The following is a 72,089-nucleotide window of genomic DNA, read 5'->3' as shown; positions in this document are numbered from 1 at the left end:
GCAGAGGCAGGCGGATCTCTGTGAGTTCGAGACCAGCCTGGTCTACAGAGCTAGTTCCAGGACAGGCTCCAAAGCCACAGAGAAACCCTGTCTCAAAAAACCAAAAAAAAAAAAAAAAAAAAAAGAACAAGGGAAGGTACCTTACTGGGAGCAAGAGATGCCCAACAGGCTTAGCAGGTTCAACAACAGGGGCAAAGTCAAACATACAACTTTACGAGTATGTTCCCAAAAGGGCTCCTATAAGCTCCCTCTTCATCACGAAAACTAGGTACATGAAAGGGGAGGTCATGCTCAGAGGGGTAAGGTTATACCTAGAGGGGGATATTCAAAGGGTCATGTCGTGACATCCTAATTCAGGCAATCACACTTAATAACAGGCACCCCACCTACAACTGATGTTGCCTCATTCTTCCCCTACAAAAGCAAACGGGACGCAATGAAGTCAGGAGTCGGGGTTTGAACCAAGGCCCAAGATGGTGAGCTGCCTCTGCTCTCCAGCTATGAACCTCCTTGTCCGAATTCCAGGATTCTTGCTCAGCCATCCAAGTTTCCAGAACCACAATCAGTTTTGAGTGTCAGTGTCCAGACCCATAATGGTTTAATCTGCCCAGTGGCCTGTTGCTATGGCAATTCTGCAAGAGATTTATTCAGTAGACGAAATGAAAGGCAGCAGGAAACTTGGGCGGGGGCTTAGGCACATAGGAAAGGGGGTCCAATTATAATTTGAATGTCTTAATTGCACTAATTGGTACATGTGGGATTAAAAACGCACAGACACAGACCAGAACAACAGGGGACATGTTTGGGACCAGCAAGTTGCAAAAGGTCCTTTCATTGGCGAAAATGTCACAAAGTAACGGGGAAGGTGAGGGAGGGGCCAAGAAATTAGGACTCAGGGTGAATTGTGTGACTGCCCTGTCTGTCCCGCTGAATGGCCTTTAGCACTGCAGATTCCAGTTGCTGCTTGGGGCCGGTTGAGAGGGACTCATTCAGAATGCTTGCCCTGAGAAGGGAAGAGGTGACCTTTCCTGGCTTGGAGGCCTAGGACACAGGGCACGGAGATGACACACAGGCCCACAGCTTGGAGCCCAGGTTGCGAGGGTTTTCAGCATTCACTGGCCGTGCCCCTCACATCGCTGCAGCCAGGACCTGCCTTGTTTGTCTCCTTTCCGCCAATATTTTGGACTCTTTAATCAGCTTAAGTGTCTAATGGCTCAGTCATGGCTTAATTGGCCCTCAACTCTGGTTGCTATGGTGATGCAGACAGGAGCTCTTCTCACTAAGTTAAAATAGGAGAGAACCAAGGTGGAGGGAGACAGAAAACGACACAGGCCAAGACTGAAGATGAGAACACGTTAATTACACTAACTAACATTCTTCGGTGATTAAAAGCCCATAAGCACAGTCCACAGGGCCAGGACGAGGGGACCTGGAGGCTTACCTGGGCACAAAAGCATCCAGCACAGAGGAAACCGATCCATACATAAGACACGGCCAAGAAGAAATCCAGAGAATGACAGAGAGTCTCTATCTCTGGTGGGGATTTCTGGTGAGCGGTTCAGAAAGACACGGGCATAGGGGTTGGGTCAAGACCCTCACCTGAGGACTCCATGACTCCTCAATTATCAGCCATGCTGTCACCCGGGGAAACTGAGGCTCAGGAGTGAAGAGACTGGAATTCAATGCATGCTGCAAAAGCAGAACTGCATGGACTCCTGGGTTCCGGACCACCCAGAACTCTGGCTCCCATCAAGCCTCCAGTTGAGACCAGCATGGTCCTGCCCCTCATTTCACAGAGTCCTGAAGCCCTGAGGGGGAGTGGCCTGTTCATAGCCACAGAGTCCAACATGGCAGGACACAGCTGTCCTTGCACTTAATGCAGACTCAGACAATGGCACATGGCCAAGGGTGACCATGGGAGCACGGAAGGATCGCTGGGTTTTATAGACAGTCTGCGTGACTTGAAAGGCAGGATGAGAATTCTCCCAGGGACTCTGAGTTCTGGAAGCAGATAATGCTCCTTCAGAGGGAGGTGAGAAGCCAAGGAAAGGGAGGAAGGACCTCCTTCCTGCCCACTCCTGGGATTTCCCTGTTGACTAGCTCCTTCCTGAGCAGTGTCTGGAAATGATTTCCAGAGACTTTTCCCTGGGACATCTTGCCTGGGGACACCTGGTGTTAATTTGAAGGGTTCTGATAGCCTTTCTGCAATAGGGTACAGGGCAAAGGCATATTCCACTGTGAGGGGATCACATCCCAAACACTGACCTCTAGGCTGCAGGCAAAGCTGGAAGTGGATCCCGGGTGTCAAGATGAGGAGATGTGGGCCGTGTGAATGGGGTGCACAGCTGCAGTTAGAGCACCTTCCACATGCCCACCCTTCTCAAGCAATGATCCCTGGAACATGCACTCACCTAGGTGTGAGCGGACATGGTGGGAGCAAGGCAATCTGTGCGCTTTCCTAAGGACTGAGGACCCTGCTCCTGACCAGAGACAAAGGTTGTGTGCCTCTAACCAGGATGCTTTTCTTCTCTTCTTTCCCTCTGGGGGTGTTTTATTCAATTAGCTAACAAAGCACAGGTTTCCTTCCAGCATTCCCATACATGCTTTGCTTTGGTTGACTCTCGTCTGGCCTTGCACACTCAGAACACTCGTAGCCCTGACTCTCATTTCCACAGCTGTGCCCTTTTGCCCCCAATCTGCCTGCATTTCACTTCAACATCTCATGTTCTCCCCACCCCTCAATCAAACCCTATTTTAATTTTGAGACAGGGACTCATGTTGTCCAAGATGACCCTTAATTCACTGTGTAGCCAGGGATGACTTTGAAGTCCTGATCCTCCATTGTCCACTTCTCAAGTTCTGGGATTACTGGTATTAGGCATCACATCCTAATCTTGGAGGCTCTGAAAGGACACCTGGAGAGAATGGTGGCTGTGCTCAAAGGCAGCACAGAATGACTTAAAACCAATAGTGAAGAATTAGGGGGAATCTGTAACTCACCAGCTGGTAGAAGGGGCAGGGAAGTTTGCAGGATTACTTTAACACTGATCTTTGAATTTTTGGAGTTGCTGGACTCTTGGCAGTTGGGTCAGAGTGAGACTTTCTGAGTGGACCAAGAAAATGTTTTAGCAAAGAGCAGACATGACTCAGGAAGCCTCCACCGTGCCAGGCCAAGCAGAGGTATCAGGAGCACTGAGGTGGTTGGTAGAGTGGAATCCTAAGTAGACAGCTGGAGGAGGTTTGGCCTGGAGAGTGGATGAAAGTGAAGATAAAGGAGACAGGGAAGAGGAAAGGAGGAGAGGGCAGACGGACCAGAGAGGAAAGACAAAAAGATGAAGAAGCAGTTGAGAAGAAGCAGAAAGAGTCGAAGGGAGACAGAGAACTGACAGGAAGATGAACCTTTTCCACCACTGCGTGTTGGTCTAATAAATGTCAGACAGGCTCTTGAGACATGGCTCCATTGGTAAAGTGCTTACTGCACAAGGTTGAGGACTTGAATTCAGTCTCCAGCACCCAAAGAAGAGCTGGACCTGCTGAAGGCATCTCTGACTCTGCACTGGGGAAGCAGGGTCAAGAGGATCCGCGGGGCTATTCAGTGAGAGACCCAGTCTCGAACAATATGGAGAACGTGACTGTGGAAGACACCAGATCTCTCTCTCTCTCTCTCTCTCTCTCTCTCTCTCTCTCTCTCTCTCTCTCTCTCTCTCACACACACACACACACACTCTACACATGCACAAACAGAAAGAGAGAGGATATAGTGGGGACTTACAGTACTGCTTTCCCTGTGAGAAGCTATAGCTGATGGACATCACACCCATGTGGTCACACACATCCACAGTGGTACTCTCAGGGGAGTACCAAAGGTATCAGTTGAGAGAGGATGACACCCCACCTGTGTGTGTGCTTGCCCAATAGTTGCCTAGACCGGTGACTCGAGCTGACCTCCTCTTGTCCCCTTGTGCACAGCTGTGTAGCCTTGATCCTCACCACCTACAAGAAGCACAGCTGCATCCTGACCCATAGGAGGAACTTCCATGCCCAGTGACAGCACGTACTCTTCCCTTCTAATCTGCACAGGGGAAGACATTGACAGCTTCAGTGCTGGCTCCTTCGCACATGTATTTTCATGTGGGCTTGGGGGGGGGGGTGGCCCACTAGTCCTTTAAGATCCAAATTCACATTCTCAACCAAGCCTCGTGTTCCAGCAGGAGGTCTGTGGCAGCCTGCCCTTTTCCCGAGTGCCTTCAGCTGTCTGTCACACAGGGCTTGGGGACATTGCCTCCTCCTGGGACCCTCAGTGTGATCTGGTGCGCTATATGCCTCTAGGAAGGACAGTTTCTGACACAGGTTTTATTTTGTCACCTGACTGGTCCCTGGGGATTGATTCATGGAGGAACCTGTCCCAGAGATGCACAGGTGTGTGCTCAGTCAGCTCCCAGAACGAGACTCATGGAAGGTCCTCTGTTCTGCAGGGTACCCAACAGCTTGCTAGCAGACAAGGGGAGAACTTGGTGGAAGAACACAAGCCCCTCCTCTGTCACCTAGAGGAACTGCAATTCCATTTTAGAGCTGCACATCCACCAGGAAACTGCAAATGAAAGCAGCATCTGCTGTGGGGTCACAGGGTGTGTGCGCACATCATTACTGAGAGGCTGAGTGTGGGAGTCGGGCTCGTGACCCAGGCCTGTCTCTGTAGAAAGCAGGTATCTGTTTTTTCTGGAAAACTCTTGCTGCATCCTGCAGCAGTGGCCAGTGATAGTGCACAATGGAGAAAGCCAGGAAAAGCAATTTTACGAGGTTCACAGACACAGCTAAAAAAGATTGCTGCTGGAGAGGCATCTGCACACACACAGAGACAATGGACAATGTGTCCCTGGGGGCCAACAAAACTTTATCAGCAATCTTAAGAACAAGCTTTTGGTGTATGAGGGTGAACTAGCACTCATCTGGCCAAGAAGGTCTTCCCAGTCCCACTGTCTGATCTCCAAAGCAGTTTTCCTCCTGGAACAGTTTCTACTCTGCAGCAGAAACCATGTTCTTTGTGTTTATTGGTTGTTTGGTTTGATCATTCTTTTTGTTTTTGTTTTGACACAGAGTCCTTAATTGAACAGGATGACCTCAAACATCTTATCTTCCTTCCTCCACTTCCCAGTTGTTAGTATAACTGGCATATGCTGGCACACCCAGCTAGAAATATTGTTCTTTCCAAATGTCCTATTGTCTTTTATATTTTCTTTTATTTGCATGTATTGATTATACACAGTGATGGTTTGATACTGTCGTTTTAATTTAAATATATTGTAGTTTGGCCATATTTTTCCCTACACCCTCTTCTTACTTTTTGCCAATCCTATTCCATCCCTCAGTTTTACTTCAGCTTTCATGTCACATGATATGGTATATGGTGTATAAAATCTAGGATGTCTGTTTTAGTTAGGGTTTTTATTGCAGTGATAAGACACTGTGACATAAAGTAACTTGGGGAGAAAAGGGTTGATTTCACCTTCCAACTTCTACGTCAATCACTGAGGGAAGTCAAGGCAGGAACTTAGAGTAGGAACCTGTGTGCAGACATTGATACAGAGGCCATGGAGGAGTACAGATTGTGGGCATGCTCCTCCTGTCTTGCCCAGACTGCTTTCTTATAGAACCCAGGACCATCAGACCATGAGTGATAGTAACCACAATAGGCTGGGCCTATCAATCACTAATTAAGAAAATGCCCTACAGGTCTTCCTACAGACGATTATTATAATTACATTTTCTCAGTGGAGACCCCCTTCTCTCAGATGACTCTAGGCTGTGTCAATTTGACATAAAAAGTAGCCAGAACAATGGTCAAATGAGAGGAACCATGCAGTATAAAAATGTGCAAATGTGCCCTTTTAAGTTTGGCCTATGATATTTAAATATCATGATGTGCAGTTAAATTCATTTTCTACAAATGCCATAATTTGATTGTTTATAGCTGAAAACTCCATTCTCTCTCTCTCTCTCTCTCTCACTCTCTCTCTCTCTCTCTCTCTCTGTCTCTCTCTCTCTCTCTCTCTCTCTCCTTTCTCCATATTATATATGTTTATGATCTATCCCTACTCAAGAGCTGAGCTAAAAGGTGATGGATAATCTCCTCATCAAGAGCTGGACTTGGAGTTCAGGGTTCAGGTTCCTGACAATCATATCAGTGCATTACCTTGTATGGCTGATGGGCATGACTGAGCATGCCTATTTTGTGTCTGTAAGTAAATTCTTTAGACAGTGAAAAAGAGTTTGAGGATATATACCTTAGTGATAGTATGATTGTGTGTGTGTGTGTGTGTGTGTGTGTGTGTGTGTGTGTGTGTGTGTGTAGACACTGAAGGCCCAGAGGACCAAGGTGCAAAGTCTATGTTCTTTATCCATTACTCTGTGGTTAAAGGTATAATCTTTGTTCCCAAAGCCAAACCATTAATACCTATGAAACAAGAAGAGAAAAAAAGAGCAATGTTTAGTTTATGAGTTTTCTCCTGTCTTAAGTTTAAAGTTGATGAAGCTGAATCCAAAAGACTATGGTAGATGATTGAGGTACACACTTACCTTCCTCTAAAAGATAATTATTTTTCTTTCCACAAGCTCCATGTTTTACCTGAATGATACAGAGCTGGAAATCAGTTTCAGTAAATAACTAACATTCCTAATTAGTATGGTGCTTATTGCTATAGTACTTTGTATAGGTGTTACACTCTCTCAGTAAAAACAAGGAAGGATCCTGGGAGGGTTTGAGAGTGAAACAAATATTCCAAGATAAAGTTATAGGAGTGCCATCAAGGGCCAGTGACTAGGGACCTAAAGTAGGAAAGAAAAAGACTTTTGAACAGAAGTATTATGCCTCAAACAGGAAGGAAAGAATTTTTATTAGAGAATTTTTTTATGAGAAAAAAGTCAGAGGATAAAGTTTTGGTGCGGGAGAATTGTCTGTATTCTGTCAATCATGTTTTAAATAAACTCTGATTGGCCAGGCAAGAAATATAGGCAGGAAAACCAGACAGGAAGTAGAAATGACGCAATTAGAACAGGAGAATTCCGGGAAGGAGGAAGTTGATTTCTCCCAGTCCTGCGCAGACCACCGAGGAAGCAGGATGTGATCTGCCAGCTGAAAAAGGTACCAAGCCATATGCCAAAAATAGATCAGAATAATGGGTTAATATAAGCTACAAGAGTTAATAAGTACCCTGAACTAGTGGGCCAATCAGCTTTATAACTTAATAGAGATCTCTGTGTGATTTTCTTTTGGGCTAAACAGCTGCGGGGAACTGGGCAGGACAGAAACCCCAACAAGCCAGCCCCATTCATTGTTACAAGTTTTCACATGTTCAGGACTCAGAGGCTATCCGGTCATTGAATTAAAAGGATCTGATAATGGAATTCTTGAATGCCAGGTAGGGTAGGAGGATACTTTGTTCCTGTTTTTTATATGAAAATTTGGATAGAAGTTATAAAAATAGAATAAGATGAAAGACAGAAGAGCAGAGTGGAGATGAGGAGAATGGAAATAGAAAGGAACGATAATCTTTGTTAACTCCTTCCAATAATAAAAATTTATATTTATATTCAGTATTAATACCAATATATAAGCTTTGTGAGGGAACTACTTTGTGTGACATATTATGCTACTCATTTTCATATATCTTCACTGGTAACTATTAATCCCAAAATGAAGTTGGTCTCCTTACTATATTTTATGTACAAGAAAGATGAATAATACTTAGAAAGGCTAAGAAATTTGATTTAAACCATGGCAATGTGCTCTGGGGCCAGAACTCCTAATCACATTATAGTTACAATATGTGTTTGAACATTAGAAACAGAGAGATAGATAGCACACAAATGGAGAAAGCTTTACATATGACCTTAATATGCATACTGTCATATATACATTTTGCTATTTGCAAATAATGGTATAGTGTATATCCTTTAAAGTGTAGTTTTAGATAGGTCCTATGCTGTGGGATAGTGCTCTTGTACACTGGTGTAGGAGGTTCTTCTGTTTATGTGTTGCTTTCGTTGGTTAATCAATAAACTGCTTGGCATGACAGGGCAGAACTTAGGTAGGCGGAGAAGACAGAACTGAATTCTGGGAGGAAGAAAAGCAGAGTCAGAGAAAGAGCTGCCATGGAGACACCAGGTCAGACATGCTGAATCTTTCCTGGTAAGCCATGACTTCCTGGTAACATACAGATTATTAGAAATGGGTTAAATCAAGATGTGAGAGTTAGCCAGTAAGAGGCTAGAGATAATGGGCCAAGCAGTAATTTAATTAATACAATTTCTGTGTGGTTATTTTGGGTGTAAGCTAGCCGGGTGGCTGGGATGAACAAAGGGCCCGTGCTCCCTTCAACAGTACACTGTAAAAGATTTGTCATTTGTATTGATTTAATAAACTGCTGATTGACCAGTAGCCAGGCAGAATGTATAGGCAGGTCAACCAAACTAGGAGAATTCTGGGAGGATTAAAGACACAGTCACCAGCCAGATGCAGAGCAAGATGAAAATGCCTTACTAAGAAAGGGTACCAAGCCATGTGGATAAACATAGACAAGAATTATGAGTGAATTTAAGTTGTAAGAGCTAGTTAGTAATAAACCTGAGCAATAGTATAAAAAGTTTATAATTAATATAAGCCTCTGTATGCCTGAGGCTGAATGACTGTGGGACTGGGCAGGACAGAAATTTCTGTCTACTTCTGTCCATTATTGATGAGAGTTTGGTTATTTATGTCTTATTTTGTATTTACAAATCAGTGAACAACACTAAAACTATATATTTGTGTACATGTATATGTTTATATAAAATATTTCTGAAATATGCTTTCTTGACTTATTATGACCCTATTATATGTGTGTATTTCAGTATCATATTGTTTTATATGCATTTCGAGCATATTCATCCTCCACTCCTCTCTGTAACTCCTCAAGAGAACTCAGAATGGTACAAGGCTTTAAAACCTCAAAGCCTATCCCCAGTAACATACTTCCTACATCCAGGCCACACCTCCTACACTGACCCAAACAGCACCACCAATCTGGGACCAAGCTAGTCTATGAAGGACATTCTCATCGAAACACCCTCACTCCCATAAAATTTGTTTCACTATTGCACCCATGGGCATATCTTACCTTGCCAATCATTATTGTGGTTCACAGCATTCACAGCTGGTAAAAACAGCCGATGCCTTTTTTCTCACAGCAGCCTACGGCACCTTCTGGGACTATGAAAGCTTGCCAACAGTAAGGAAGCTTCCTGATCACTGTCCTTTTTGATTTCTCCATGTCTTGTGACCAAATTATGTGGTATCTTCATCAGTAGTGTTTTACTATCAAGTTTTAGTGGGCACCCAAGAACAATGGAAATAACCTGTATTGATATGGATTCTCAGGATGCCCCTGAGCAAAAGCTCTAGTGAGGTATAACTCACCTGGCACTAGGCTTTTTATATGGCAACATATGGCTTCTGGAAGGAGCATTATCCACTGTGTAGGGCAACTCTAATTAAAACTCTTTTATATTAATATATAAAAGCTTATAAAATAATATGTTTCCATATGGCCTTTTCAAACACCCGTAGTGTTAGTTATTGTTCTGAATTTTCTATTTCTATCTTTTGGTTATGTTTCTATCGTGTTATTTTCATGTTACTGTTAATTAGCAACTTTATTAAGAATATCAAAGTTTAATTTACTTAAATGTTCCAAAATTAAAGTGCTTTCTATTTGTACTTTACACCTGACCAGTTTGGGGTTCTTCAAATTATAAAGTGGTGTAGTGGCTAAGGTGACAGACATTTAAATCAGACTGCCTAGATTCGAGGTCTGGTTCTACTCTTTGTTAGCTGGGTGTAGAATGAGTTGTTTATCATAACTTTGCTTCATTTTTTCATCAGAAAAGTTTAGGCAAATAAAAATATTTCATGTAGTCATTTTGAAAGTGAAATGCACTATTATGTATAAACTGCTAAGAAGCACACAGCATATTGTAAGTCCTGAAAAATATGAAGGATTCTCACAGATGTCTCCTAGATGTCTGTTGACCTTGTTATAAAATTATATATATATATTTTTTTGGTTTTTCGAGACAGGGTTTCTCTGTGGCTTTGGAGCCTGTCCTGGAACTAGCTCTGTAGACCAGGCTGATCTCGAACTCACAGAGATCTGTCTGCCTCTGCCTCCCGAGTGCTGGGATTAAAGGCGTGCGCCACCACCGCCCGGTTTATAAAATTAATTTTAATGGCACGAAATATATAAACACATTACCTATGTAGAGGTATAGCTTAGTAAAGTCTTTGCTATAAAATCATGAAGAATTGAGTTGAATCCCCAGACTCATATAAAAAATTGATGTCAAGTATAGTGACAATCAATAGTAATCCCAACACTGGGTAGGCTGAGACTCATAGATTCCTGGGGCTCACTGGTCATCCAGTGGAACCGATTTGTTGAGCTCTAGGCCAGGAATAAATCTTATATCAAAACAAAATAAAACAAAAAATACAATTCTCATAAAACCAAGATGGAAAACACTTGAGGTCAACCTATGGCTTCGACATGAATGTGCACATGTATACAAACACCCCCTTCCCAAAACCTCCCCAAGTATTGAAAATTATTTACTTTGTAAGTCAATGCTCACTAAGTCTTTCACGGAGGGCAAAGTAACACTGATAAAATATTGCTTTGTATTCTATTTTAACATATTGTATCACTACAAAAGGAATAAAACACAGTAAAAGGGTTAAAGATTTTTTTCTGTGATGGTCTCCATTTGCTGTACAGTGAGGCCCTTTGAAGAGGAGTGGGTATAGGGGTAAGATTTATAATATAGTAGGGAATTAATCTGTGTATTATCTGTGTAATATAAAATAATATATCTATATACACACACATATAAGCTAAGCCCTTTGGACTGACAATGTTCCCCACCAGAAGCATAGACTAACAAAAACGTTAATAGAAGGCATGAGAAATCAATCTTTCAAATGGTTGGTCAGGTAGTTTAAGTGACTCCCAAAATAATATAGATTATAGATGTGATGCTTGATTACTCCTCAGGAGTTGAGATGGGTCCCAATTACCAAAGACACCACACACTTAGGACAAAGAACTTCAATGATTCAAACTGGATCTGACCTAAAAGCCTCTTTCCTGTGCTGTAGTTTCCATGGTTCTAGATAACACTATGTAAGCTGCCAAGGGAGAGCAGCAATTAAATGGTCCCACCCAGCTGCAACACCTATGAACCATGACAATAACCTACATGGCAAGATATGAATAAAGGTGCAATAAGTGACACTCACATGTCACTGGCAACCAACAACTGTCTAATTGAACTTAAGGCCTACTCACTTGGCAGGAAGGAAATCATGTCTGGTTCTAGAAGCCTAGCTAGCTTCCCAAAGCTAATGGAGTATTGGGCCTTCAAAAAGAATCTGTGCTGGGTGGTGGTGGCACGCACTTTTAATTCCAGCACTCGGGAGGCAGAGGCAGGTGGATCTCTGTGAGTTCAAGGCCAGTTTGGTCTACAAGAGCAAGTTCCAGGATAGGCTCCAAAGTTACAGAGAAACCCTGTGTCCAAAAGCAAAAAGAAAAGAGTCTACTACCACCATTTTTCTAGGTAAGAATAATCCCTTCCTACAATATAAACCTTGTTCTTGTAACAATAGATAAGTGTAGGCACCACCCTCACGAAATACCCTATCTTTAGAGGAAAAGGAACCTGTCACAGAAGACCACAACTGGAAACAATGCAGAGATCAACAGACCATAGGGAGCCCAGTCTAATGAATACACCACAGCCTCCGCATCCATGACTCAGAGAACATCTCAGAAGAGGGGGTGGAAAAATTGTCAGAGTCAAAAAACCAGGAAATGAAACAATCTGTCTTAGAAATTGAGGCATAAACAATTCTACAACAATAATGATAACAGTGGATGTGTTAATGTGGAAGGGAAGTTTTTTGCTGGATTCCACTCTTAGATGAAGAACTATGGGTGACCGATGACTGCTAGGAGAAGAATTATCCTCTCCCAGTGATGAGCCCCATTATTGGTTGTCCAATGCACAGTGGTCAGCCTTGAAACCATACCCACACAAACAACAAAAACAGACTCAGCAGGACATAGATCCTGGTAGGGGCTGGAGTGAAGAAAGGAAGGGAAAAGAGCTATAACTATTTCAATTTATATATATATGCAGAGAGACAGAGAGACACAGAGAGAAAGAGAGCTTTTGTTTTTTAAGACAGGGTTTCACTGTAGCTTTGGCTGTCCTGCAACTAGCTCTTGTAGACCAGGCTGACCTCTAACTCATAGAGATCTGCCTGCCTCTGCCTCCCAAGTGCTGAGATTCAAGACATGAGCCCCCACGACCTGGCCTAAAAATATATTTTTTAAAAAAATAATGGGGACTTTGTTTTGAGAGGAGGAGCTTCTTGGATAAATATATCATATATAACATTTAAAATGACAGCTTATCAAGAAACACAGTACTGAGATAACTTAAAGTAAAGCATAAACATAAGGACTGGACTACCTCTGACAAAATGCTTACAGTGTGGATCCTTTTACAGTTGAATATTTTACACATGTCAAAAAGAGCTCTTTCCTCCCTCTCACTTCCTTCCCTCCCTCCCTCTCTCCCCACCTCCTGGTGGTTGAAACCAAGGCTTTGCATGCTACTATCACTAACCTACATCAACTAATTCTGAAGTAATAATAATTTTCCTAAAATAGAATTAAAATCCCCCTAATTTATTTTATGAAGCAACTGCAAGTTTGATACCAAAATATTCCACAGAGAAAACAACAGTTATGGCAGCCAAACAACAACAACAGAAAGGACGGTACTTCATTTCTCTATGGGGATATTTTTTATCCAGGAGATTAATAAAGTGACTTTGCAAAATCCTTAGAAAATAGTCCAAGATTGACAACAACAAGGTCAATACCGCCCCCCCCCCCAATTAAAATGTCCAATTCAAAGCAGAAGGAATTTCCATGACACATTTGATGATTGTTTCCCTGTCCCCTATCTGATATATCATGGGCCAAACTGAAGGAAACAGCAGCCTAGAGAGAAGAGGACAGACCTGGTTATAGCACGCTCACCTGTCTGGAAGTCTGCCTGAACGACTGGTCTGTTTCACTGAAGAGCTCATATGGAGAACACTAACACAACTCAATTCTTAGCCTGACAAGAGCCATAAAGTGTCAGGCACTTTGTATGAAAGGTACAGGGAGATTGGGGGTCCATTTATACCTAAGGCAAGATTATAGGTAGAGTAATAGAATACAAAATCTACAGACCAAAGAGGCTAAAGTAAGATGCCTGGAAATTAATATCTTTGAAATCAGCTAAGTATAGGGGAGCATTTCAAAAACACATGCACAAATCTAAGCAACATACATACTCAGAAAAGAACAGACTTCAAGTCTCTTTGGGGACTGATTCCAAGACTCACAACACACACTGCTAATTGGCATGATGAGGGTCTACTCAGGCACAGAACTAGTTTACAAAATCTAAAAACATAGCTACTTTTCTAAATTTACAATGTTTGACAGACACAAGATGTACAAGCACAAGATATACCCATTTCAAAGGAAGAAAAATGAATTGGTACTCAGGAGGCATAGGCAGGAGGATTTTGAATTTGAGGCCAGTCAGGGCTATATAGAGAGACTATATTTAAAAGTGTCGTGGCCCGTGAGGGTCCAACATAAATTCCCTAATTCCTCAAACCGGCTGGAACGGAGTCGCGAGGAAAAGAACCGACACAGCTTACACCGTCATCATGGAAAATGGCCAGATCGCCGTTTATTCTCCAAACATTTTATATACCCACACCAAATTGAGCGGGGAAGGGGGAAAACACATTACGTCATTCCGCCATTCCGTAGGCAGCCAAGTGCCTGGACTCAAATCACATCCGCATCTAGCAGTCAGGTAGGCCCTGAATTAGCATCTCTATAAGACATCCTTCCAAATTACAAAAGGAAAGAAGCACCAAATATCTGAACTCTTAAGTCATCAGCTTCAGTCAAACATCTCTTCTCAGGTAATCCACATCTTAACAAAAGAAGCTAGGAGTAGGCATCCTGGCCTTTGTTAAGGGCAGAGACAGCTTGTCTGCAGAGCTACATGGTCAGCTCGGACCGGGCTAATGGCTTTTGTGCCATATCGAAATAAGGGCCCACAAAAAGGGGAGAGCAAAGAAAAATGAAGGAAAGAAAGGAAAAGAGGAAAATACTGCACTGAAGACATAGTACCCTTGTAGCACCGTGATGGCTTGAATGAGATGCTCCCCAGAAGTACTAGACACTTGAATACTTGGTCCACACACTTGGTGGCTGTTTGGGGATGATTACGTATGGCTTTGCTGGGGAAAGTATGTTACTGGGGGGGAGACTTTGGGGTTTTGAAATACTCATGCTATATCCCCAATGAGCTCTCTCTGCCTCCTGCTTGCAAATTCAGATGTGAGCTCTCAGCTGTTCCTGCAGCCACACAGTTGTTCCAGCATCATGAACACTAACACTCGGAAAACATAAAAGCCCACCTAAATGTTTTCTTTAATAAATTGCTTTGTCACAGCAATGGCAAAGTAATGCAGCACACTTTCAAATGATTGTCCTAACTTTCAAATTATTGCCTTAAATATGCACAATGAGTTCAAAGAAAACAAAGCTGAAGAATTACAAGAAATCAACAATGGATACAATGAACAAAAGACAATTGTGGAAAGTCCAAAGTCCTCCCCCCTCCATCCTGGTCTAGGAAGGTGAACATCCAAACTGGCTAGGCTCCCACAAAGCCAGAACATGAAGTAGGATCAAAATCCAGTGCCATGGGAGAGGAATGGGGGAGGGGGAGAGGAGTGGGAGGAGGGGGAGGGAAATGGGAGGCTGGGAGGAGGCCGAAATTTTTTTTCAATAAAAAAAAAGAAAAGAAAGACAATTGTGAACAAAGATATAGAACTTAGAAAGTAGAACCACATAGAAATTCTAAAATCAATCAAAAATTTTCAGTAATGATGTTCAACAGCAGATTCAGAGAGAAATCACAATGTTGAAGACAAGACATTTAAAATTGTTGAACCTGAGGTTCATAAAGAAAAAATTATAATAAAGAGTTGCAAGCATAGTTTAAGGAATTTATAAGATTGCACTGAATTGAAGATGTATTGTAAAAGCCAGCAACTAGTCAACAGCTATGGAGGGAGGATGGGAGAGAGGAAGGAAAAGACAGAAAGAGAAAGAGGTTGAAGACAAGATAACCATGCAAAGAGCTGGGTTAGCTATCCTAGTATCAGAAAAATAAAGTCTTTAAATCACAAATTCACAAGAGACAACAGAAAAGGACATTGTATATTGGTAAAAGGACCAATTCACCAAGTGGTGTGGGACAATTCTGTATTCTGTGAATTACGTTTTAAATGAATGCTGATCGGCCAAAAGCCAGGCAGGAAGTATAGGTGAGAAAACCAGACAGGAAGTAGAGGTGGGGCAATGAGAACAGGAGTATTCTGGGAAGAAGGAAGCTCCACCCCAGTCCTGCCCAGACTACCGAAGAAGCAGGATGTGACCTGCCCCTCTGAAAAAGGCACTGAGCCACGTAACTAACATAGATAAGAATAATGTGTTAATATAAGTTATAAGGACTAATAAGAAACCTGAGCTAATGGGCCAATCGGTTTACATCTAATGTAGAATTCTGTGTGGTTTCTTTGGGGGCTTACTGGCTGTGGGAACTGGGCAGGACAGAAACCCCAACAAAGCAGGCTGTCATTTTACAACCAAGAATATATACTATTTATAAAATATACATGCACCAAACAGGAGAGTTTCAATGTATATAAAGCAAACAGCAATGAAACAGAAGAATCAAGCAATTTTACAGGCCAATTGAACAGAACATAGACAGAATACTCTACACATAAATAGCAGAATACATAATATTTCTTATTTCACACAGAACATTCTCCAACATAGATCATATAATAGGCTATACAATAAGTCTTAATTAATTACAAAAGATTGACATCATTCCTGTTTAGTCTCCCTTTCACTTTAGGGAGAGGTAGAACATTTTTGACTTTATATACCCTACCTATTTAGTAATATTAGTGCAAGTCTAATGTGATGATTATTTCTTTACTGTTGTGTAGGATAAACTTTTGTACATATTAAATTGTAAGTATATATCTAGAGTAGTACTTTTAAAGGATAGGCCCTAGGGCTAAATTGGCAGATATATCTTTGAGGGTCACCTTTGACTTGAATATAATGTGATAGAATTCTATGAAAAATTTGATTTTGCCACATGTCACACATTCTGAACTACTATAAAATAAGCCAATCATATAACTTGACTCATGTCTACTTTAATATTACTTTGCCTTTATTTATAATCTATCATCACTTGTTTTTACAATGATAAACTCAAAATTTAAAATGAAGACAAATTTAAAATGAAGACAGTAAACAGTAATTTTACATTAAGACAACTTAATATTTCATATTAAATATTTCATCTACTTTATCTTTATACAATTTGTTTCCAATATGCGGTTTATGATACTGCTTCTCATGAGGATTTCAGTGAGTATGTTCACAACAGTATATTGTCCAAAAATGAATACCCCAGGTTCATTGACCAAGGATAAGATGATGTGGCTATGGTTTCTGGGAACCAAGATACTATAGGAGTGGAAAAAAGGAGCTGGGCTGGGTTTATTCTGTAATCTTGACTCTTACAAACTATCTAGTTTAACATGGCTTTTTGTGACGATCTCCCAAGACCCCGATGATGTGCTGGGATTGGGATCCAGTGTATATGCTATGCTTCAGTAAGACTGAGAGCAATGGAACTTTCTTCTTGTTGTTGTTTTCGAGACAGGGTTTCTCTGTGTAGTTTTGGAGCCTATCCTGGAAATCACTTTGAAGACCAGGCTAGTCTTGAATTTATAGAGATCTGTCTGCCTCTGCCTCCCGAGTGCTGGGATTAAAGCGTGCACTACCTCCACCCATCTGAGCAGTGGGACTTTAAAAGGGAATTATATTGTAACCTAACAGGAACCTGTGGTTTCTGTGAGGTATGAGGCAATGATTATAATGTTGGAGAACCTGTATCTTTGGGAACTTCTGTGTATTTTTCATCTTCTTCTTTAACTATCAAGCTGAGCACTAAATCTGGTCACATATGTTTATATCCTTCTTCAATCAGTTTTGTACAAGATGCTCACATCGCTTGCATCTCAGATAATCTCTCTCACTCCCTCCACTCTCCTCAACCTTCTCCTTTCCCTCTCTCTCATTTTCCTGAAACAGGGTCTTGCTATGAAGTCTGGACTGGCCTGACACTCACTGTGTACTGACAATGAACTTGTCACAGTCCTCCTGTCTCAGCCTCTTAAATTCTGGGATATCGGGCATGCACCAACATTCCAGGCTTGTTGTTTTCAAGGGAAGGAAGACAGCATCACCATATATCTCAGTGTAGCTTTAACTCACTATTAGCTCAGCCTGACTTTGAACTCACCTCCTGCCTCTGCCTTCTGAGTGTATAAATATATATACACTCACCTAGTTATGAAGAATCTTTTGTAATCATATTACGATAAAATATAATCTGGAAAATTAACAAATATGTGGAAATTAAAGAATATACTCTTAAAAATGAATAAAAAGAAGTCAATAGAGAAATTAGGATGAACATTAAAAATGGGGGGAACATGATACAAAACATACAAAACCTTCTGAGTTTTTGGGCTTCAGAGATGGCTTGAAACACTTTGGGGCACCTCAGCATTACTGCACCCCCCTTCCTGGGAACCAGGACCCTGGTAGTCAACCACGTGTGCACTGGAGCTTTGAGTACTTTCCATCCCCTTTGTAGTCTTTCTTCAATAGACCCAGACTCTGGAACTGGGGTGAGACGACCTGCGGATAACCTGCAAGTGTTCCTCCTTGTTTAGTCAACCCAGCAACCGCCACAGAATTGATCAATTGATTTCTGGACTCTCCCTTTTGATTCTGTACGACCCCCTCCTTGATTCTGTGGTTTTTCCCTTTAAAAGAGCCGGTAATAAGCAAAGCAGGGGTCCTTCTCCTCTTGAGGCTGAGGGACCTCTGCCGTGGGAGCAAAATAAAAATTCCTCTTGCTATTGCATCAACCGCGCTGAGAGTGTCTCTTGGGGCAACCTGCTCCTTGATAGGGCCAACAGGCTCAGAGGTTAAGAGCACTGACTGCTCTTCCAAAGGTCCTGAGTTCAATTCCCAGCACCCATATGGTGGCTCATAACCACCTGTAATGAGATCTGGTGCCCTCTTCTGGCCTGCAGGCATACATGCAGGCAAAAACACTTTACATAATAAATAAATCTTAAAAAAGAAAACATTGAAAAAAAAAGAAAACATTGATTAATCTACGGCTGTGAAAACATACAGGAATGTTTTTAAAAAAAAACTTCTGAGTTTTTTCTTGAAAATAATAACAGTTCACATTTCTTATATAAGTACTTCCATTAAAAGAAGTTTCTTTTCTCAAAAAAGACTCATAAAAAATCTAATGACAGACCCACCAACTATAGCAGGTTTTCTTGGCCTGGAGCATAATGACGTCAGTGGTGAAATTGTAAAATTTCCTAGAAACTAGATTGCATTTTCCAATGACTAGCCAAAATCTCAGGTGAAACCCATAATATTCTGGTGTCCAGTCATCATGAAGAAGCATGGACCTAAGCTCTGGGTGGGTCTTTGGTTGAGTCTAAAGTTTTGGGGAAAACTTCAATTACTGAAATCATTTAAATAATATGGATGTCAAAAAAAATCCTCAACTGACTCACAAACCTGGAGTCTCCCAACTGGATAGGCAAATGCAAAAAGGAAAGCATATGTTCATTGCTAATAATGTTACTGATTGTTAAGACAAAATCATAACAAAACAAAACACCATTCCATTGAAAGGGTGACAACTTATAATTGGACATTGTCATAATGTTTTCATTAGTTTTAGTTCATATTTGCAAAAATGTGTTTTTTTCATCTCTGGTTATCTATAAAAATTCTCTGACAGGTCCAAGAAAAGCACCTATAAAATCATAGAATAAAACTAATTAGAAGTAAGATTGAAGTAATAAAAAGCTAAATTATAATTTATTATGAATAATTTATATTAATATTTCAAAACTCCTTTTACCATCCACCTTTTGTAAAATAGGAAAGAGCAGAACAGAACGGAAGAACTGAGGTTTGGAAATGCCTCCAAGTAAGGTCAGTTAAGCCAGGGAAGTAACCTTGACCTTGATCGTTATAAACATAAGTAGAACTGAATTTGTATCTTTTCTAGTCAATGTGTACATTAAAGAAAAGTGAACTGCAAAAAAAGTTTCTTGGACTAAAGCTCAGATGGTAATGTGCTTCTTTAGTATGCATGAAAGCCTGGGTTTAGTCCCCGGCACTGCATAAACCATACAGAGTAGTACAATCCCTGTAATCTCAGCAAATGGGAGGTGGAGGCAGGAGAATCAGCTGCTCAGAGGAATCTTTGGCTAGATGATGAATTCAAGATTAGCCTGGGCTGGTCGGTGGTGGAACAGACCTTTAATCCCAGCACTTGGAAGGCAAAGGCAGGCAGATCTCTGAGTTCAAGACCAAGCTGGTCTACAGAGTGAGTTCCAGGACAGCTAGGGTTACACAGAGAAACCCTGCTTTAAAAAAAACCCCAGAAACATAGGCCTTAGGCAACAAACTCCACCTTGGGCTGGAGCAGGATTGAGACAACAATTCCACAAGAGTGGGACTGAACTAGCTACCTAGGCCAGAGTGGGCCTGAGGGAGCAAGCTCCATGGGAGTGGGAACCAGGAGCCAATCCAGTCCCGGGACATTAGCAGACTGGGACCTCTGAGGGAGTAGGCAGAAACCAGAGATCTCTAGGGCCAGGTGTGAGTCTGGGACCTAGAGGGAGTTGGCCTGAGCCAGGACATCTGTGGGTCTGGGTGTTGGTCTGATACATCAAAGGGAGTAGGTAGGAACCTGGAACCTCTGCTAGTCCAAGCATGAGTCTGGGACCTCTGAGGGAGTAAGCCTGATCCAGGTCCTCTGGGGGTTTGATCACACCTGAGCCTGGGAAATACAAGGCAGTAGACTGGAGCCAGAGATGTTTTTAGGACCAACTCTGAGCCAGGGACTTCTGCAGGAGGGAATCCAGAACAGGATTTACAGAAACAGGTCTGAGCCAACAACCTAGGACAGAGCAGGCCTGAGACAGCAAATATAGATGAAGTAGAAGAAAATGACCTAAAAAATAACTTTAGGAGAATGTTTGAAAACCTTAAAGAGGAAATTAGAAATTCGCTCAAAGAAACGAGGAAAACAAACAAAAAATTGGAAGACATCAGTAAATCCCTTTGGTTGTTCAAGTCTCGTTGTTGTAGGGTCTTTAGGTTTTACTGGTGCTGTGTTGCGCTTTGTGGTGCAGCGTGTGATCTTACCTTTTCTACTCATCTTTTCCTCTAATAGGTGTGGTTGGGGCTGTCTGAGATTCTGTTGAATAATCTTCTAGATGCCAGTTAATCCAAAGCACAAATGGTTGTTCCTTGTGGTACTGTCAGTGCCACAGTTCTGATTACTCCATTGGTTTCTGCATGATCCTGGGATAGGCCAGTGCTCCTGGGCTTTGCTCTGCTCCCTTGGAGTTTGCTGTCTCAGGCCTGCTCTATCCTAGGTTGGGCTCAGACCTGTTTCTGTAAATCCTGGTCTGGATTCCCTCCTGCAGAAGTCCCTGGCTTGGACTCTGAATTGTTTGGTGAGTCATTTGGACTATCCTGACTAACCATTTGAAAAGAAGTTTCACAGATTCAACGCAATACCCATCAAAATCCCAGCAAAATTCTTCACAGACCTTGAAAGAACGGTACTCAACTTCATATGGAAATGCAAAAAAAATCCAGAAAAGTCAAAACAGTCCTTTACAATAAAAGAACTTCTGGAGGCATCACAATCCCTGACTTCAAACTCTACTACAGAGCTACAGTACTTAAAACAGCCTGGTATTGGTCTAAGAACAGACAGGAGAATCAATGGAACTAAATGGAAGACCCGGATATTAATCCACACACCTTCGAACACCTGATTTTTGACAAAGAAGCAAAAAATAACAAATGGAAAAAAGAAAGCATATTTAACAAATGGTGCTGGCATAGCTAATGACAACATGTAGAAGAATGAAAATAGACCCATAACTATCACCATGCACAAAACTCAAGTCCAAATGGATCAAAGACCTCAACATAAAGCCAGCCACACTGAACCTTATAGAAGAGAAAGTGAGAAGTACACAGTTTTGTTCCTTTAGAGAGCACTAATACAACATCTAATTAGATAAATGTTATAAAAGAACAAATTCCTAGAAAACCTGTTATGACTGAATCATGAACAAACAGAAAATCTAAATAGAACCATAAGTAGTAAGGATACTGCCTCAGTAATGAACAGGCTCTTAACAAAGAAAGCCCAGCACCTGATGGCCTCACTACTTAATTCTTTTTTTATTAAAAAAAAAAAAACCCTCTCTTCTTAACCTTTTACAAGAAAATTTATTGCCATTACAAAACTCAAGTCCAAATGGATCAAAGACCTCAACATAAAGCCAGCCACACTGAACCTTATAGAAGAGAAAGTGGGAAGTACACTCGAATGCATTGGCACAGGAAACCACTTCCTAAATATAACCCCCAGCAGCACAGACACTGAGAGAAACAATTAATAAATGGGACCTCCTGAAACTGAAAAGCTTCTGTAAAACAAAGCACATGGTCAACAAGACAAAACGACAGCCTACAGAATAGGGAAAGATCTTCACTAACCCCACATCAGACAGATGACTGATCTCTAAAATATACAAAAAACTCAAGAAATTGGTCATCAGAACAACAAATAATCCAATAAAAAATGGAGCACAGACCTAAACAGAGAACTTTCAACAGAGGAATCTAAAATGGCTGAAAAACACTTAATGTTGAACATCCTTAGCCAGCAGAGAAATGCAAATCAAAACAACTCTGAGATTCCATCTTACACATGTAAAAATGGCCAAGATCAAAAACACTGATGACAACTTATGTTGGAGAGGTTGTGGGAAAAAGGGAATACTTCTGCATTGCTGGTGGGAATGCAAGCTGGTCCATCCCCTTTGGATGTCAGTGTGGTGATTTCTCAGAAAATTAGGAAACTACCTTCCTCAAGACCCAGTAATACCACTTTTGGGTATATATCCAAAGGATGCTCAATCATACCACAAAGACACGTACTTAACTATGTTCATAGCAGCATTGTTTGTCATAGCCAGAACCTGGAAACAACCTCAATGCCCCTTGACCGAAGAATGGATAAGGAAAATGTGATACATTTACACAATGGAGTACTACACAGCAGAAAAAAATAATGACATCTTGGATTTTGCAGGAAAATGGATGGAGCTAGAAAACATCATTTTGAGTAAGGTAACCCAGACCCTGAAAGACTCACTCATAAGTGGTTTTTAAATATAAAGCAAAAAAATAGCCTACAAATCACAGTCCTAGAGAACTTAGACAACAACGAGGACTCTAAGAGATACATACATAGATCTAATCTACATGGAAAGTAGAAAAAGATCTCCTGAGTAAATTGGGAGCATGGGGAACTTGGGGGAGGGTTGAAGGAAGAAGCAGGGAGGGGAGCAGAGAAAAATATAGAGTTCAATAAGAAGCAAAAGAGGGCAGGAAAAAATTTCATTAAAAGTTTTAGTATTTCAAAAAATAACCTCTCTTCTTAACCTTTTCCAAGAAATTCTTGAGGAGAAAATGCTTCTTATCTGTTGTCTGAGTTTTCTGTCCTGCCTGGTTCCCACAGTTGTTAAGTCCCAAAGAAATCACACAGAGGTCTATTAGTTAAAAACTGATTGGCCCATTAGCTCAGGCTTCTTATTAACTCTTATAACATATATTAGCCCATTATTCTTGTCTATGTTAGCCACACGGCTCAGTACCTTTTTCAGCAAGGAAGTAACATCTTGCTTCTTCTATGTCTGGGAAATGACTGCAGAGGAATTAGTTTCCTTCTTTCCAGAATTCTCCTACTCTCTTTCACCTGCCTCTACTTCCTGTCTGGTTGTCCCGCATATACTTCCTGTCTGGTTACTGGCCAATCAGCATTTATTTAAAATATAATTGACAGAATACAGACCATATCCCACACCACTTATCTCATTCTATGAGGCCAAAATTAACTTGATATTAAAGCTAGACAAGATACTTACACAGAGAGAAAACTGTAGGCCAATATCTTTTCTGAATGTTGACACCAAAACCTTCAACATAATCTAGAATAACCAGGGAAGAGAATTTCAATGAGGCATTGTCCAGATCATGTTGACCTGTGGGTATGTCTTTGGAGGATTATCTGATTATACTTGAAGTGAGAGCTTTCTCCCACTGTGAGTGACACCATTCCCTAGGCAGGAAGCCTGGCCTTTCTAAAAGTAGAGAAAATGAGCTGAGCAAAGTAAGTATGCATGCATTTGTTCTCTTGGTTTTTGACAGGGGATGTAATTAGTTGCTTCAAGTTCCCACCTTTCTTACTCTCATTGATGTACTGTAACCTGAATTTATGAACCAAATAAACCCCTTTCTTCTAAAAAAAATTAAAAATAAAATATCAGTAAAACTAACTCAATAAGATATTAAAAGGATGATACACCAAGCTTTGATAAAATTTATTTGTGGAGTGCAAGAGTATGAAATTTAGTCACTACTTCACTTTGCTAAAATGAAGGGACAAACATAATCATTGCAAATTTCACAGAAAAATAATTTGATGGAATCTAGTAGACGTAGGGACTAAAAGCCCTCAACAAACTAGAAACAGAAGAAAACTACCCCAATGTTAAAAAAATACACTCATTGATTAAATTCAATGCTTTTTTTTCTCAAAATATGTTTGTTATGAGACACCTTAGCCACAGTCACTAAGAAAAAAAAGACATGGAAAATTGAAAAGGAAGAAATAAAACTACCTGTGTTTGAAGATGACATAGTCATCCATGTAGAAAAAATTAAATATTCCACAACAAAAATAAAAATTAGTTAGCTCTAATAAATGAATTCAACAAAGGGAAAAAATACAAAATCAACACACAAAAGCCAGTTTTACAATACTTACATGTGCAGAAATGTCAATGAAATCCATTATTTTGCATAATATATGCTAATAAAGTGGCTAGTGTAGACTGTCAGTTATATTTTTATATATTAACAATGAATAAACCAAAAGGAAATTAAGAAAAACAACTCCTTATGAATAAAATCAAAAAGAATGAGATACTTAGTAATAAATTGAATTATACTTTAAAATATATTTTATTAATTCTTAGAGAATTTTATACAGTGGATCTTGATTATATCCATTCCCCACCTCCTCCCAGATCCACCTTAGTCTTCACATTTACTGTCCTTTTTTTTGTCTGTTTGTTTTTCAGAGGAATCTATCACACTGCAGCTGTTTTTATCCTCTGTCTCTTATACTCGTTCCCTCTTCCACAATGTTCCCTGAGCTTTAAGTGTAGGAGTTTCATTGTAAATATATTCATTTGGGATGGGCATCCCATAGTCAGTTGATATCTCTATTTTAACCAGTTGTGCCTTTCTGTAATGATTCTCATCTACTTCAAAAAGAAGCTTCTTTGAAAAGGGTGAATAGAAGGATAGGTGTTGAGAATGCAGCTAGAGATTATACTGATTTAGGAAACTGGCAGTAGTAGGTCCTCCTCTAGGGCCCAGGACCTCACTAGCCACAAGTAGTTGACTAATTTTACAGTGCCAAGCATGAGTTCCCTCCTAACAGGTGGGTCTCAAGTCTAATCAAGTGATTGTTGAATACCCCCAGGATACAAGTGCTACTATTGCACCTTTAGAGTATCTTTTCATGCTAGCCATTGTTGGGTTACATCTGGATAAGACTATTGTTGTTTTTCTCCATTGGCAGTTTGAATAACACCTTTTGCAACTGAGAGAGCTAGTCCTCAAGGAGGAGGCTTCTATGTTATATCCTGGTTGATATAACAATAGTCTGTCTTCCTTCCTTCCTTCCTTCCTTCCTTCCTTCCTTCCTTCCTTCCTTCCTTCCTTTTTTCCTTCCTTCTTTCCCTCCCTCCCTCACTTTCTCCCCCTCTCTGGAAGGCACCAGGGGCAATAACAATAGCCTATAGTGGCAAGGTTTCTAGCCCCAGCTAGACTCAGCCTCTTTATGTTACTGAAGATGATGTTGAACCCATAATCCTTTGATCTCCACCTTCTAAATGCTAGGATTGAATGTGTGCACATCCAGTCCCACTTTATTTGTTATAGAAGATGGAATCCAGAGCTATATGCATATTAGGCAAGCAGTCTACTTACTTGCTATAATTCGCAGCGCCCCCCCCAATCATGTTGTTCTTTTGAAATTCAGCTCATTTTTCTTCCAGTACTGGATACTGAAAATAGAGCCTCATACATGCTGGACAAGGAACCTGACACTGAACTATATACCCAATCCAATGAAAGACATGTCTATTGAAAACTGAAAAAAATGCTTTGAAAGAAATCTAAAGACATAAATAAACATAAACATGCCCCCATTATGTTTCCTTTCTTTTTTTAATGGTCAAATGAGGATTTATTGGCATAAACATAACCACATATAAAAACATAAATTATGAAAAACAGTCATGATGTACCCTCCCATCCCCCAAGCCCAGAGCCCCCTTCTGCAGGGTCAGCCTGGCACCATCTTGGTGCATCCAGTAGTCAGTGGAGCAAGACAGCTCACATAGCAGGTCTTTGAAGTCCAGGTTTATGTTAAAGTCCAAGTCGCGATTGCTTTTGGCATTGAGCCTCATGCCAATAGTGTCAAAGATCTCCTCACCAGTTTTCACAGTTAGGTAGTTCTTCATGTAGAACAGTCTGCTTCCAGTGTGTGTATGGGTACATAGGACTAGAAGAAAAGCTGGTCCTCTTGTGGTATCGTGTGAACTCGATATTGAAGTAGGCCACCAACGCATGTATGTAGTCATTCCTCTTCACTTGCAGTCAGAAAGGGGAGGAGAAGGTCAGGTCCTCTCCCTTGACCATATAAGTGTCCACCTCCTTTATGAGGCAGGCATTAGTGACCAGCTGCTTCACTACTTCCACCAAGGGATCCTTGATGGCCACATCTTTGATGCAGGGCATATCAAAACCATTTACATTTTTCCACCAGTGGATCTTACAGTCTTTATATCGTCAGTCCTCAATGTCTGTCACATAAAGGGTGGCCCAGTCTGGGAAGATGAGACCATTGGGTGCCAGCCACTTGTCATGGGCGTGCAGCACAGTATTGAGCATGCACTCATAGAAGTGACAGTCACCCATCCACTCGCTGATAATGATGTCCACTTTCTCCACAAGCAGCTCCACCTCCTCCACCTCGCCCTTGATGATGGTCACCTTTGACAATCTTCACAGCATAACCAGAGATACTGGAACACTCAGACTCAATGACCTTGCTGGCCTTTCTTGGACACAAACATGCAGAGGATGCCAGTGCCTGGGCCCACATCCAGAAGTACCTTGTCTTTGAAGAAATGCCGATTGTAAAACATGGAGTTGTGGTATGTAAGGGTACATACGTCATCCTTCAGCATCTCTTCATGGATGCCAAAGTGGGCATAAGAGTCTTTGGATGTCATGTCCTCAACATTGGGTAGTTCATGGCCTCAGCTGCTGCCATCTTCACCCAAGTCCTCAGGCCCCCGAGACCCCTCCCCTTTCTTCTCTCCCCATTCTATTTTCATGAAGTGGAAAAAGTAGCACAGCGTTGTCAAGAGGTCTATACTGCTCCCAAACATCCACAGATTTCACAGACTCAATGCAATTCTTATCAAAATACTTAGAATATTATCCCACAATTAGATCTCTAATAAAATTCATACAGGATATCAAATGACTGAAACAGTTTTGAAGACTTGGACATCTCACAATTACTAATTTAAAATGTATCACAAAGCCACAGTAATCAAAATGGTGTGAAGCAGGGCAGAGAGCCGGAAATAAATCCTTGTCTACACAGCAAATAAGTTTCAGCAGAGAAGCCCAAAATACTCAGTGTCATCAAGATGGCTCAGCAGGTAAAGGTCTTGCTATACAAGCCTGGCAGTCTGAGTTTGATCTTTGGAAACCATGTAATGGTGGAAGGAGAGAACTAAGTTGTCCTCTGGTACACATACACCGTGGCATACATGTCCTCCCCATATAATGTTCACACACACATATGCACACACAATAATAAAAATTTTAAAAACCATTGGGAAACCATGCATTCACATTCCAATGAATAAATTTAGTCCCTTAACTTTGAAAATGCAATCTCAAAAAAGAATACATTTCTTTGAAAATCATACACTTTAACGAGTGGTTTGAAAGTGGAAATAAAATAAAACCCTATGCCAATACTTAAAAGACAAATATTCAATTAATAAATGGACAGAGAATCTGAATAGATAGTTCTTCAAAGATAAATAAATGGCTGATAAATATATGAGGAGCTGCTGCAAGCCATTTATTGTCAAGGACATGCAAGTCAAAGCCACAATGAGATATCACCTGACATCCAATGCAATAGTTTAAGAGATAAGAAAAAGTATTGTCATAGAAATTGAGGAACTTGACCACATTCACTGCTGGTAAAACTCTTAAATCCTGTTGTTCAGAACAGTTTGGCAGTTCTTCAAAAAGTTAAACATAAAGGTACAGATGACCTAACAAGCCTATCCTAGATTCAGTCCTAACAAAGAATTGAAACTGTCTATACAAAAGCTTACACACAAATATTTATAGCAGCATTGTTCATAAGAGGTCTAAAGTGAAAAGACACCAAATGTTCATTAAATGATGAGGGCCAAAATGTTCATACAGTACAACTGTAGACAGCAAATGAAAAGAATCAAAGAAAGAACTGACCAGCAGGACTGCATGAAGTTATAAAGCTTCTGCACAACAAGGAAACCATCATGAACATGAAGAGACACCCCACAGAATGAGAAAAAATTTGCATACTATACATCTAACAAAGGATTGTTTAATATATATAATATATATTATATATAAATAACTTCAAAAATTAAATACCAGGCTACAGTCAATAAATGGGCTGATGAGTTGAGTACATGGTCCTTGCAGTCACCGACCACCTCTGGTTCTTACAATCTTTCTGGCCTCTGGAAGAGGGCTTCCACAATGATGCTGAGCCTTGGGAGAAAGGGGTGTCATATAAATGTTCTATTTAAGGTTGAACATTCCACAGCTTCTTATTTTTGACTGGTTGGATTGAAGGAAGACAGAGGGAGCTATGATGGTCACAAAGTTCCACGAATATATTCAATTTAATTGTACTCTTTAAGTAGGTGAATTATATTGAGTTATATTTCTCCTTAGTTTTCTACAAAAGAATTATATGAGACACATAAAAGAAATAATTCTTTATTTACATTTGATGAAACGTATCTGCATAAAGTCATGTTTCCACAGTCTCCTGGTTTCACTGTGTAATTATCTCTCAGTTATTCATACTAAACTACTTAAGAAGGGATCTGGCTTTGCTTAACATGTACGCTTCGGCATACTGCAAGGCAAGACAGCAAAGTTCCATTTGTAGATTCATAGACTCTTCTAAATCAGTACAAATGAGAAAACTGAGTCCCAGGCCAAAGAAAACAGCATCCCAGTTGACAGAATATGTTCCAGTAAGAGTGGTGAGTGACTCACTAGGATTACTGGTGACTAATAGCAAGTCTCGAACTATCTGGAGCAGTAAGCGGCAGGAAGAACATAGACCATGGGTCTGATAAAGCTTTAGCACTGTGCACAAAGTTCTATAAATAGAGTGCTGGGAAAATATGCTCATACTCGTGTGTTGAGGGTACAATTTTGGGGAGAGATTCCCCCATGTTTCTCTTCGAAGGGGCCTGGTATCACCACTTGGCATACTGTTCAAAGACAATTGCCATGATGTTAAACACCCAAGTCTGTGGCTCCCATGGAGTGAAGATAGAGGATGGCTTCCAACTATCCATTTCTTTCTAGTTAAGATGTGCCTATCCTCCCTCCTGTCATCTTGTCACCTCCATTCAGTACTGTGCGCTTTATAAGCAACTTAGGTATCTAATTACACAGCTATAACTTAATTGGCCCTAGCTGCTAGTTGCTATAGTGATGGAGCCAGGTGCTTTGCTCACTAAGAGGGAGCCTAAGGTGGGAGGGGACAACATGAGAGGGTGAAGGCTGAAATGAAAATACTTTAACAATTCCTCTATGTAATTAACATTCCATTTTAAACTATTTTCTACTCTCTCCATGAAATAAGCCTTACTCAGGATTAAAGCAGTTCAAAAAGGACAATTCCAAGGCAAGGATAAGGCTCATGTAGTCCTGACCTACAGTAGTTGCAGATAGCAGCTTTGAAAAGACACAAGAAGGAATGAAGATCAGGATCTAAATGGCCATTGGCATGTGGATGGCTAAAGAAAATGTGGTATACATACCGAATGAATACAGTTCAGCAGTAACAAAGAAGGAAATAATGATGATCCTGACAATATGGATACACCTAATGGTGTGTGTGTGTGTGTTCCTGTCTCAGAATCTCATTTCATTATGTTTCTTTGGCTCTAGCAAACTCTCTTGTTTTGATGACTTTGACAGTTTAAAAAAATTCCTGGCCAAATGTTTTATTGATGGCCCCTCAACTTATATTTCTCTGATATTTTTTCTCATATTAGTATTATGGATTTGGGGTGGAATAACACAAGACAAAGTACCATTCTCACTATATCACATCAAGGGTACTTGCTATTCATAGAATTTAATGGTCCCAATATTGGCACTAGACCAAGTGGCTGAGGTAGAGCTTGCTGGGTTTCTCCAATACAAACTAAATCCTCCTTTTTTTCCCTGTACCCTTACAAGGAAATCACTGTGCACAGCCCCCATGTGTAACTCCCCATATAAGGAGTTATAATTTCCCACTTAAGGGATAGCATTATAAATTGTTTATAATTCTTCGCAAAAGATTTATCTTCTCTATTCATTTTATTTTTATTTAAGAATTTATGCCAATATGAATTCATGGACATTGATTTTAGACTCCAGATAATAATCAAATAATACTTATTTAATTGTCACAAACATCCTAATTTGGCCATTAGGAACCCATTTAACTGCTATGTCCTTTTGATGCCCTCCATTATTTAAATTTTTTGTTTACTTGGTTGTTTTCTTTGAGTTGGGATCATTTTGATTTTTTATTGCACTGCCTTCCTTTCTACACTAAGTATGCTTCTGCTTCTCGACTCACTCTCCGTAAGCCCCTATGAGCATAGGTTAGATCATTCTGTGGGCCATGTTCTTATGGTGTCCTTAATTCTCTGGCTCCTACAATCCTTCCTCTTCCTCTTCTGGATTCCCCAAGCTCTGCATAAAATTTGGCTTTTTATTTCTGCACCTGTTTCTGTCAGCTGCTGAATGAAGCCTCTCTGATAATGAATATGCTAGGCTTCAGTCTGTGAGTATAGCAGACTATCATCAGGAATCATTTTATTGACTTTTTTCTCAGTCATTTTTTGGTTCTATCCTAGATTTCTGGGCTGTCTAGCCTCTGGGTCCTAGCCCTCCAGCCAGTGTCAGATGTGGACTCCCTCTTGTAGCATGGGTCTCAAGTTGGACCAGTCATTGGTTGGCCACGCCCACAATTTCTACACCACCTTTACCTCCAGCACATCTTGCAGGAAGACAAATTGTAGGCCGAAGTGTTCGTGGCTGGGATGGTCTCCTAGTCCCTCCACTAGCGGACTTGCCTGGTACAGAAGATGGCTGGTTCTGGCTCTACTTCCCCCATTACTAAGAGTCTTTGCTACAGAGAGCCTTGTAGATTCCAGGGAGTTTCCACTGCACTAGGTTTCTACCTTACCTCTGAAATGGACCCCAATTTCAGTTGTCTCTTCCAGTACACTCTCTCCATCCCCCCCAACATGATCCCTCCTGTTCCCATCTCATCCATCTCCATTCTGCCACCAAAATCTATTCTAATTTTCCCTTCCCAGGAAGATTCATGCACACTCTCTTGAGCCCTCCTTGTTACTTAGACTCTTTGGGTCTGTGGATTGTAGCACAATTATACTTTACAGCAAATACCCACTTATAAGTGAGTATATGTCTGTTTTTCTGGGTCTAGATTACCTCACTCACAATTTTTTTTCTAGTTCTATCCATTTGCCTGAAAATTTCATAACATATTTTTTAACAATTGAGTAATATTACATTGTGTAAATGTATATTTTCTTCATCCATTCTTTAGATGATGGACATGTATGTCATTTCCAGTTTCTGACTATTGTAAATAAAGCTGCTCTGAACATGGTTGAGCAAATGTCCTTGTGGTAGGATGAAGTATTTTTGTTTATATGCCCAGAAGTGATATAGTTGTATTTTGAGGTAGATCATTTCCCAATTTTCTGAGTAACTGCCATATTGATTTTCAAACTGGCTATACAAGTTTGCACTCCCACCAGTAATTGAAGAGTGTTCCCCTTACTCCATATCCTCACCAGCATGAGTTGTCACCTGCATTTTTGATCTTAGCCATTTTGACAAGTATAAGATGGAATCTCAAAGTAATTTTGATTTGCATTTCTCTGATGGCTAAGGATGTCGAGCATTGCTTAAGTGCTTCTCTGCCATTTGAGACATTTGAGACTCCTCTGCTGAGAATTCTGTTTAGATCTGCACTACATTTTTTCACTTTTTAAATTTTACTTTATAAAAATTATCTTTTTTCATTTTACATATCAATCCCAATTCCCACTCCCTCCCCCTCCTCCAATCTGTACCCCATTTTCAAATTGGATTATTTGGTTTGTTGATGTCTACATTTTTTCTTTTCAATCTGTTAAAAATATTTTTGTTTTTCTATCCCAACTGGAGTTGCTCTTCCCAGTCCCTCCCCCAAACTCTCCTCCTTTCCCCTACCCCCAATCCACTCCTCCTCTATTTCTCTTCAGAAAGGAGCAGGTGTCCCATAAATAACAACCAGCCATGGCATATCAAGTTGCAGTGAGACCAAGCACAACAAGGCAACCCAGTAGGAGGAAAGGATCCCAAAAGCAAACAACAGAGTCAGAGACAGCCCATTACCACTGTTGTAAGTTTCACAATGAGACCAAGCTACACAGATGTAACATATATGCAGAGGATCTAGGTCAGCTGCTGCTTGTCGGTTGAGTCTCTGTGAGCCTTTATGAGCCCAGGTTAGTTAGTTGATTCTGTGAGATTTCTTGTGGTGTTTTTAAACCCTGTGCTTCCTACAATCTCTCATCCCCCTCTTCTGCAGGATTTGCTGAGCTCTGTCCAAAGTTTGGTTGTGGGTCTGCATCTGTTTCCATCGGTTGCTTAATGAAACCTCTCTCATGACAACTGGGCTAGGCACCAATCCTAGCACATATTGTAGGCAGGACAAAGTGTATATATATTTTTTTTATAGTTAGTCTTGTATATAGTCACTTAAAGGAAGGTGTTTATAAGCTGAAGGAGGATTTCCCTGGGAGGGTTTTTGGGTTTGCATATGTATACTACAATATCTTCTGAAAATAATGATATTTTGACATCTTCCTTTTCGATTTGTATAACCTTGATCTCCTTTAGTTTCCTTATGGCTCTAGCTAGAATTTCAATATTTAATCTATGTTAAATAGATATGGGGAGAGTGGACAGCCTTGTCTTATTATTGATTGTAGTGGAATTGTGATATGGAATGCCCCTCTGTATGCTGTGCCGTATTACTTTTGGTTAATGAATAAAGCTGTTTCAGCCAATGGCTTAGCAGAGCAAATCCAGGCAGGAAATATGAACAGAGATATAGAGAGAAAGTAGGTGGGGTCAAGAAGACACCGTGTAGCTACCAAAGGAGAAGAACCTACTCGTAAGTCGCAGCATCGTGGTGATACACAGTTTAATAGGAACAAGTTTATTTAATATGTAAGAGTTAGTTAATAAGAAGCCTGCGATAGTAGGCTGAACAGTGTTGTAATTAATGTATTTTCTGTATGATTATCCAGGTCTGAGCAATCGAGAAATAAATGAACAGCCTCCATTTACAAAATGGCGTCCATACATTTGGGACTAACCCACGTAGCCAGCCACACACTTTGGGTGTGTGTGATTGTATGCCCGCTCAGGGTTAGGAGAAAAGTAGCTGAGAGCATGTTTGCTGCTAAGCACCCCTACCTGGGCAAGCAGCTGGATCGGGTCTGCTAGGCGTGTTCAGATTCCTGCCGCCACACCCGGAGACATTTCCGGGCTGCATAGATTTAGCTTTTACTCAGAAAGAAAGGGTTTATGTGCTGCAAGGTGCTTCCCAGAGTTGAGGTGGTGAGCATGGCTCCCACCCAGCAGTCCCAGTATATACCTCTGCCATATTGAAAAGCCAAGAGAGGTGGAGCCAGCATTCAAGGCTGATGCAACCATACTGCTTACCATTTTAAAATGCTCCTTGTTAGAAAAGGATTTCAGATACACAATAGGACAGATTCAGACATAAAAGACCCCTAAATGAGATGTAGTATGTTTAACAATTTTCATAGGCTTGGGAGAGAAAGGAAAAAGAGTATAAATGGTTATAAAATGAAGTCTAAAAACAAAAAATAAAATAAAGCCAAGCCTTAAAAGAGACAGTAAAAGCAATATAAAAAGTGCACATAGTCATAGATTAAAGGAGTATAGACAAATAAGTCACATAAAGATAGAACATACACAGCTTGGATTATGTATATTATTGTGTTTTCTTTGAATTTTTGATTGCAGAGAGACATTTAATTCTGAGGGCTGCTGGGCTAAACCAACATATATATATTTAAAGGTATCTTAACTTCAAACTTTGAGTCTAAGGATATGTTACTTTAGAAAAGCAGGTCTGCTTTTGTTTCCACGGAGGATGGAAATTCCAGGAAATTGTGGTTTGATGAAACAAGACCCTCAAAAAGTTCTCTGTGAACCCTAAAAATACTTCACCCAACAAAAAAGAGGAAGCAATTTGGAGTAAACTACACCCAAATTCCCAAAATGATTGATTATAAATGCTTATTTTCATTTAAAAGGGTTGGGCAGAAATCATTAATGGTCATAGTCAATCTCCTTTTTTTTTTTAAAAAAAAAGGGACATATGATATAGAAATGAATACTGAGGGGATAGAGAGATGGCTCAGAGGCTAAAAGCATTGACTGTTCTTTCAGAGGTCATGAGTTCAATTCCCAGCAACCACATGGTGCCTCACAACCATCTGTAATGAGATCTGGTGCCCTCTTCTGGAGTTCAGGCAAACATGTAGACAGAACACTATATATAATAAATAAAATAAATTAAAAAAAAAGAAATGAATACATTGGTACAGAATTTGGTCTATTGATACAAATCAAGGTCAATTTGTCACACTGTGTATATGTATTTCTGCTCTTGTTTAGGGTATTGTATTTGTGCAACTTATTAAAAGAATGTACTATATAATTAAATACAGAGTAATAAATATTCATCTATAATACTCAAACTGTAGTCATGTTAGGTTTTCTAGATTTATAAGGATATATTTCAGATGGATAAGTAGTCTTAAAACCTTTCAAAGATTTACAAAATATGGCATTTAAAATGTTTTAAGAACTTAGACTTTTCTTGGCATTTCTGCTTGCGGCAAAACCAATTACTTAAGAAAGGTTGATGGGTATTGATGAAACTTGTTATGGAATTTGCCTTCAATGTGACAAAGCTAGCCATTTGGGCAAGAAACTGCTCTCGCCTGGACTGCTTGATAGTATGCTATATGACCTGGACATGCAGGACCCAGAGAAAAGTGACTGATGAACTTTCCAAAAGAGGAGATGGTCCTTCAAAGTTTCTGTTTCACATAAAAAAACTGCCAGACATTCCGCAGGACACAGAAGAAAGCAACTGATGAACTTTGCCAGCAAAAGGCAGAACAAATTTCCTGCCCCAACAGCAGGATGTCTCTTTCAATTCTAAAGTTTTGGAAGTTGATTACAATGCACTTCCTGTTTACTTAGGTAATATTATATCTTTCTGGGGTCTTTGAAGAGTTGAAGACAGATAGTTATAGTTTTCCTTTGTTATAATAAAATATAAATTAGATATAAACTAGACTCATAAAGGTAAAAGAGATGATAGCATATTTTCCTTAATTTTGCCAGATACAAATAGACTAAATATTGTAACTGTAATTCTTGCTTGAACCTGATTTGTATATGTAATTTTACTATGTTAAAGTTAAAGCTTTCTTTTATTTAGACAGAAAAGGGGAGATGACATGGGATTCCCCTCTGTATGCTATGAACATGTTTTATTAGCATTGGTTAATAAAGAACCTGTTTTGGCCAATGGCTTAGCAGAGTAAAGTCAGGCAGAAAATCTGAATAGAGGTAGAGAGAGAGAATAGGCAGAATAAAAGAGATGCCATATAGCTGTTAAAGGAGGACACACAGAAACCTTAGGAACCTTACCGGTAGGCCATAGCCTCATGGTGATACAAAGATTGAGAGAAATGGGTTAATTTAAGAGGAATATGCTAGAGTCATTCAACAAACAGTGTTGTAACTAATACACTTTCTGTGTGATTATTTGGGTCTGAGCATCCAGGAAATGAATGCGCAGTCTCTACCTACACATGTATATACACATATGTACACAAGCTTATATCTACAATATGCTGAGATACTTTAGTGTTGCTCTCACATGTGTTTAGGGCTGACCTCTTAGGATTTGGTAACCTATCAGGGGGCTCATCCCTGGAGAAGACTGAGTTTCCCTCTCCCATCGATTTCCTGTAGTTCTTGTATGCAAGAAGCCATATGTAAATTTCCTCAGCAACATTAACATGGCAACTGGTGTTGTCATTTTTTAGGTTGTGTTTAGGCAACCATATTGCTGACATTTCCTGGGTGAAGCTTCCCTGCCATATATAAAAGACACTGTCTCATAGCACACATCTTGTCCTGGTTTCTGGCTCTTAAAATCTTTCTGAACCCTCTTCTGTCTTGCTCCCTGAGCAGATGAAGGGGTTGTGTTGTAGATGTATCAACTGGGGATGAGCACCAAATAGTTAGTTGTTCTCTGCATTTTGACTCGTTGTGAATTTCTCTAATAATCTTCATCTGCTACAAAAAGGTGATGGGTAAGAGCTGCATTTACTTGTGTGTAAGCAAATAAGTATTTAGAATGTAGTTGTGTATATTATACTGGCTTAGTGTAGTGGCAGTAGACAGTTCTCTTGGCCTCATCAACCAAGGGTAGTGGGCTAGGTTTACAATACCATGTATGAATTCCCTTCTATTGGGTGGGCCTTAAGTACAATCACATGGTTGGTGGTTACACCTAGGATACAAGTACCACAATTGTAACTTTCAGGATATCTTGTCATTCTGGTCATTTTTTTCTAGTCCACAGGCATTACAGATAGGTACTACTACTGATTGCTTCTCTCCTTCAGCAGCTTGAATAATTCCTTTCAGTACTATGAAAGCTAGTTCTCAGAGAAAAGGCTTCAGGTCTGTCCCAACCCCCATTAGATTCTTTACTTTTTATTTCTAGAAGGCTACCAAGGGTAATGGGTATAGTCTTTAATTTTTTCGGGGGGGGGGGGCGGGGAGGGAGTTGTGTTTCTTTGACTTCCCTGATCAACAATTCAAAATAAAGTTTCCCATGCCTGGAACTAGAGTTTTTGTTAGATGGTCTATAGCTCTTGGGGGAACACTGTTACCTCAAGTGGCATAACTTCAATTAAATATATGTACTTGTATGTGTGTAATTTTAAGTAGACATAAAATATATGATTCCTGTGTCTTTTATAATCTTTTCAGTATTATTCACCCCACTTCCCTCTCCAACTGTGCTGCCCTCCCTCCACCCTCCCGAGATATGGCTCGCCCTGCCCTTGTTTTCTCCATTTCCCATTCATAGCACCTGTGTCCTATTATTCCCAACAGAAATGAAACTAGGACAACAGGTTAACAAACACAGAATCGCAATGAATAATTATTATCTGAAAAATTGAATTTCATGAATAGCAACAAGAAAAATCATAATCAAAGAGAAGGAGACTATTTTATTCAATGTCATTGAGCTTTTGAAAACACATAAGTGTACTATCATTTTAAATATAGCTCTAACATTTTTGTGGTATAGGAGATTAAGCTCAGGACCTTGTAAACGCTAAGCAAAAGTTTTACCACTGAGATAGATCCCCAGTCCCCAATATTGCTTTTAAATAAAAATTTAAACAGTGATTAAATATCAATTTTCATGTATGTGAAAAATAATTGGTGATGAGGCTTGGGGAAAATGTTCTCTGGTAAATTATTTGAGGGAATACATTCTGGCACAATTTTCCTTGTGAAAAATGTAGCAGTATCTATAAAATGCATCATCAAAAATGTCCATACTCTACTCTGAGCCAGTACTTTCTCAAAGAAGAATGAATCCTAAGGAAATCATTAAACAAATGCACTCGGATGGATATACACAGGTGTGCGTTACAGTACTGCCAAAATCACATGTGTACATGTTCACAACAGCAAATTGCTTGAATAATCATGATAGTTCTAGATTCTGGAATACTACAGTCAGTAAGCATGAGTGTGGGATGCATATTTACTTATATCACTAGAATTCGTGGCTGCTAAGCGTCTATTCCCACTCATATCTGGTTATTCTAAGACAATTATAACCATATCTTTTTAAATAATGTTGACTGGAATGTACTCATATGACTCATTTTTATACTGGAAAATGTTTTCAGTAAATATGAATTATTATTTATAACTACATTCTAAATACTTATCTGTATATACAAAGAAACTGGTGAGAAGTAGCCTCCAGTATACAGTACAGACATTCCTTTTGGAATAGCTACAATTCAGAACAATAATAAATGCTAGCAGGGATGTGAGGAAATAAAAAATCTCATTCATTGCTGGTGGGATGCAAAATGATAAACACTTTGGAAGAGTAGCAGGTTTCTGTAGATCTAAACATAGTTTTCTCACATGATATGGTAATTATACAATATTTACTCAAATGAATTGAAAATGTACATCCATCTATGCACTTAATTTCTGGTAATGAAAAAATAAAAATAAAAATTTATGTCCACACAAAACCTGCTCATAAATGGTTCTTGTAATTTAATACTCAATTGTCAAAACTTAGACATAAACAAGATGTCCTTAAGTAGGTGAATGGATAAATTGAATGTGTGTATATATGTGTGTGTGTGTGTGTGTGTGTGTGTGTGTGTGTGTGTGTGTGATGCATTTATGTTGCTTTGGTTGTTATTTTAATTTGTAATTCTCAGATATCACTTTAAAAGGCCTATTTGGCATATGTACATTTTGGTGAGATGTCAGTTCATATACATTTCCCCATTTTAAAATTGAGCTTCTGATTTTCTTACTGGCTATAAAGCCTCAGGAGAACCTAGACTAAAGGAGGATTAAGAGCAATACCAACAAAACCAAAGCATAGGCATTATTTAGATTCTGACTTCATCATAGAAGTGAGGTTACAGGTGGTTTCCATGCAGCATGGGTGCTGGAAATCAAACTCAGGTCCTCTGCAAAAACAACTGTATCTTCGGCCTCTCAAAGACCCCCTTTGGGGGTCAAATGATCCTTTCACAGGGGTTGCATATCAGATACCCTGCATATCAAATATTTACATTATTACATTGCAATTCGTAAAAGTAGCAAAATTATAGTTATGAAGTAGCAACAACATAGGGCTGGGGATCACCACAACATGAGAAACTGTATTAAAGGGTCACAGGATTAGAAAGGTTGAGAGGTACTGTTTTAGAGACATATGCTCAATATTTTTTTTTTTCGAGATAGGGGTTCTCTGTGTAGTTTTGGAGTCTGTCCTAGAACTTGCTCTGTAGACCAGGTTGGCCTCAAACTCACAAAGATCCACCTGTTTCTGCCTCCCAAGTGCTGGAATTAAAGGTGTGCACCACCACTGCCCAGCCACATGCTCAGTATTTAAGGATGAGAGAGATGATCCTTGGTATTTACTTAAAAATACTCTAGAAGATCAAGAGGAGATGGGTGGAAAATGACATTCACCAATATCTAATTATTGAAAACAAGTCTGTAACAAGTATAAGGGTGAGTGTTACATTTTCTTTGCCTTTGTATATGTTTGAAACGTTGTGTAATAAAATGCTTAATTTAAAAAATTTGTGGAAGCTGAGTATGATGTCGTGTATCTGTAATGCAAGTACATATGAGACAGAGACAGGATGACTGTGAGGCCACACTGGACTACAATTTCTCCTTCCCCAATAGGGGAAATGTATGAAAAGATTCTACAGATAAAAACAGAAGAGTAGAAAATTGATCAAGGAACACAGAAGACATCCCCGGAGCAGAGACATGCACAGATGGAATTTTAGATCTATAAAACAAAAAATACTGAAGAACACAGGGGAAATACGGGGCCATTTAGTAAATGGAGATAGAAAAAAATGGTTGTATCTAATTTTAGAATGAAAGTCTATTCCAGATAAAGAAGTTAGATAGAAAACAAAGTCTTTTAAATTTTAAGGTGAAAATATGAGCAACATCTTTTAGACCCTAGCATACCAAAATATTTCTCTAAAGCACATAAAAGCTCTATCCACAAAATACAAGTAAAGTTAATATAAAATAAAAACTTCTATTAAAAAACTTAAAATAAATGAAGACAAGCTTTAAAATGAAAGCAGACATCTACCATATCTAATCAATAAAGTATTTTCATAAATAATATATAAACTACAGATCAAAAGCAAAGGATAAATAATGCACTAGATAAATGGGAAAAGTAACAAACATGTATTTTATAGAATAGGAAAAACATAAGGCCAATATAACGTGAAATGAATCTCTGCTTAGAAATTAAAGAAGAGAATATCATGGTTAAAAATGATGACAAACATGTAAGAAAAGTAATATTATATGACAAAGTATGGCAGAATGTGTGGGTCATTGGGCTCTCTTATACATTGCTGCTGAGATTATAAATTTAAATGCCCCTAGGAAAAAACTGGCATTGCCCATATTTGAACGTGAACTAGAAATTATTATAGCTATACACTCCAAAACTGTTTTGAACATATAAAAAACCCAATGTTTTCGAAAGTACGTATAAGCACTATTTGTAAAAACAACAACAGTCAAAGAAAAATACCCCAAACACAAGAATTGTTAAATACAATGTTGGTACATTCCAAAAATACAAGGCATAAAAGAAGCTACTAGAAGTATATATTACAACACAGATTGATCATAGTAAGATAATGCTCTGTGAGAAAACCAAGTTTGAGAAAAATCCATATATAACATTATTTTGCTAACTAAATTCAAAACCATGCAAGGTTATAACATATAGCCGGGTGGTTGTGATGCATGCCTTTAATCCCAGCACTTGGGAGGCAGAGGCAGACACATCTCTGTGAGTTCAAGGCCAGCCTGGTCTACAAGAGCTAGTTCCAGGACAAGCTCCAAAGCTACAGAGAAATCCTGTCTCAAAACACCATCCCTCCAAAAGAGATAATATATAAATTTTATGTTTGTATATGAAATTTATAAAACAAAAGACAAGGTGACAATAGGAAAATTTAGGAGAAGGTGAGCTCTTGGGATGAGGCAAGAGGATAAACAAGGATCAACATATAGTAAATATAAAGTTATTTTTAAAATTCTAGCATTGGATTGGTTTGTTGCACTATATTCTTTTGAAAAATTGTTATTGGTTCTTTGAGAATGTCATACAGCATGCTTTGATCCTATTTACCCTATCTCCCATTCCTCCCAGATCCAGCCCCTGTTATCTTGTTACCTGTCTTTGGTTTCTGTTGCTGTGATAAAACACCGTGATCAAAAACAATGTGGGGATGAAGGAGATCAGAGAAGGAACTCAAACAAGGAGGGCAGGAACCTGAAGGCAGAAACTAAAAAGGAAGTCATGGAGGCGTGCTGCTTGCTGGCTTGCTCAGCCTGGTTTTTGTAACACCAACCAGCCCATGGATGCCATTGCTCAGGGTGAGGTGGGCCCTCACATATTGAACAGCAATCAAGAAAACTGTACCACAGGCTTGCCCACTAGTCTATCTTGTGAGGCAATTTTCTCAACTGAGGCTTCCTCTTCCAAAATAAGCCAAGCTTGTGTCAAGTTGACATAAAACTAGCCAGCACACCTAACTTTGTATACTCTTTGTTTATTTTTAACCCATCAAGTTGAAATTATGTTACCCATATATTCTTGGATGTGCCACTTCCCACTGATGTGGTCAGCTTACCAGGGTTTACAGTCTAAGAGTAAACTAATGTTCCTTATCCCATTTGCTTTGAATTGTTAATTGCCCCTCTGGTAAGAGTGAGATTTCATACCCAGCTCAGCTTTCCTTGTTGGGATTTAATATAGCTTAAGCTTACATGGGTCTTGGGCATGCTCTCATAACCACTATGAGTCCTAATGTGCAGTTGCCATAATGTCTACTAAGAGATACTATTTCTGTGTAGTTATCTACTACCTCAGGCCTTTACATTTATTCCTCCCCACCTTTCATAATGATCCCCAAGCCTTGGGAAGAAGGGTGGTTTAGGGTTGGACATTCTAGTCTCTTATTCTCTGCACCTTGACCACTTGTAGGTCTCTTTTTTTAAACACCATTTATTGTAAACAGAAGCGTTTCTGCTAAGAGTTGAGAGATGTATTAATCTATAAATTTAATGATGAGTCATTCACAGCTGGTTTACTACTATGTCCATAGTATTTAGCAGAATAATAGTAGAAATGTCTCTCCTAGGGCCTAGGATCTCCCTAGACACAAGCTCTTAGCCCAATAATGGCGTTCGGTATGAGTTTCATCTTGTAGAGCAGGGCTTAAATTCAATCAGAAAGTGGTTCCATGATGCTCATGCCACTCTTTTGTCAGTGGGTAAGTATGACTCGCCAGTTGTTATTGCGGCTCACTGGGCTCATATCTGGGTAAGACTGACAAATATTTTTCTCTTTCAGCAGCATGAATAGCACTTCCCAGGTCAGTACTAGCATGATTTTTCCATGTTCGGCAACTCAGGTAGGTATGTGGTGTCTTCAGCAACATGGTCTTACCATAAAGTTCTGCAAGGTAACTAAATAGCATCAGCAATAGCCTGTACTGTTCATGGGTCTTACAATTCCAAAGAGAAGTAACCTATTCTTGGGACTGACAATTTTATTTTTAAGCCTGTAGGGACATCATGGTCCATTATAGAGTAACTCCATTTTAACTCTGTTTATACGTATGTATACATATATTTTAGGAAGGCTCTGCAGTAGGAACTTTCCACATGACTTTTTTGTAAAGTCTTTAGTGTTCTTCATCCCTCACTATATTACCTTGTCTACCCTGCCCTCACATCCCACCTCAATTTAACCCTTCCTGTTCCATTATTCCCCGTTAGCCCTTTATGTCACAGAGCTCTAGTTCACCTCCCTGAAAAGGCCCAGAGCCTCTTCTTAATTTCCTCTATATGGGTATTGCAAATGAGACATACATATCTGAAGATTCAAAAGTAACATCCATAAATAAAAGAAAATATGCAAAGTTAGTCTTATGTGTGTCACCTCGCTCAGAATGATTGTTTTCAACTCCATCTATTTACTTGAATATTTCATAATTTTGCTTTTCTTAATGGCTGAATGATTCTCTGTTGTGTAAATGCATCACATTTTTGGTATCCATTCATCAGTTGATGGATATATAGGCTGTTACCATTTCCTGACTATTATGAATAGAGCAGCAATAAAGATGAATGAGCAGGTATCTCTAGAGTAATGGAGTTCTTTGGGTATATACCCAAGAAGGGCATAGCCGGATTATGTGGTAGACCTATTGTTAGCCTTGTGAGGAACCTCCACACTGATTTACATGGTGGCTCCATCAGTTCATACTCCCACAAGAAGTAAATGAGTGTTCCCCATTTGCATATCCACTCCAACACTGATAGTCATTTTGTTGGATCTTAGCCATTCTTTCTGAAGTAAAATGAAATGCCAATGTAGTTGTAATTTGCATTTTTTTCCTGATGCCCAAAGATGTTGAACATCTTAAAGTGTTTCTAAAAATGTTGGACATTTATGTGTGTTTTTAAAGGTGCTGAACATTTTTAAATGTTTCTCGGTCATTGGCATTTCGTTTTCTGAGAACTCTGCTTAGTTCCGTGCCCTATTTTAAAATTGCATTGTTTGTTTTCTGTTATTGTTCTAGCTTTAAAATGTGTTAGAAAAAAGTGGCCCCTAACAATCAAAATTGGCCTGACATTTCTTGAACGCTTTCCTAATGCTTTCCCTAGCAAGGTTGAGTTATTCTCTAGTGGAAATAAAGAATTTCTTAAAATATCAACATCAGACAAGGTCTTTTTGAAACACAATGTGAGGATAACAAGACCAACTCTGCAAGTTTGTCTAACCACAAGCAAATACAAGGAAAAAAGTTTGCAATATATGAAATATTAAAACCTCTTCTCTCCTTAAAAAAAATCAATTAATGATTTTCATCTCTTTACCAATTACAACTTTGGCCCCAGATTAGTTAGCTGTCTTTATAAGATATGACAAGATGCCCAACCATACAACAGCCTCTGCTTCTTGATAACATCCAACCCAGTCTCATTTTATTAAATTTATTCATATTCTTACATTTCAACTGCAGTTTCTCCTCTCTCCTCCCTCTGCCAAATCTATTCCTCCTGTTTCTGTTCAGAAAGGAGCAGGCCTCCCATTGTCATCAACAAAACATGGCATATCAAGTTGAGGCAAGACTAAGCTCCTCCCGTCATGTTAAAGGTTGGTGAGACAACCCAATATGAGGAATAGGTTCACAAAAGCCATTGAAAACAGTGAGAGCAGGATCTGCCCCACTTTTTAAAAACTATTGTCTTTCTTGGATTGCCAGCACCCAAATCATGACAGAGAAACTTATTAGCTATGAATGCTCAGCTTTCGTCTTATGTTTGTACCACTAGCTCCTATAACTTAACCTGTTTCTATTCATCTACTCATTCTATTAATTGTATTCATCTTTTTACCTTTTATTCTGTATGTCCTGTTTACCAGCTTCCTCCATGCCTGGCAGGCTGTCCCTGGCTGGCTAGCTAGCTGGCTCCCCTTTTCTCTCTGCCTGCCCATGCCACTTATCCTTCTGTCTAGCTGCTGGCTGCTCAGCTTTTTATTAGACCTTTCAGGTGCCTTAGGCTGATAAGGCAAAACAGCAACACATCTTTTCATAGTTAAACAAATGCAGCATAAACAAATGCAACACATGTTTACATAGTGAAACTAGTATTCCACAACAACCAATCACCTAGCAAAAGCTTAAGTCTTACTATGAAGACTTTTAAAAACCTTCTGAGTGGTCCACCCCTAGAACATTTGGCTCCTGGATCTGGGAAAAAGACCTGTTTCCTAGGTCAAATAAAGGTCCCACAGCTACACGGGCATGTTTCTAGCTTTTGCTTCATCCATTCTGTAAATCGTAGCAGTCCTGTAAGAAAGGCTGAGACTCACCAAGAACGACTCTGACTAGTTTTGGCAAAAACTAAATAGTTTCTTCCGTGTTCATATATTTTACATAATATCTTCTTAATGCAGATAAGATATTGTAGATAGGGATTCCAGAAACAGAGCCTAAATTTCTCTGCCAGCGCGCGCGCGCGCACACACACACACACACAGGATGGAACCCAGAAAAATAATTAGAAACCTGAGGCTATAAGCCTCTTGATTTATCACTAACTGATGTTCTACTTTTCTAACTAAAAATCTCATTCCTTTCACATTCTATTTGAGGGTTATTTTATAACATTTTCATGTGTACTGGATAAACAGGAAAAAAAACTATAGCCCTGAAGGGGAGGTTTGGAGGAGTCTAACTCCAAATTCAGAGGAAAAGGTCAAAGACAGAAGCAATTACTAAAAGAGCAAGCAGCACTACCAAGAGGGAAAATGACCTCAGGATGCAGAGGGACTTGAAAGACTTTGTAGCGACCGTAGCCAGTACTTTCATGAGCAGCCCCTTCTGTCTTCACATCCAGGAAGTGTTTTTCAGTGAGTAGAAATAAACAATCTGCATTATTTGCTTGAACAGTTGGGAAAAGAAGGGCAGGAAAAGACTTCTCTCAATCTCAACACTTCTTTCATCTTCCATGGTCCAGTAACAAGAGGGAAATGCGACCTAAAGGTAATCTATGGTATTGTATATGAAGGGCATAGCTTCAAATAAAAAATAGGATATTTGTGTACTTTGACAGCTCACATGATAAAAATCAAACAACAGAGAAAATTAGTCATGCTCCTATGCAAGCATGACAAGCAAATTTTAAAGGTCTCCCAGGTCACTGGTTGGTCATAACAAAACACCATGCTAGGTGAATCAGCAAGAAAAATGTAATAGCTTTCAGAGATGGAGGCTAGATATTGGGCTTTAGATATTGGTCACTTTGGTTTCTTCAAAGAGCTCTCTCCACATGTGCAGATGGCCATGTTCCTACTGCATCTGGGAGACCCACATGAATCAATCATATTCTGAGGTGCTCAGGGTTAGGACTTCAACTTATGAATTTGAGAGAGAACTCTGTCCATCCATAACAAAAATTATCATGCATTTTTGTAGGGTTAAGCCAGCCCATTTAGGGGGCGGGTTTGCCTCGGGCGAATGCATGCGAATAAATCGGGCACGCGGGAGGCTGCTCGCCCCTTTCTTTCCTACCTCCTGTGCTACGCGGGAACCTCGGTTCTGTAAGTTTTATTTATCATTAAATTTGTATATATTCTTTAATATTTGCCTGCGTTTATTCACGCCGATACACATTTTAAGTGAAATTAAACTTGAATACACTCACAATTTAAATAATAGTTGACGAAACAGTAACGAGTCAATAAATATATCCAGAGTATATTATAAAGACCTTTAATATTATGATTTAGTTTTAATTTAGAATGATTAGAAATTAATATATGATTTGGTATAGCTTTATATTTGTAAAAGTTTTATATAGAGATTTATATAAAATGTCAGCAATACATTAATGATATCTTGAAGTTATTAGAATACAGACTATGGTCTAAGTGCCCACAAAAAGGAAGGAAGCATCAACCTCCTGCGTTAGTTAATTTTGTCAGTTGGACTGGTAAAGTTCAAGGAGGTTAGTAAAGTGCACCTCTGGGTATATCTTAGAGGCTGTTTACAGACAGGATTAACCAAGGGAGGAAGCAGAGGGGAAAACAATAATAAGCACAGCAGTGAAACTGGGCTGTCTGACCTGTCATGTTCCTTGGGAAAAAAAAAAAATCTAAGAAAAGACACCAGTACAGAAATAACCTTAAAGCTTATTAAGAGGAACAGACCTTGAATTCTTACAGACGTAATAAGTAGAGAGGTCTGATCCCGTGGGACTCACTCACCTTTTCACATGACCTTCCACAGGACTATTCCACGCGGGAGAGTCCTCAGCTGCTCACAGGTTGGACAGCAGAGCATTGGGGAGATGATAGAAGAACCTCAGGCATTTAGTAGATTCTAGGAATAACAGCTGGAAACTGTGTGGACACCAAAAATAGCGAGATGGAGAAGAATATGGGAAGTGTTAAAGGGTTTCTAGATCCCTCTCCATTTCCAAGTGTTAAGGATATTTTGAAGACTATTTAGTTCAGATTTTCTAAATCCTGGAAAAGTGATTCTGGGCTTGCCCTGTGGGTACAGGCACAAATAGGACTTTCCCTCTCTAGCCTTACAAAGTCTAATTCTAAGACTTTCACACACTAGGAAAGCCTGGGAGCTGAGATGGGAGTGATTGTCCAAGGAAATAGCAGTGGCATCTCTAGCAATAAACATGATCCACAGGTCTGGGGTCATGCCGATCTCAGTGGCCTGCACTGTCACATGGGGCAATGGTGACATCACAGATGGTAGTCTGTGTTGAAGTCCAATGCCCATGTTGCTGCCAAAGGTCACATGGAAGTCTGAGGTTGGGGCTGAAACCTGTGGCCTTGTTGGTGTCCGGGGGGTCATGCCACCACCAGACATCCTGATCTGAGTGGCCAGTAGTTCCACCCTAGCCAGGACATCATCTGGGTCCTAGCTCTGCCAAGGGCCATGTCTAGGTCTGTGGTTCATCTGCAACTGGTGAGTGTGTGAGTATCTGTGGCCTATGTCGCTTCAGGGGGCCATAGGAACCATGTGTGATGAAATCAAAGGCTCATGCTGAGCCAGCCATGGCCTTCACTCTGCCTCTCCCTGGACACTGCTATAAGAGAGCTGGTGGTAACCTTCACAGGAGAGCTGGCTCGGACACTTGGGACGATTGGCGCCACCTTTCACCACAAGTGAGGGAGAACTAACTGACCCTGATGGCACCAATGTAGGGGAGCTGGCTCTGCCCCCTCACCTAAGGCAGGCTGTCCTAGTGGCCTGGACTGAGCAGCTCAGCTACCATCCAGGCTTTGAGTTGGCCTATCGTAACATCTACCCCATCTAGGCCCTGCTGGAACTCTAGGATCTGAAGAGACTGGCCCTGTGGAATGATGTCTACAGGATCTGTGATTCAGGCAGCCGCAGGATATCCCAGCAGTTTCAGTGAGGAGCCGGTGATGATGGTGTACCAGCAACCAGAAGCCTTGGACCACACTAATGACTCATTGCAATGAACACTTACTAGGAAAGCTAATTGGACAAAAGGGTATAGTAGGTGACACACCGAGGCTCCCAATGCCACCAGGATGAAGGAAGAGGTGAGAAAGATCTCTAGAGAAGTGAAGGGTTTTTTTTTTTTTTGTTTTGTTCTTGTTTTTATTTCTTTTCTTGCTTTGTTTTGATGTTTTTTAAATTTTTCGTTGGGGGGAACTGTGGGGGTGAGGGGAGGATATAGGGGGACTGAAAGTTGAGTGTAATTAGGGTATATGATGTGTAATTCCCCAAGAATCAATAAAGAAGTTGTGTTAAAAAATTATCCACCTGGTAAGGATGGCACTCACATGTCACCAGAAGACTTCTTCTTTTACCCCATTCTCAGTTCTGAAAAACTAAACCCCAGACTATGTCTTCCCCAGAACAATTCCCCGGATTCGAAGACAGGTCTGTGGACATGTATGTGCACTGTGACACTGCTGTGACCATGGCATGCTAATGTGACAGAGGCACACATCCCCCAATTTAAATCTGTTTATTCTAGAATGCAAGTCCTAGGAGGTCTTCTGACAGCACTTGTCAAAGAAAGCCACGTAAATGATGCATTGAAGTGTCCTATGTAGCTGCAGTCCTGTGCTAATTTGAAGCCATCTGTAAGGAAGAGGACATCTTACATTTCGGCTGCTGTTTTAGCTTTTAACATTCGCTCTTTGTTTTGTTTTTGTTTTTGTTCTTTTGGTGTTTTAAGACAGGTTTTTTTGGTGTAGCTCTGGTTGTCATGGAACTCACTTTGTAGATCAGGCTGGCCTTAAACACAGAAATATTCCTGCCCTGGCTTCGCAAGTGCTAGGATTAAAGTTGTGTGCCACCATCGTCCAGCTTTCCATTTTTTTTTTAGCCTTCCACTGGAACCAGCTAGATACAGTTATCAAACTATCACCATGTTGAAAGACCATGGAAAGAGGGAGACAAGAAGAGGTTTTCCTCTGCCCATGACACATCCCCAGCGAATGAAGCAGCTCTCTTCTACACACACTCAAGTAAAAAATTAGGGAAAATTAGGTACTGTAGAAAATATGATAAAAAACCATAAAAAATGAACTGTACATTAAAATATATTGCCCCCATAAACTTTATTAAATCTACCAAATAAACAGTATGGGTATAGGGGATGGGGAAATGGCACAACCAATAAAGTGTTTGTCATGCAAGTATAAGGACCTGAGTTCAGATCCTTGGTGCTCATGAGAAAAGCCTGGCATCTTAGTTAGGGTTTCTATTGCTGTGATGAAACACCCTGACAAAAGCAACTTGGGGAGAAAAGGGTTTGTTTCATTTACAGTTCTAGCTTACAGTTGGTCACTGAGGGAAGTCAGGGCAGGAACTCAAGCTGGGCAGGATCCTGGAAGCAGGAGCTGATGCAGAGCCCATGGAGAGGGGTGCTGCTTACTGGTTTGCTGTCCTTAGCTTGCTCAGCCTGTTTTCTTATAAAACCCAGGACTACCAGCTCAGGGATAGCGCCACCCACCATGGGCTGGGCCCTCCTCCATCAATTACTGATTAAGAAAATGCCTTACAGTTGGGTCTTATGGAGGCGTTTTCTCAATGGAGGTTCTTTTTCTCATATGACTATGGCTTGTGTGAAAATGACATAAAACTAGCCAGCATCCACACCTGTCATCTCACTGCTGGGGAACAGGATCCACAGATCCTTTGGCTTGCTGGCCAGTCACTCTAGCTGAATCTAAGAACTCCAGGTTTAATGTGAGTCCTTGTCATCAAAAATAACATGGAGAGTGAATGAGGGTAACAGATGAGACATTGACCTCTGGCTTCCACACACATGCCAGTGTACCTACACACACACACACACACACACACACACACACACACACACACACACGAACACATACACACGTATAAAAAGTATAAAACACATAAATACATACACTGATATGTACCACACCCAAAATAAAAAACCTAGAATACAGCGCAGAAGAAGGGTGGTGATGACCTCTGACCAGGAAATCTGTGTTTAAAAGGTCAGATGGGAAAATACATTCCAATTCAGTACTTATTTAAATTTATTTATTCATTTGTATTTGTAGGGTTTTTTTTGACACAGGGTCCACTATGTATGTAACCCTAACTAGCTTAGAGCTTACTATGTAGACCACAAGAACCCTGAACTCAGTGATCCCTGCCTCTACCTCTTGAGTGCTGCTCAAGTTCCATCTTGCCCATTAAACTGATCTACTCGCTCTTTTTTTATAGAGGGAGAAATGAATAAAGTTACATAGAACTGGGAGTAGGGAACAGGGATGAGAAGGCATGGCAACTGATTATGAAATGTTTTTCCCCTGGAAAAAAAAATGAGTCAATAAGGAATGACTGTGTGCGGCTTCAGGCTGATGGTGGGCCAGGGTTAAAGATGCTGGGGAAAGGAGAGAAGCTTACTTTATTTTACCAAGTTCAGATAACAAGTACACTATACCAGTTTGCCAGGGGTCAGAGAGTACAAACAATTCGGGTAATAATTTAGAAAGCAGCAAACGTGCCTGGCTTCATTATGGGTAAATATGGCTGTCATACACAAATAACACAGGGAGAGTTAGTTATCTGCAGTAAGAAGGCTCCTAGAAAACAAAAGGTATGGGAGGATTTTCACGCTTTTATTTGGTTAGTTGTGTTGCTTTGCTTTTTTGCCATTCTGGGCATTGAACCCAGGACCTTGCACCTGCTAGCAAGTACTCTATCGTCTCCCGGACCTGGAAAGACTTGCCGATTGGCCCTGTGGTCCAGAACCATAAAGTTCAGGTAAAATTCAACATCGTCAGACCTTTCTTTCATTAAAAATGCTATTTGTTGCCAGGCAACTCAAGTGTAAACCTCCTGAACTGTGCAGGGCCGTGTCCCCCAGCATTTCGGCAGATTTTCTTAGCTGTCCAGGCAAGGTTTATCCAGGTAGTAGGCCAGCCCGTGCACTCTCTGCTGCAGCAAGGAGCCCTGGGAGGTCAGCTATATCAAGCCGCTGGCAAGATGATGGACTGACAGGAGAGAGACTTGATATAGAAGATTGAGTAAAAAACCCTGTTTTAATAATCTGACTGGAAATGACAATAATGGGTGACATTTACTTAGCACTTACTTTATGCCAGACGGCACCATCAAATACTGTGCCTTTCCCTTCTAATTATACTTAAAGTATAACTTCTGAGGAGGGAGTGCAGGAGTGGGGGTTGCCAATTAAAGCAGCTGCCTAGGCTTCTGCAACTCTCTCCAAGTCCTAAAGTCCCTCTGCGAAGCCTGAGGTTATTTTTCCTGACAGTTGGTTTCCGGGTGCAGCTGTTGCTTTCACAATTGCTTCCCTGTTTAATTTTCTTCTTTACTAGTCCACAGCCCTGTTTAAATTTTCTTCTCGGATGTGTTTGCTTGGTGTTTCCTTTCTGTTTGATTTTAATAGCTTCAGTGAGATTTATCTACCACACAATCCTCCCACATAAAATGTGTAATTTGATAATATTTTAGTAAAGTCATGCTGGAAAAGAAAAGTGTATCTTGGGCTTCCCTACTTTCTTTTATAATTACTTTCAACTTCAGTACCTTTACCTCTAGCCTTCCCTTCTCCATAAATGCACAGGCTTCCTATATATTGTTCTACCTCCAAGCAGAAAGCAGCCTCTACCTTGATTAAAATAATCTCTAAAATATTGATGAACACAAGGATTTCTCAGCGCTCCCATTTGTATTTAGACAGTTTGGTTCACTGACTCTGTTCCAGCTATGTCTCTACGTCTCCATCTATAAAGGGTTGGTAATCATAGCCATACTTCTTCAAAGAGTTGTTATGAACCTTAAATGAGTTAATTTATAAGAGATAATTTTAATGTGTGACACAGGGCAAGAATTGAGGGAGTGTTTGCTGTTGTTTTTATTACCAGCATGAGGAAGCTCCCTGGTGGTGATAGCTGACGTGATTGCTCCCATCCCTGCTTTAGTGGTAAAGTTCTGTGTGGGGGGCACTACATATAGCCTTAGAAGTTTATCTTTATCTGAAGCATGTTAATACTTGGAAGAGAATTTCACTTACAAAATTCAAAATCTCTGGTCTTGTCAGCCACAGCGGTGAGACACAGATCAGCACCGCCATGGGGAGCCTCCCAACCTGCTCCTGAGAGGCATGACGTCAAGCAAAGCTGGATGTTTCACTACATCACAGAAAATAATTTCAAGAGAGTATGTATGAAGCAAGGTTAGTGAGTTTATTATTCTAAGACAAATATAGCACATACTTCAGATTTAAGCAGGGGTCTGAGGCAGAGAAGAGTGAGAGAAAGAGGCAGTACTAGAAGTGCGAGTTACTAAAGCAGCCTACAAACCACAATCCCAGAGAACTTAGACAACAATGGGGACACTAAGAGACTTACATAGATCTAATCTACATGGGAAGTAGAAAGTAGAAAAAGACAAGCTCTCTTGAGTAAATTGGGAGGATGGGGACCTTGGGCGAGGACTGAAGCGGGGAGGAGAAAGGCAGGGAGGGGAGCAGAGAAAAATGTAGAGCTCAATAAAAATGGTAAAAAAACAAAACAAACAAACAAACAAAAAGAAGTGGAGGTTACTGACTTGGAAAAGGACAGTGCACGCCAAGGAATGGACGCATACTTGGGGAGAGGGAAAGTTGTGATTAATGTCTTCTGTAATTCTCTGATTTTCTAAGTTCCATTGCTCAATGTCTTCAAGATAAAACAGTTTAAATATTAAGTAAAAATCTATATTTCTCTTAGAAAATTTCCTTTTGTAAATGAAACTGTAAAATGCTTTTATGAGGTTTGCTCTTCAGATTTAGGTATGAGAGAGGAGCGCTAGCACAGTTAAACGTTGTGTGTGTGTGTGTGTGTGTGTGTGTGTGTGCGCGCGCGCGCGCGTGCGTGCACGTGTGTGTAGGCTAGCCTTAGAGATCTGCCCATTTCCGCCTCCTTAATTTGGCGAGTACAAATGAATGCTACTCTACTCAGCTTTATGGCATGAGCTTTGGCCAGCAGGGCTAAAGGCTGGCCTACTGAGTGAGCTCCACAGAATGAGAGATCGTGTCTCAACCAAGTGGATGGCTCCTGAGGCTGACCTCTAGTTCCACATTCATGTGTACACAAATCCAATCAGACAGAAACGCATGTACAATATATATACATTATACATCAAAAGCTTAAAAACAGTTATTTCTGGGTTGTCCAAATTATATCTTCTGGTATTTATCAAGCATTTTACAGTGCTAATGAAATACTCTTTAAATCATAAACTAAAGATATTTTCAAAATATATGCAGGTACAGTAAATATCAACACACAGTTACATGAAAGAAAAACAGGATATAGAGCAAAATTATGTAAAATGTGGTCAAGACAAGTAACTACACAGATGGTAGTAAAAACGAATCTAAATGTTGAAGCCATTGTCTCTGGAACTATAAATGGGAGCATGTAAAATTTCTAAGTTTATTTGAATCTCAACAGTGTATGCATATTATTTTTATAACGAGAAAAAGTAAAAACCACAAAATTAAATCCTGGTATAAATATAAGATAAAGGATATGAAAATCGTTCTGAGAAGAAAGAGAAGTGCTTCGAAATACAGAAATCCGTTCCTCTCCTGACTATCAAAGAAATGCAAATGGAAACAATGCTGCGAGGCAGATTTCCACCCATCACACCGATAAATAGTTATGTTAAAGATCACAATCAAGCCAGGAAGGAGTTGTAAGCGGTTCATACCCACCCTGCTTGGAAACATTTTCCTCCAACTGGAAGGAAAGAAAGGCTGGCAGAGTCTGATTTCACAGCACACTGCTGCCATCTTCAGGAAACTAATGTAATAGCTCTCTTCCTTTTTTTAATTCATTCTTTTTTTACTTCATTCCTTTCTTTCTTTCCTTGCTTCCTTCCTTTACTTAGTTCTGCCTTTCTGTCTTGCCTTTGCTTCTTTTCTTTTTCAGTTGATTTGCCCATAAACACAAAAGCCCCCATGAAGCGAGTTGTATCTTATGCCATGGATCTTTAGCAAAAAGCTTTTAAGTCAAAGAGATGGAGAAAACATTGTATGAAAGGTAAAGATGTATATGAGCTTGTTTATAACGCACTGCGGGCCGACCACTTCATTGGCTGACGCTATCAGTTTCTCTACCTTATCCTCCATTAACAGCAAGAATATTTTCAGTAGTGAGCCCAGCCTTGGTAGCCTGGCTGAGCCACTGATAGCTCTAGGAGGCCTGCTCTTTTCTTAAGGGAAACGGAGAGGAGTGGATCTGGGGGAGAGGAGGTTGCATGCACTCGGGATGTGAGGAGAAGGAGACAGAGACAGAGAGAGATAGATTTTTAAATGTTCCTCCTCTGCAAAGGCAGGTACTCCAAGGAATTTTATCAAAGGCCCTTTGCTTCTCTGCCAGCCAAGGACGACAGCAAGATATGCAGAATGTAAAGACTCACCATGCATAAAAGCTCAGAAGGCAAAGCCAAGAGTCAAATCACTAAGGGAAGCTGAGTCCTAAGTGAAACTAACCTTGATCATGCATGCCAGAGGAGTAACAGCAGCAGGGAAGTTGTGGAGGAGGAAGTGCTAAGCTCCACTCTCTCTGAGGGAAAAGCAAGGAAAAAACAAAGCAAAACCAAAACAAATCAAATAAAACGGAAGCAGAGGCTCCTTAAAACAACATGGCCAGAGTTTGGAAAAGTCTAAGATTTGGCACAACCAAGGCAATAGAAAAGCCATCTTCAAAGCGATAGGTTGTTGTGTTTCACCCACCCCTGCTCACATCCTTTCCAGTGAAGCGACTGCTTGTTTTGCCATTAAACAGGAAGATGTAGAACATAATTCTCATGTTACGTGTACAGCTGTTCTGTCCTGTGTAAAAAAAAATAGCTAAATGGTTGATTCAAGGCATTTGTCTTTACTGAACTTGGAACTAGGAAGGAAGCATCCACCACTGCTCAGAGCTGCAAGGAAACAAACTAGAGGACAAGATGGGACAAGATGTCTTAAGAGGACGCATACAACAGGCTCTGTAAAACAAAGAGGCTGAAGGATGATTGTCCAGGATGTCAGGATCTGTAACAGCTGCCATATGCATGTGGGAATTCATGAAAGTCACTGGCACGATGAGGCAAGCTGTGCACTCAGAAAACGACATTAAGAAGCCTGATCTCACCCGTCACCCCATCCTGGGGTAGCCTTTAGACTACCCTTTAGTTCTCAAGGACTCTTCCCCAACAAAGACCAAATCTGCAAAGCCTTGGAAAGCCCATAGACTTCAAAGAAACTTGTTAAAACAGTAGCAAAGGACCAGGCATAGCTTAGTGGGTCAAGTGCTTGAATTGTAAACAGGAGGACCCCGAGCTTGAAAGTAAGACAATTGAAATTAATGACTTCAGGCAACAGGCCGTAAAGAAAAACCGAGTCTAGGAAATCTATTTTAAGGGTTTAGCTCATAAAATTGTTGAGGACAAAATTTACAAAATTACCAGGAAAGGCTGCTAAGGTTCAAGAGTACACTAGACCCAGAAAGCTGCATAGATTCTGCAGTACCCTTATGCCGAGTGGGCTTTAAGTCCAATTAGACAGATGTTACTTGCTCGGACATGTGAGTGATACTTCTTGAACCTTTAGGCATAGCTTGCCATGGTGGTCACTATCATTTTCCACAGATGTTGCAGCTGGGTAGGGCTGTCCGACTGCTTCTGTCCCTTGACAGCTCACATAATATTTTCAGGTACCATAGATGCTAGACTACAGGAACCTGGCTTCCAGATCAGATCCAGTTTGGATTACGCAGGTCTTGTGCCCTAAATTTGTGGTGTCTACAGCAACAGCGGCCCACGCTCAACCCATGAGATGCCACCAAGGGGCTACATCAATAGTCTGAATTGTTTGGGGAGTCATTTGGACTATCCTGACTAACCATTTGAAAAGAAGTTTCACACATTCAACATAATACCCATCAAAATCCCAGCAAAATTCTTCACAGACTTTGAAAGAAAGGTATTCAACTTCATATGGAAATGCAAAAAAATCCAGTAAAGTCAAAACAGTCCTGTACAATAAAAGAACTTCTGGAGGCATCACAATCCCTGACTTCAAACTCTACCACACAGCTACAGTACTGAAAACAGCATAGTATTGGCATAAGAACAGACAGGAGGATCAATGGCACCTAATAGAAGACCTGGATATCAATCCACACATCTTCAAACACCTGATGTTTGACAAAAAAGCAAAAAATAACAAATGGAAAAAAGAAAGCATATTTAACAAATGGTGCTGGTATAACTGGATATCAACATGTAGAAGAATGAAAATAGATCCATATCTATCACCATGCACAGAACTCAAGTCCAAATGGATCAAAGACCTCAACATAAAGCCAGCCACAATGAACCTCATAGAAGAGAAAGTGGGAAGTACACTCGAACGCATTGGCACAGGAAACCACTTCCTAAATATAACCCCAGCAGCACAGACACTGAGACAAACAATTAATAAACAGGACCTCCTAAAACTGAAAAGCAAAGGACACGGTCAACAAGACAAAACGACAGCCTACAGAATGGGAAAAGATCATCACTAACCTCATATCAGACAGAGGTCTGATCTCCAAAATAAACAAAGCTCAAAAAATTGGTCAACAAAAGAATAAATAATCCAATAAAAAAATTGAGTACAGACCTAAACAGAGAACTCTCAACAGAAGAATCTAAAATGGCTGAAAGACACTTAAGGAAATGTTCAACATCCTTAGTCTTCAGAGAAATGCAAACCAAAACAACTCTGAGATTCCATCTTACACCTGTAAGAATGGCCAAGATTAAAAACACTTATGCTTGGAGAGGTTGTTGGGAAAAGGTAACACTTCTGCATTGCTGGTGGGAATGAATGCAAGCTGGTATAGCCCCTTTGGATGTCAGTGTGGTGATTTCTCAGAAAATTAGGAAACAACCTTCCTCAAGACCCAGCAATACCACTTTTGGGTATATATCCAAAGGATGCTCAATCGTGCCACAAGGACATATGCTCAACTATGTTCATAGCAGCTTTGTTTGTCATAGCCAGAAACTGGAAACAACCTAAATGTCCTCTACCGAAGAATGGATAAGGAAAATGTGGTACATTTACACAATGGAGTAGAACACAGTAGAAAAAAATAACGACATCTTGAAATTTGCAGGCAAATGGATGGAGCTAGAAAACATCAAATGTACTCACTTATAGGTGGTTTTTAAACATAAAGCAAAGAAAACCAGCCTACAAACCACAATCCCAGAGAACCTAGACAACAATGCAGACACTAAGAGAGACTTACATAGATCTAATGTACATAGGAAGTAGGAAAAGACAAGATCTCACGGAGTAAAATAGGAACACAGGGACCTTGGGGGAGTGTGGAAGGAGGAAGGGGAGAGGCAGGGAGGGGGAGCAGAGAAAAATGTAGAGCTCAATAAAAATGAATTAAAAAAGAAAAGAAAAGTAACAGAAAAAAAGAAAAGAAGTTTCTTGGGCCTCGGGTTTTTATTAGTCTGTGATTCTTATGGGGAATCAATTGTTAAACCAAGTGTCTTAACTTCCTTTAAGCATCTCTCCTGGAAATGACAGTCTAAACAATACTAAAATTTTAAATGGTATTAACAGGGAACAGTAAAAGAAACACTACTAACGCTTAAATCACACATTGACCATCACATATTGATAGTGGGAGACTTCAATACCCTACTCTCACCAACGGAGAAGTCATTGAGGCAAAAACAAAAACAAAAAACCTAGGCCACCTATGCTCCTCCACACCATGTGGCTGGGGTGGCAGGACTCAACCGAATACAGCCCCAGGCTGCAAAATAAGTCCAGCAACACCTCCTCCCCAACCAGGAGCCCACCCCACAGAGACAGCAGGGAGTTGGGCACTATTATGATCTCTTTATGATGCGGAAGCATGGTCCTGACAAACACCATGACAAACTGAGCCTATAAGGAGATCCACAGGAAGGCTTGGGGCAGTTTACACCAAGAAGGAAACACAGGACCACATGGTGTCACAAATATAGAGTGTGGTATAGAAGAGAGAGAAAAACAGAGAGACAGACAGACACAGACAAAATGGCTCATGTCGTATGGACAGAGGCATATCTGAAGAGGTGAAAGGGGTGAGGAGCAGGCTGAGATGGGTGGATGGTGAGGTCTCTGTCTGCGCTGCTTCCAGGGCCCATGTCTGGGTTCATGTCTCTAATGCAACCTTAGTCTGTGTTGATGTCCACAGCTCCTGATACCACCAAGGGCCAAGAGGAAATGGCTGTACAGAATTGGCCATGTCCCTCACTGGCGGCAACACTAGGGAGAACTGGTTCCTGCCCCACACTTGCTGAAGGACTCAGGAGAGAGGGTCCTACACCCCACCAGGGAAACAAACTGACCCTCTTCACAGGTACAAGAGCAAACTGGCTGGGAGGGCATGAGAATGGGAGAACAGGCTGTGCCCCTCTCATATTTGGTGAGGGGAAAATGCCCTCTTTTCCTCACCCCTAGACACCTGCGGTAGGTGGGGGACCTGACCCAAGGCCTCACCATCTGCAGCACTCGGGATAAATGGCCCTGCACCTAGCCTGGGAAGTACAGCAGAGTTGACCCTGTAGACATGGGTGAGTCAGGGGTGAGGGCATGAGAGGGGCATAGCTGATACCATCTACCTCATCTCTGCTGTTGTGGCTGGAGCGAGGGAAAAAATGCCCTTCTCCTTTGCCTCTACCACCAGCAGGCAAGGGGATGACTCCACCCCCCTTTACCAGCAGCAATACTAGGCAGCAGGCCCTACACCTCATCTGGGCAGTACAGTGCAGCAGACCCTATTGACAGGGCTATGGGCAAATTGGCCCCTAGAACATGAATGTGGGCAATCTGGCCCCAGCCCTCATCTGCCATATGGTGGTATGGGGGGGAGAGATGTCCTACCCCCTACTCCTCACCACCTGTGATGGGTTGGAAAGTTGGCTCAGAGGTCATAGTGGGAGAGCTGTCCCTCCTCCTTAACAGCTGTAGCACTCATGAGAGCTGGTCAACCCTGAAAGCATAAAAGCAAAAGAACTGGCCCTGCCCCTTATTCATCTGCTGCAAAAGGTGAACTAGTCAGGCCAATGCTGAAGTGCTTTGGTGTGGGAGAATTGTATGTATTCTGTCAATCATGTTTTAAATAAATGCTGATTGGGCAGTAGCCAGGCAAGGAATATAGGCAAGACAACCAGACAGAAAGTAGAGGTGGGGCAATGAAAACAGAAGTATTCTGGGAAGAAGGAAGAAGGACTCTCCTGAGTCCTGCCCAGACCACCGAAGAAGCAAGATGTGACCAGCCCCGCTGGAAAAAGTTTATATCTAATGCAGACTCTCTGAGTGATTCTTTATGACTTGATGGCTGCGGGAACTGGACAGGATAGAAACCCCAAAAAGTGGCCGGCCCTCATGTTACACAGCTTAGCATGGTGGTGAAGATGAGGGAGAGTTGGTAGGCTGACCAGTCCTGCAACTACCTAGGTCCAAAACCAGCGTTATGAGTTAGCCCACCGGAACATCCAGCCCATCTACGACCTTCCAGAGCATGTGAAGGGGCCAGTCCTACAGACCCATGACACAGAGCAACAACAAAATATTCAAGAGGAGCCCTACTGAGTGTTCAGCATCAATAGAATAGCTGAAATCAGAGACCTTGAACTACATCAATGACTGTTTGTAATGAACACATCAAACATATATGGACAAAAGGGTGTCACACTACAGCTTACAAGATGAGATTTTTCCTTTTCTTTTTTTCTCTTAAATTCTATTGTATTGGGAGGGGGTTGCAAGGGAAGGGGGTGGATATGAAGGGATAGGGAAATGAATGAGATTGAGATGCACAAGAAATAAATAAAAATAAAGTTTAAAAAAGGAAAAACTAAACAGAAATACTGGAGCTAACAGACATCTACAGAACATTTCACACAAACACAAAAGAATATACTGCTTCTAATCTCCACGTGGAAGTTTCTCCAAAATTGACCACATATTTGGTCACAAAGCAAGTCTCAACAGATACAAAAATATTGAAATATCCCCCTGAATCTCATCAGACCACCATGAATTGAAGTTGAATTTCAACAACAACAGAGAGTCTACACATTCATTGAAACTGAACTACTTTCTACTGAATGACTGACTACTACCGGGTCAAGGCAATAATAAAGAAAGAAATTAAAGACTTCATAGAATTCAATGAAAATGAACGCATAACATACCCAAACTTATGGGACACAATGAAAGTGCTGCTGGGAGAAAAGTTCACAGCACTAAGTGCCTATATAAAGATATTGGACAAATCGCATATTAGCAACTTAACACCACACCTGAAAGTTCTAGAACAAAAAGAAGCAAATATATCAAAGAGGAATCAGGGTTGAAATCAATAAACAAGAACAATACAAAGAATCAATGAAACAAAGAGTTGGTTCTTTGAGAAAAACAACAAGATATACAAAACCTTATCTAAACTAACTAAAGGGCAAAAAAAGAATATCAAATGGATCAAAGACCTCAACATAAAGCCAGCCATACTGAACCTCATAGAAGAAAAAGTGGAATATACACTCGAACACATTGGCACAGAGAACCACTTCCTAATTGTAACCCCAGCAGCACAGACACTAAGAGAAACAATAAATGGGAACTCCTGAAACTGAGAAGCTTCTGTAAAGCAAAGAACACCGTTAAGACAAAAGGCAGCCTAGTGAATGGGAAAAGATCATCACTAACCCCACAACAGACAGAGGTCTGATCTCCAAAATAAACAAAGCTCAAAAAACTGGTCTTCAAAAGAACAAATAATCCAATTAAAAAAAAAAAAGGAGTACAAACCTAAACAGAGAACTCTCAACGAGGAATCTAAAATGGCTGAAAGACACTTAAGGAAATGTTCAACATCCTTAGCCATTAGAAAAATGCAAATCAAAACAACTCTGAGATTCCATCTTACACCTGTAAGAATAGCCAAGATCAAAAAACACTGATGACAACTTTTATGCTGGAAAGGTTATTGGGTAAAGGGAACACTTCTGGATTGCTGGTGGGAATGCAAGCTGGTACAACCCTTTTGGATGTCAGTGTGGCGATTTCTTAGAAAATTAGGAAACAACCTTCCTCAAGACCCAGTAATACCACTTTTGGGTATATATCCAAAGGATGCTCAATCATGCCACAAGGACATATGCTCAACTATGTTCATAGCAGCTTTGTTTGTCATAGCCAGAAACTGGAAACAACCTAAATGTCCTCTACCGAAGAATGGATAAGGAAAATGTGATACATTTACACAATGGAGTATAGAACACAGCAGAAAAAAAATAACGACATCTTGAAATTTGCAGGCAAATGGATGGAGCTGGAAAACATCATTTTGAGTGAGGTAACCCAGACCCAGAAAGACAAGTATCACATGTACTCACTCATAAGTGGTTTTTAAACATAAAGCAAAGAAAACTAGCCTACAATTCACAATCCCAGAGAACCTAGACAACAAGGCCACTAAGAGAGGCATGCATAGATCTAATGTACATGGGAAGTGGAAAAAGACAAGATGTCACGAGTAAATTGGGAGCATGGGGATGTTGGGAGAGGGCTGAAGGCGAGGGGAGAAGCAGGGGAGCAGAGAAAAATGTAGAGCTCAATAAAAATCAATAAAAAACAGAAAAAAAGATTTAACATTTTCTTTGATAAAAAAAGAAAGAGTATCAAAATTAACAAAATCAGAAACAAAAAGGGGGACATAACGACAGACCAAGAGAAAATCTAGAGATATAATTTAAAAACTTGCACTCCACCAAACTGGAAAATGTAAAAGGCATGGATAATTTTTTTGATAGGTCTACTTACCAAGTTTAAATGACACCAGATAAATAATTTGAATAGACATGAATTAGAAGCAATCATTAAAAGTTTTCCAACCAAAAATAGCCTAGGGCCAGATGGTTTTAGCACATAACCCTACCAGATTTGCAAAGAAGAGCTAATACTAATACTCCTCAATTTATTCCACAAAATAGAAAAGGAAAATATCCCAGTTGATTTAATGAGGACACAGTTACCCTGAAACCCAATCCACATAAAGATTCAACAAAGAAAGAGAATTACAGACCAATTTCCCTTATGAACATAGATACAAAAATTCTCAATAAAATACTGTAAACCAAGTCTAAGAACACATAAGAAAGATTACCGTGATCAAGTTACGCTTCATCCCAGAGATGCAGGGAAGGTTTGATTATGAAAATAAGTAAATAAAATCCACCATATAAATAAAATGAAAGACACAACCCACATAATCATCTCATTAGATGCAGAAAAGTCCTTTGACAAAAACTAACACCCCATTCAAATTTCTGGAAAGCTTACGGATACAAGGGACATACATAAACATCATAAAGGCAATTTAGAGAAGCCTAAAGCCAAAATTAAATTAGATGGAGAGAAACTCAAAGCAATTCCACTAAAATCAGGAACAAAACAAGGTTGTTCACTATCTCTGTATCTATCCAATATAGTACTTGATGCCCTTTCTAAAGCAACTAGACTACTGAAGAAGATTGTCTTATAGTTTTTATTGCTGTGAAGAGACACTGTGACTACATCAACTTTTATCAATAAGATATTTAATTGGGGTAGCTTACTTACAATTTAAGAAGTTCAGTCCATTATTATGACAGGGAACATGGAGGCACACAGGAAAACATGGTGATAAAACTGAAAGTCCTACATCTTATAGGCAACAAGAAGTAGACTGATACACTGGGTGGTATCCTGAGCATAAGAAACCTTAATGTCCGCCCACACAGTGGCACACTTCCTCCAAGAAGGCCATACCCACTCCAACAAAGTCACACCTCCAAATAGTACCATTCCCTATAAGATTATGGGGAACAATGATGTTCTACTATAGAGATCAAGAGGATACAAATTGGGAAGAAGTCGAAATATCATTATTTGCAAATAATATGGTAGCATACATAAGTAACCCTAAAAATGCTACCAGGAACTCTTACAGCTGATAAACAGTTTCACAAAGTGGCTGGATACAAAAACCAAAACCAAACCAAAAAACAAACAAAAACCAAACCAAAAAACAGTAGTTCTCCTATATACAAATAACAAATGGACTGAGAAAAAAAAATTGGTGAAACAACACCTTCACTATAGCCTCAAATAATATACAATACCTTGGGGTAATTCTAACCAAGCAAATGAAAGTCCTATATGACTAAGAACTTCAAGTCTTTGAAGAAAGAATTAGAAGAAAATATCAGAAGATGGAAAAAACTCCTATGCTCATAAATCAGAAGAATTAATATAGTAAAAATGGCAATCCTACCAAAAGCAATCTAAAGATTTAATGCAATCGCCATCAAAATCCTAGCACAATTCTTTACAGATCTTGAAAGGCTAGTTCTCAACTTGATATGGAAAAACAAAAAAACAGGATATTTAAAACAATCCTGAACAATAAAAGAACTTCTGGAGGTATCACCACCCCTAATTTCAAGCTGTACTACAGAACTATAGTAATAAAACATTTGCATAAAAAGACACATTGATCAAGAGAATGGAAGGCCCAAACATAAATCCAAACTCATATGAAAACTTGATGTTCGATAAAGAAGTCAGAAATACATACTGGATATAAGACAGCAACTTCAACAAATGGTGCTGGCCAAATTATATGTTTGGCACGCAGAAGAATGCAAATAGATCCATATCTATCACCCTGCAAAAAACTGAAGTCCAAATGGATCAAAGACCTCAACATAAATCCAGTTACACTGAAGCTGAGAGACAAGAAAGTAGGAAGTAAAGTAGGAAGTATTCTTGAACACACTGGCATGGTAGGCAATTTCCTGAACAAAACACAGGCACCGAGACTGGCAATTAATAAATAAGCAGTCATGAAACTGAAAAGACACCATCATTCAGACAAAGTATCAGCCTACAGAATGGGAAAATATTTTTCAACTCCACATCTAAAAGAGGACTAATATATAAAATATATAAAGAAATCAAGAAACTAGACATCACCAAAACAAATAATCCAATTTAAAATTGGAGAACAGGTGGGTGGCGGTGCACTTGGGAGGCAGAGGCAGGTGGATCTCTGTGAGTTCAAAACCAGCCTGGTCTACAAAGTGAGTTCCAGGACAGCCAGGCTACAAAGAGACCTATCTCAAAAAAGACAAGGGAAAGGGAGGGGAGAGGAGGGAAGAAAAGAAAGAGAAAGAGAGAGGGTGGGGAGAGAGAGAGAGAGAGAGAGAGAGAGAGAGAGAGAGAGAGAGAGAGAGAGAGAGAGAGAGAGAGAGAATGGATAATGGGGAACACATCTAAATAGAATTCTCAGCAAAGAAACTTCAAATGGCTGAGAAATATTTCAGCATCTTTAGTCACCAGGGAAAAGCAAATCAAAACAACTTTGACATTCCATCTTACACCCGTCAGAATGGCTAAGATCAAAAACACAGGTGACAGCTCATGATGAGGTGCAAGGCGAAAACTCCTCCATTGCTGGTGGAAGTGTAAACTTGTATAGCCACTTTGGAAATCAATATGGCAGTTCCTCAAAAAATTGGGAACTGATCTACCTCAAGCCCCAGCTATATTACTATTGGGCATATACCCAATGTATGCCCCACCTGCTGTGGGAACTCCTTCTGCCAATAGCCTTTAAGATACCAGCCCACTTTGAGAGTGGTCTCATGTACTAGTAATGCAGTGGTAAAGCATCCTTGGGTCTCTTGGCTGCCGGATTTGGTTCCAGTTCCCAGCGCACGCAAAGGACAGCAGATTGGTACCCTGATTGGTACCCTTTCTGTGAGTTCACCCCCTATTAAATAAACCTTATTATACTTTATCTGGGCTAGTGAGGGACGATTTTGTTATAAATTTAAACAGATACCTGCTCAACTATGTTCACTGAGGCTCCATTCATAATCGCCAGAAACTGGAAACAATCTAGATGTCCCTAAACCAAAGAATGGATAAAGAAAATGTGGTACATTTGAGTATTTTTCAAACAGTAAAAAAATAAAATAAACGCGACATCATGAAAAAAATCTGGAAGAAAAAAATAATCTTCCAGAGTGAGGTAACCAAGACCCAGATGAAACCAAGACCCTATTATGAAAAGAAAAAAAAAATCATAGCAATGCATTTAAGGAGGCAGTGGCGAGGCAGAGAAATGGCTCAGCAGGTAGACACTAGCCAGCAAGACTGGTAACCAGAGTGAGCTCCCCAGAACTCACATGGCAGAAGGAGAACACTACTCCTAAGTGTTGTCTTTGGAAGTCCATGTGCTAGAGTAGATAAAAGAGTATATGAGCAAATAACAAAGAAACAAGCTATATTCTTGAATGAGAAAACTAATTACTTAATTTATAATACTACTTTTATTTTTGAGATTATAACTCCATCATTTCCCGCTTCCCTTTCCTCCTTCAAACACTCCCATGTACCTACTCCTCCTTACTCTCTTTTCAGTTCAGTGGCTCATTTTTCATCAATTGTTGCTACATGCACACAAAACTATTTTAAAGAGCAGAGATTTCAAGTTAATGATTATAGTTTACATAAAACCTTACTATTTATTATTTTAAAGTGAGTGTGTGTGTGTATGTGTGTGTACGTGTGTGCTTACACACATGGAGGTCAGAGATCAATGCCAAGCATCTTCCTCTACCACTGTTATTTTTAAGACAGTATCTCAAACTTTACATTTTTTATTTACTTTAAAGGATACCTAGAAAAAGCCTAGTAAGATAGAAAGTCACTATGAATTTTATTTAGAAACTAGGAAGTAAGCGGGACAAAATAAATAATTTAAGCTCACAATACCTCACCAAAACATTAATAATTCAAGATTAGGTAAAATGTATTAAAATGTTAATAATGGTAATATGTAGGTTTTGCTTTCCTTTCTTAGAGTGTTTGTGATATTTTTTAATTTTCCATAATGAGATATATATATTATTTTAATGATGATAGAAAAAGCAGTAAGTTTTTCTTTTAACCTCGAACAGGAAAATTAACAATAGAAATGAAAGAATAAATTAGAGGGGAGAAAATAGCCAATAATACATGTAAATGCAAACTTGGCCTACCATTTATAAATAGCACTTACAAATAATAAATCTTTTTCATGTCTAAAACTGGCAAACGTATTTAAAAGGGCTATTCTCCAAGGGAGTATTCCAGCTTTCAAGAAAGCAGAAAACACCCATTTCTGTTTCCTTAAAACACAAAGAATGAAGAAAAAGGAGTTGGTATTTGCGTTGCTTTGCTACCACCCACAGGCAACTATATAAAATGCAGCTAAGAAATTATTCTCTTGACCTGAAATTTACATTAATAGTGGATTCCACGCACATCCCCAAACACAAAGAAGCAGATGAAATTTAAGAAAATTACATTCCTTAAGATTCTGACTGTAGCTACAGAAACAAAATGGAAATAATGAATGGAGAATTCTTTTGCAAGTGATTAGTTCTTAAATTAATGCATAGGGAATTCAGATGAATAGAAACACATGTATCAAAGTACAAGAGCACAGATTGCATCTTGAAGCATAAAATAAATTCTACTAATTACAAAACAATGGAAATCATATGGAATGTATTACCTTACCATAACGGATTGGATCTAGAAAATATTAGAATAAGAGATTCCTAGTCTCTTATTCTCTATACCATGATCAGTTATGGGTCTCTGTGTGGATCACCATCTACCGAAATTATAAGCTTCTCTAGTGAGGGTCTAAAGACTCATTAATATTTAGTATATGAGTATAAATGTCAACTTAATATTGGATTCATTTAGGTTTACAAATGAACTCACAGTGGTTGTGACAGCCTTCAAAAGACTCATGCAAGTCTAGACCAGACTAGATCCCATCATGGAGAGGGAAGGTGGACCTACCTACCCCTACCCGAGAAGCTATTGGCAATTAATAGGAAAAGGAAAATTCAGTTTTACCTAAGAATGTAGCTGCTGTTAAGTCAACCATGCTCCAGTAGAAGGTCACATGTCCAAGAATATTTGGGCTTTCACAAATTGGACTTGATTTTTTTTTAAGGACACACAATTGGATGGATGTGGGAAGTGGGGCTAAATCTAGAAGGATTTGGAGAAGGGGGTGAAAATGATCAAAGCACACATGAAAAACACAAAGAACTACTAAAATATATATTTAAAAGAAACCCGATTCATTAAACGTATTAAACAATAATTTTAAAATTATGAACAGGAAATGAGAAAACTGCAATTTAAAAGTTCAGCAAGTGTACCTATTCAAAATATATTTAAAAGAAACCTGATTCATTAAACATATTAAACAATAATTTTAAAATTATGAACAGGAAATGAAAAAATTGCAATTTAAAAGTACAGCAAGTATACCTATTGAAAGGTGACAAACCTTAAAATTCTATTTTAAATTTAAGAAAAAGATCATGTATTATAAGAATTTTATTTATTTGGCATATCCAAGCTGGGTTTCTTTTTTCTGTGCTAATCAAATGTTCTAGAATTAACAGTAATAGATATACAAGATTGTATGTGTGCTAAAAACAACTAAAACCTATTTATCTAAGCAATGAATTTGATGATTGTAAATGAATTCTCCATAAATGGAATGGTTAACTTGTTTTCTTACAGCAACAATAACAAATGCTGATGAGAATGTAGGGAACTGGATCTCTTACATTGTTGATGGCAGTGTAAAAAGATCCAGAGATTCTGCAAAAATATTTGGAAGTTTCTTACAAACAAAAAACTAAGTAAACACATACCAATGATATAACACTGCCATTGAACCCCCTTTCAGAGACTATTTTTAAAAGCTTATATCCACACAAAAATCTGTATGCAAATGTTCCTAACAATTGTATCTGTAAGAGCTCCGAGCCAGAAACACAGATGGCTTCAATAGGTGAGTGACGTTTCAAGCTACGGTAGATCCACACCATGAACTGCTGCTCAGAACTGTTTTCACATGCCACCACACCAGCTCCTGGTTCCAGTTATAGAACTTCTTTGTTCTTTGTTTTGATTTTTTTTTTTTTGAGACAGGGTTTCTATGTGTAGTCCTGGCTGTCCTGGAACTCCCTATTAGACCAGGCTGGCCATGGACTCACAAGTGCCTCTGCCTTCCAAGGGCTGGGATTAAAGGCGTACGTGAGCAACCAAAACACATAAAAAATGTTCCCCATTTTTAAATTGACTTTTATAACTTTTAAAAATATTTTTAAAGGTTTAATAATTTATTATATATATAGCGTTCTGCCTTCATGTATGCTTACAGACCAGAAGAGGGCACCAGATCTCATTACAAATGGTTGTGAGCCACAATGTGGTTGCTAGGAATTGAACTCAGGATTTTTAGAACAGTCAGTGCTCTTAACTGATGAGCCATCTCTCCAGTACTGAATTTTATAACTTTATATCAGCAACCAAATTTGTGCTTTGACAGTATTTGCATCTCACACATGTACATTTTTCATACTGACTACTCTAACTGCCACCCTTTCCCATCTCCTAAATCAATGCTGTCTGCCCCATATCTTCCCAACAAATTTTTCTCACATTCATGTTTATTTGGTTTGGTTTGTTTTCTATAGAGTGCAACCAGGGCCACCTGTATGGGTAGGAAGCTATGTGTTAGAGCCTAGTGGTCTCACCAGTGGGTACACTACTCAAGACAAGAACTGTTCCTCTCCCCAAATTGTTGATAGCCAATAATTCAGCACTAAGAGGGAGAGGCCGGTGAACCCCTCCTTCTTCTACGACTGACTGTTGACAGGGCCAGTATAATGTAAGCTAAATTCAGGCAATTACAGTTCTTGTGAGTTCATCTTGCAATGGTCATACTGAATCTAGAGAATGGAATTTTGCAGCCCTTGACCTTATCTTCCAACTCCTAGTTCCTGCTTCCACGTCTGCAGTATTTTCTGAGACTTAGACAACAAAAGAATCCCTTCTCCACATCCACGTCAGCATTTGCTGTCACGGGTATTCCTAATGATAACCATTCTGACTAGTGAGATGGAATCTTAAAACTGCTTTAACCTGTATTTCTCTGAGAGCTAGGAGGTGGAGTAGTATGTGTGTGTGTGTGTTTCCTAGCCACCAGTAGTGCTAAACTGTTTAGTTCTATAGATCATTTTTAATTGGATTGTTGGCTTTTTTGGTGTATAGTTTTTACCAGGAGAGGTGATCTTCCTCAGAAAAGAACAAACAAATGTGTTGTCCAGTTCCATATAGTCAGCCCTGAAAACATAAATGCAGTAACATTATATGGATAGGACAAGTTATATTTAATAATATATATGTATTAGATAACCAATTGTGCTCTTCCCTGGGGAAGACCATTTCTTCTGCCCTTAGCATTCCTTGGCTGCCTGTAGTTCTTCCTGTAGGGCTGTTGCCTCCTGGATGGTCCCTTACCCACATTAGCATGTCTATTGTTGATGTCCTTGTTCAGCACATGTTGAGGCTGTCTAGTTGGTAAAACTTCATGTATGTAGTGTCTGACATTCTTAGAAGATACAATCTCATAGCAAACTCCATGATCCTCTGGCTTCTACACTGTCCACACCCTCTTTCACAATAATCCCTGAGCCTTTTGTGCAGAATTCTAGTATAGATACATAGGGGCCAGGGTTCCGTAATTCTACATCCTGATCGGTGGTGGGTTTTTGTAATGGTCTTTGTTGGAAAAAGAAGTTTCCATGATGAGAAGCGAGGACTACACTCATATGTTTGTTAGTATATGGACAAATATTTAGAACCTTGTTAGGGATTACACTGATTTAGTCAAGTGACAACTGTATGTTCTTCAAGATCCTTGACTCTAGTAGCTCTGGGTAATTGGCTAGATGTCTAGTACCAGGCATGATTCCCTCTGGTTATGCAAATCTTAAGCCCAATCAGAGAGCTGTTGGTTACCATCAAGGGGATGTGTGCCACCGCCGCACCCTTAGGGTTATTGCACCATCCTGGTTGCTGTGGTTCAAAGGCATCAGAGCTGAGTAAGACTGTAGGTTGCTGCCCTCCTTTGGAAGCTTGCATGGCACTTTCTGATACCATGATAGCTAGTGCTCAGGAACGGGGCTTTCATATCTGTTCCAGTTTAGGGGCATGTGAACTCTGTCCAAAGTGCATGGTGTTTTCAGCAATAGGGGCTTACCTTCCACCTTTTTGGGGGGGCAGGCACAACTAAGGGCAATAGCTATAGTCTGTAATGTTTTGGGAGTCCCTTGGACAGCCCTGACCAAAAACTCAAGAGGGCTTTTTATGTTTGGTGTTGAAGTAATGTCAGCCCAGATGGGAAATTTTCATTTAAAGTATTTACGTATAATTATACACTGACTTATGTGTATTATAGGTATTTTTAGGTAAATAGTTAAGAGTATGATTTCTTACTTTTTCAGATTATCTTTACTGCTACTTTATTCTCTTCCCTGCTTTTTCTGTATTTATATCCCTCCTACTCCCTAATTAGAGGCACCATTTTCCCATTTCCACCATCAAATCACTTGTACCCGACTATTCACCTCTCTATTGCTCCTCTACCCCTATCCCCTCGGTACAGCAAGGGTCCCTTTTTACATTGCTTGTTTCTGCAGTTATTGTTGGATATGCACTCACATCTGAAGATATGGAACTAGAAGCCTCTGCCGAGAAAGAGCATGTAATGTTTGTCTTTCCTACCTGGGTTTTATCTGCTTTTGATAGGGATAATACTGGCTTCATAAACTGCTTGGCATTTCTTTTCTGGTTTATGGAATAATCTAAATTTTATCCATCTAGGAATTCATTCATTTCAGATTTTTCAATTTAACAGAATATAGGTTAAGGTATGTTCCTATGATGTTCTTGATTTCATTTGGATCTGTTGTAATGTCTCCCTTTTGTCTCGAATTTTATTAGTTTGGTTTTGGTTAATTTGGTTAAATGTCTGTCAATCTTATTATTTTTTTCAAAGACCCAACTCTTCATTTCACTGATTCTTTGTAGTTTTTCATTTCTAATTCATTAAATTTTTTTTCCTGCTCTTAATTATGTCTTCCCATCTACTATTCTGGGATTTGGATTGTTCTTTTTCCAAAACCTTAAGGTATCAAATCATTAAGTTAATGATTTGAGGTCTTGCAAATTACTATATTTTTAATATTTTAAAACTTAAGCTTTATTATCAGAAATTGCAACTAAAAAAACCCCACACACTAAAATTAACAAGACCCGAAGATTATCCAACTCCACAAACTCCTCTACAGCTAGAGCAGTCATTTGAAAAGGAGGCTGAGGCACTCCACACTGACTTTATGCTTTCGCTATTGCAGAATCAGAGAGCCATTGCTCAGGCATCAGGCTTTTGTGAGACCAGAGTGCACCTTGTGGCCAGGACTCCACTCCAGTGGCTTTAGAGGTGATTTCAGGGCCTGGGCTTTGGCTCCAGTGTGCCCAGCATCCCCTAAGAGACAAGCATTAGCAATGTTCCAGTAATCTCTGGGATTGTTACAGGGTGAGATTCTGATTTCTATGGTTCCAATGGTCACTGCAGGATCTGGAGTTTATATTGCTGTAGTTCCAGAGGCTACTTTGGGCCTGTGGCTCTAACCATAGCCCCAGATAGTAGACAAATTTCTGGGTCTGAAATTTGGTATCCTGTCTCCAGTAGATTCATATAATCCAAGGAGTGACCAAGGTTTTGGCCTTGTTGGCACATAGCCAAGATAAGATCATCAGCAACCCAATCAATAATCATCACCAAGTTTCACTAGTCCCCTTAACTGAACTTCATCCAGATATTCCTATCGGCAGAAAACAGAGTATCCTAATAGGTTTGAAAGAAAAGGAAAGTAAAAAAGAACTCACTTCAACAGATGCATAAAACACAATAAAGCAACATAAAAAATGTGACAACCACTACCTATGGCCTGTGACCAACTGAGCAACTCCCCTACGAGGGAACCCTAAATTATAGAGAGCTGAACTGAGAAATTACTCTTACTGTTCAAAAGAATGATCATAGAGAAGAATAAACACACAGATGCATGAACTAAGGACATCTAGCCAAGACCCTGACACAGCAGTCTCCAAAGTGGATTTACCCATTAGTAAACTGGAGATAAAAGTCTAAAATATGGA

At 39.9% G+C, this 72,089-nt stretch overlaps 1 pseudogene; it reads right to left on the bottom strand.

Moving 5' to 3' along the window:
- Positions 1 to 25,762: 25,762 nt before the first annotated feature.
- LOC142840381 (protein arginine N-methyltransferase 1 pseudogene) lies at positions 25,763 to 47,245 on the bottom strand (annotated as a pseudogene).
- Positions 47,246 to 72,089: the final 24,844 nt, after the last annotated feature.

This window comes from Microtus pennsylvanicus, chromosome X (genome assembly GCF_037038515.1).
Source record: "Microtus pennsylvanicus isolate mMicPen1 chromosome X, mMicPen1.hap1, whole genome shotgun sequence".
Taxonomy (NCBI): Eukaryota; Metazoa; Chordata; class Mammalia; order Rodentia; family Cricetidae; genus Microtus; species Microtus pennsylvanicus.
This window is presented reverse-complemented; position numbering and strand designations above follow the sequence as displayed.